We start from the raw sequence: 72,089 nt of genomic DNA on the forward strand, positions 1-72,089 counted from the left end.
GACACTATGGTTCCCAACCATAAAAGAAGCAGAACTTCTCTCTGCAATACACCAAATCAAACCAAACAAAGGCTCAGGAATTGATGGTATAAGACCTAACGATATCAAGCAACATACAACTAGCTTAAGTCCTATCCTACTGAAATTAATACATAAAATATTTAAAACAACAGAGATACCAAGTATGCTAAAGACCGCCATAATCACACCCATATACAAACATAGAAAAATAACTTTAATCAGCAATTACAGACCCATAGCAACATTACCAATTAGAAATCAAATTATGGAGAGGATCATACTGAAGAAACTCACAGCATACACTGAGATCTTTCATATTATCCCCGACACACAATATGGTTTTCAGAAAAATAAGGGAACAACATCTCTCTTGGAAGACTTTACAGACGTAATTAATACCCCCTTAGACAAAAACAAAATAGCCATGGTAGTCTTTATAGATCTAACCAAAGCATTCGATACACTCACAGATCAAACATCGGTAGAAAAGCTGAGGATGTTGGAATAGACGGGCCTCTTCACAGGTGGTTTACAAACTACCTTCAAAATAGAAAGCATATCACACGTATTGGGTCAAACCGAAGCAGAGAGCTACCAGTAACCTGTGAAGTACCACAGGGAGCTGTACTCTCCCCAACTCTATACAACATTTACACGCACGATATTAATCAGCTACCACTCAAAAGTAAGCTATTCCAATACGCAGACGATACAGCTATAATATCCATCCATAATGACGCAAGCATATCCCAAACAAATATGCACATGACATAATTCTGATTACAGGCTTGCTCATGAAAAACTCCATAAATCTCAACTCAGAAAAGAAAAAAATAATGATATTCAGAAAACCACTGACTCGACCAATTGATAACAAATATATAACCATCCAACAACCACTTTCCAACATAAAAAACACACAGAACAGAAAAACCACTACAACCACTCAGGCTGAAACAATACGAAACCTTGGAATTTAGTTGGATGCAGATATGAACTGGAATAGCCACATGAATCATCTACAAAACAAACTCCAAACAATAACTGACAAACTCTACAGGTTAAAAGACATAGTTCCCACACGCCCAAAAACATTAATATATAGAAAGTACTATGCCAAAATATACTAGGATACGTTATAAGAATGTATGCTTTCTGTGGACTCAAAAAACTAAATAGATTAATGCGGCTACAGTGCAAAATGATAAAACTGATCATTTGGGAACAAAGAGAAAATAACGACCTTATATACATTGCAATGTCAGAACAAAAATAGTGACAGCAAAACATTTATGTCACTATGCAGCAGCTTTGCTAAAACATTATTTCTAAGCCAACTACAGGACAGTCAGAAATACATACCGTATAACAACACCTCAGACAACTAATTATGTCACATAAATACAATAATCACTACGGAAAGGCCACGCGAAACTTGTACATCCCAGACATGATAAACAAATTACCTTTTGAATTCAGAAACCTTACAAACTACAATAGCCTGAAAAGAGCTCTAAGGACATACTATGAAGAAGAAACACGCACCCAAAATACCATACAAACTTAATGAAACACAATATATTCGTTCAGGCTTCCAGTTCAGCGACGCATCAACACATTCGAAGTTGTCGTGTGCGTGCGTGCGTGCGTACGCGCGTGCGTGCGAATTTCTCAATCAACGGCTGCAGTGGAAATCAAGCCAATTAAACATGGATTGTATTTCATAGTTTCCCAACACAGCAAATAAACCAATAAATAATAAACGGTGTCATTGCAGGTAAGCTCATAAATAAGCTTCGAGGATTAAAGCTGAGAAAATACATCTCATCTCATACAAGATAAAAATAAATAAATAAATAAATAGAAAATAAATGTATCATATGTAATGAAACGCATGTAATGTACGTATCACGTAAACAAATGTATGTAATATTCTATCATATGCAATGATAAATATGTAATGTATGTATCATATGTTATAAATTATTATAATTATTATTGCGAAAAAAAATTATTATTTTTATTATCAGAATATACGAATGTATCAAACGTAAAGAAATGTATGTAATGTTGTCATACGTTATCAAAACTATAATGTATATACATACATTGCATACATACATACATAAATAAATGCATACATATGTAATAAATCATTATTATTTTAAAAAATTTTATTATTATTTGTACATTATGTAGATGTACTTATGTGTATATAATAATCATGCATTACATATATTTTGTAACTTTATGAATATCGTAAAGAGAATGAGTAGTTGCTCAGGTTACTCATATCCAAAATTTTGTACTATAGCATAAAGATTATTATTATAAAGAATAAGAATAAGAAAGTTAAAAAAAAACGACCTTCTATAAAAGAAGTTATTATTATTATTATTATTATTATTATTATTATTATTAATCCCCAAAAAAGCACTATCTATCCTCCACATCAACATCAGAAGCATTCAAAAATACTGGCTGACCCTGCAAGCTTATCTGAAGGAAGATATAGACGAAATAGACATTTTAATACTGACTGAAGTATCCGCTACAAACGAAGAGGCAACCTCCTACCAAATGCCACACTTCCAACAACACAAACACTGCAGACAAACAAAACGAGGCGGTAGTATAATAATATTTACCAAACATAAACTAGAAGTAACAGAAATAAACTATAAATTAGAATACGCAGAAAACATATGCATCGAAATTAAAAACATCAAACAAGAAAACTCCCTGATATTAAACGCAATATACAGACCACCCAACTTAAGCACCACAAAATTCCTAGAAGAACTAAACAGATGGCTTTCAGCCACGAAAGTAGGCACCTCAAAATACTTGATAATAATAGGACACATTAATATAAACATTAGGAACATAAATAACAACACAGAACAATACCTAGACCTATTATCGGCATATAACATAACCCCATCCATACAGTCGTATACACGAGAAGAGATAATCGGAAACACAACAACCTCAACCTGCATTGATCATATAAATATTAGGGCCCCTCCAAACAGCCACACAGCAGCCGTCATAACATGCAAACTAGCAGACCATTATTTCACAGCATTGCAGTTACACACTGAACCAGAACCCATAAAAATCACTGAGACTACAAAACAGTATCATAGCATTGTAAACGAAGCAATAGTGAACGATGAAATCAGAAAAACAGACTGGATGCAGATAGCATCTTTAGACTCTGCTGAAGCTGTATATAATAATCTTAAACTTGCATTTAACAAAATATACAACAAAGCATTAACAAAAATAAAAATACGCCCCCAAACGAAACAAAATCCATGGATAACAGACAACATACTAACAGACATACAAAGAAAAGATGCCCTATGGAAACAACTTAAGAAGTCACCGAACAATATCGCTTTAAAAGCTGAATACAAAAGAAAACAGAATCTCCTAACAACCCAGATTCGAACGGCAAAAAGAAACTATTACAGCAATAAATTAACAACAGCTCAGAATGACATAAAGGAAACCTGGCACCTGATTAATGAAATGCTGGACAATATACACAGAACCACTGCCACAGAAACAATAAAACACAGCTTTACTTGCGACCCCAAATCCCTTAAACAGTTGGCAAACAACTTTAATCAGCACTTCGTGAACTCTGTCCAAAAGCTACAAGAAACAACCTTTCCTCACACATATGAACATTCTCCACTAGGTCCACGAGAAACCCAGTCGATGCGGTTCCCCACAGTAACAAAAGAAGAACTATCACTGGCAATTCAACAAATTAATCCTAACAAAGGACCGGGGATAGACGGAATCAGACCAAAAGACATCAAGAAACACTCAACCGACCTACTTCCAGTTATACAAAAACTGTTAAATAAAATCTTCGAAACGGGACACATACCTGAAACACTGAAGACTGCACTAATCACACCCATACACAAACAGGGAAAAAGAAACATAATAAGTAATTACAGACCTATCGCCACGCTGCCTGTAATCAACCAAATCATGGAGCGCATTGTACATCACAAACTCTCCACATACGTTGAAAAATTTCAAATCATACCCAAAACACAATATGGCTTTCAAAAAAATAAAGGAACAGCAACACTCCTGGAAGACTTCACAGATCTAATAAACGCTGCATTGGATAAAAACAGAATAACATTAGTGGTATTCATTGACCTAACAAAAGCATTTGACACACTAACACATAAAACCTTGTTAACGAAACTTACCCATATCGGAATTGGGGGTCGTCTACTCCAGTGGTTTAAAGCATACACGAAAAACAGAAAGCACATCACAGGTATAGGATCAGCACACAGCAAAGAGGTACATGTAACCTGTGGAGTACCGCAAGGAGCTGTCCTATCTCCCATTCTATTTAACATATACACACACGACATAAGCCAACTCCCCCTAAAAAGTAAAATCTTCCAGTATGCAGACGACATTGCCATAGTATCCATTCACAAAACTGCAAAAATCGCTTACAAAAATATGCAACACGACATCAATCAAATCACTAACTGGTTAACCGAAAACGGCATATATATAAACCCAGGAAAAACAAAGCTAATGATATTCAAAAACCCCCAAACCCTGCCCATAGAAACTAAATATCTCACTATCAAACATTCATCCTCCTATACACAAAGTGCAGAACCTAAAATCACAACCATCACACAGGTGAAAACAACACGCTACCTTGGACTTCACTTTGATGCAGATCAAAGTTGGAATAGCCATACAAACTACCTACATACCAAGCTTAGGATAATAGCAAGCAAACTATACAGATTAAAAGACATTGCCCCAACTCACATAAAAATACTAGTCTATAAAGCATTATGTGAAAACATTTTAAGATATGCAATCACATCATATGCATTCTGCGCAGACTACAGACTTAACAGGCTACAATGGTTGCAAGATAAAATGATAAAACTGATATTCTGGGAACAACCCACTCTTATGCAGGAAGCATGGACAAAACACAAAATATTTAAGGTGAAACACTTACGCCACTACACAGTCATGTTAAAACACTAGTACAGCCCAACATATAGAGTAACCAGAACAACATATCAAATAACAAGGTCACAGTCAACAAACTACATAACATATAAGTACAGCAATCACAACGGCAAAGCCACCGGAAACTTCTACGCACCTCACATAATAAACAAACTGCCGTTCGACAACAGAAACCTAGGAACATACAGAGAGCTGAAACAGGCACTATATAAATATTATAGCGAGAATGAAAATTAGAGCAATTCCTGTTTCTCTCTCCCCCACCACACATACACACACACACAAAAACCACGACAACCCCCCCCTCTCAAAAAACTGCCACTACAAGAACACAAAGAAACAAACACACCATGTCTAAATCCAACCCTATTTGCACAAAAAAAACGTTAAACTGTAATAGCAGTCAAAGTCTTTCAAACACGTACCAACAAACAGTAAAATCAACACCTGGCTTGTGATCACTATAGGAACACAACCATGAAACCACTACCCTCTGTCATCTATTATCGTCCTCAGATAAGCTCTGCTAAGCTTCGAGGAAGAAAATTACTAACTTGCAAGTATCTGTTATACACACTTGTAATGCGTTATAAATATTATATACATATAATTACTACAGCAACTATCTATGCAATTCATTTGAGACATTAAAAAAAAAAAAATTCTGTATAATCCTTATTGTAAATACTGTAAATATTATTATTGTATGTAACTTATACTGAGACATAATAAAATGTAAAAAAAAAAAAATTATTATTATTATTGAATTGTGTGTGTATGTTGCATTACTGCATTGTATTGTGAATTGTGTGCACATTGGTGCCAATCGATATTTAGCTAGTTTAAAAAAATGTATATTCATATTTATAAAATGTACTCTGCATTTTGTATATCGAATTTTCGTACTGTACCGAAAAGATAATATGTTTTTCATTGTGTGTGTGCAGATACTCTGTGTGATAGTAAACCTTATCATTTTCGTTGTAAAAACAAATAAGTCGTTTATAAAAAAAAAAAAAATAAAAAAAAAATATTATTATTACTATTATTATTATTATATTCTAAATTCAAAAATTCTGTATAAACCTTAGTGTAAATATTGTAAATATTATTATTGTATGTAATTTATACTGATTCATAATAAAATGATTAAAAAAAATATATTATTATTATTATTATTTCAGGCTACTCCAGGAGTCCTTAGACTCATCGAGGTAGGCCCTAAACATCATGTCCACACAACTATGCGATTACATTCTCACAGTATCTATCATACCTTGTCTTGAACTCGTTCACCGTTATAGCACCCACAACAGACTCTGGCAGCTTATTCCACTCATTTACCACTCTAAAAGTAAAGAACCCAGCTCTAACACCCTTGCTAACCACACTCTTGCCCAGCTTCCATAGGTGTCCCCTAGTTCTCCCACCACCAGTTCTGATCTCAAAAATATCCTCTGAATTAATCCTATAGAATCCCTTCAGTAATCTGAATGTCTCAATCATATCTCCCCTCCTCCGCCTATCAACTAGTTTGTGCAGCCCACAAATCTTCAACCTGTTCTCATAATTCATTCCATAGACCTGTTATCATCTTAGTCACTCGCCTCTGGATCCTCTCCACCTCCTCCCCATCAAGAAGGAACCGAGGTCACCAAATCTGGGCACAGTAATCGAGATGAGGTCTTATCAAGGCTCGGTACAGAGGTACAATAACTTGCTTGTCTCTGCTCGTCAAGGTATTTTTCAACAACCAAGTGAGTTGATGAGCTGATTTAGCTACTTTTGCAGTGTGCCCCCTAAACTTCATCTCCTTATCCACCAACACTCCCAAGTCCCTGGCCTCATCAATCTCTTGGAGTACAGTTCCACCAATGTGGTATACTGCTGCTAATCTTTTCACCCCAAAATGCATAACCTTACATTTTGTCACATTAAATTGACATCCATTCTCCTTAGCCCAGAACTCCAATCTCTCTAAGTCATCCTGCAAGACTTTGACATCTTCTGCATTCACTATTGCCCTACCCAACTTTGCATCATCAGCGAACAAATGAATTGTTCCACTTAGATCCTTCCCTATATCGTTAATGAACAGATTAAACAGCAGTGGTCCAAGAACAGAGCCCTGCGGCACACCACTAGTCACAGGCCGTCTTTTGGACTCTACTCCTGAATAAACTACTCTTTGATATCTCTCCATCAACCAACCACCTATCCATCTCACCAACCCTATATCCATTCCCTTATGTTGTAGTTTACGGATTAGTATTCCATGTGGTATCCTGTCAAACGCTTTTGCCAGGTCCAGCAGTATCACTGTAAATCCATTTCCCTTATCCAGTTCGGCCATCACCTTGTTATAAAACTAGAGCAAGTTACTGAAGCATGATCTACCCTTCACAAAGCCATGCTGTCCCCTGTACAGTATCTCCATCAATCCATTCCTGTATTTTTCCCTTGACTACTTTCTCTAAGACCTTGACAACGACTCCTGATATGCTGATCGGTCTGTAATTTGCAACCGTAGTCTTGGATCCTCCTTTATGCAGTGAAACTATTTTCCCCTCTTTCCACACCTTCGGGACTAAGCCAGACCTGAGACTCAGATTAAACAACATGGTCAAGGGCACTGATAATTCTTTAGCCGCTTCACGCAAGACCAGTGCCGGTATACCATCCAATCCCACAGATGTGTTCACATTAAGGTTCTGTAATAAACTAGTCACCTCCACTTCATTCATCACTATTCCCGTATAAACTAATGGTTCCTTCACTTTTTCAATGTCACCACCTGGATGATATGCTTTTGCAAAGTGGGCGCTCAGTAACTCCACTATATCGACTGATTTAGTGACCTCCTTACCATTGTCATTCCTTAAAATCATTTTGCCGTGTACAGTTTTTTTCTTGCTTGCAGCATATTGAAAGAACTGTTTGGGATTCTCTTTTGCTTGCAAAGCTAGTTTCCTTTCATAATCCGCTTTTGCATTTTTTACCACACTCGTTACCTTTCTGGCCTGCGCTTTATACCGTTCGTGTGCCTGCAGGTCACCCCTTTCTTTAAATTCCCTCCACAGTTGTTTCTTTTTTTGCAGCTCAAGCTTAATGGTGTTATTCATCCATTTAACCCCTACTTGTTTTACTATTCGGACCCTAGGTATACAATCAGCCATTACCTCCTGTAAATGCTCCTTGACCACTTCCCATGCTCCATCGACGTCCAGCCCCTGCAGTTGTACATGCCATGGCACTGATCCAAGCAATCTCCTAAGCTTTTCATACTTGCCAGCACGGTAATTCCACATATACCCTGTCTTAATCGAAAATTCCACACCTTTAGCCACCTCCCAGGACAAGACCTTATGATCACTCTCACCAATAGGTGGCAACATGGTCATATTCATTACAGTCAAATTCTCAGATACTATTACCAGGTCAAGCACTCTCACACTCCTAGTATTTTCAATTACATGCTGTCTCAAATAGTTATCCCTTCATAATTGAATAAAATCCTTTTCCTTCCTCATATGTGTCCTCTCCTCCTTCCAATCAATGTTACCATAGTTGAAATCCCCCATAATAATTACTCTCCTTCCACTCATTTCATCAATTTCCTTATGCATACTATCTCCACCATCTATTCCATCACCTGGTCTATAGCAGCACCCAACTGTATATTTTATTCTGCCAGTCTCAATCTCACACCAAATAGCCTCAAATGAGCTCCTTTCACTATCCTGCGATACAACTTCAATTCTCCTTGGCTGCAGTTCATCAGATATCATCACTAATACCCCTCCTCCCAGTTTATTCTCTCTGTCCCTCCTAAACACACTATAACCTATACATTCTATCCCACTAACTATATCTTCTTCCGTCAGCCATGTTTCACTAATGCCAATAACCTGTGGCCAGGAAGAGCCAATCAAGGCCAAAAATTCTTCCTTCTTATTCCTAATACTCCTGGTATTAGTATACATGAAATGCAGTGATCCCTTAGTCCCACCCCTATATTGATACGTTATTCTAAATGACCCATTCCCATTTTTTGTCCTTAGTGCTGGCTCAGGTACATTATATACATTCTTACACTCATCTGTCTCACTGATGTCTGCATATCCATTCCCCCCCTCCTTGGTATTTCTAGTTTCCCTGGTTTTGCACATCCATTTTCACTTCATTCAGCAACACTCTTTCCAGTCTCCGCACACCAAGTCCATTCAAATGCAGGCCATCCATCTTGTATAAGTCCTTTCGCCCTTCAAACTCATTCCACACGTCTACGAATTCCACACCACACCGTCTGCATAACCTACGCATAATGTCATTTGCGATTATGGCCCTCCTCCTAAACTCCTCTCTGTCATACCGCGGCAACAGACTAACCATTCTAACTCTGTCACTCTTTTCTTTCGCTACCTTTAACAATACTTTCAAGTCCTCTCTCTCTCATAAAAAATTTATCACCTTTCAATTCATTCGTATCCGCCACAATTATTAATTCTTTCACCCTCTGTTTTTGCACTCTAATACTCTCACTTACATCCTTAAATTTCGCACCCGGTAAGTACGATTTAGTTACACTGCCATCTATCACTCCTCTTAATAACGAGTCTCCATACAACACTCTTTCCTTCATTTCAGAAACTCTCTCATTCTTGCACTGTTTTTTTACGTTAGCCGAATCACTCTGGAAAGAGTTTTGCAGGTGCTCTAATTGCCGCTGCGCATTTTGTATCACTGCGCGCAACCTAGCAATCTCACTTCCTACAAATAATTCCTCATTATTTTTATCATTTAAACCATTTTCTCTCTCAGTATGGTTGCTTTCACTCTTTCTTAGATCACCGCTCTCATTGCCATCTTGTACATCGCAATTCTCTATCAAGCCACTATTTTCACTCACATTCTGGCAATTCTGGCTTTCTTCAACCATAACTATCTCACTACCTGACATACTTCAACTCCTCACTTTGCTTACACTTTCTGCACATTCTCCCACCACTATCACTTTCACTCCAAATTCCAGCCTCATTTGGGAATGTACATCCCACACACACATCACATTGGACAAACTCTCTCACATTATAGTTTTTGTACAATGGCGTCGTATTTTTGGACGCCATTATCTTACGTCGCATTGGCGCCATATTCAAATCTATGAAACGTAACGTTATATACTAAATTAAATAACGTAATTCACACCAAAATCCCACAGACACAACAAGCTACCAAAATTAGGCAGTATTACGTTATAATTTTAACCTATATTCTAATTTTTGCTCAAAATTGTACTTAGCTTTCGGGAGCTCTCTGAAAACACAACCATTCGTCTGGCCCTCTAGCGGGAAACCCCAAGTTAACTGCATAATGAGTTAACTGCATAATGAGTCATTCCATTGCCTGTGAGCAGACAGTGCGACAAGAAAATGTCCATGGTGGAGAAATTCCGCATCATTCCTCGAAGCTCAGCGTTTGGTGTGGTTTTACAGTGGAATTCATTATCGGACTTTCCTGTTTTTTTCGAGGTGCTAGGTCCTTCTGTTCTCGTTACCAATATGCATCTCTCTTAGCCAATCAAATGATTGTAACACTATATCAGTGTCACCGTCCGAATTTAACAATTTTTATGCACATGGTGCCCCTCCTCACATCGTTCCCCCGCAAAGCGGTTGTTGCAAATATATTTTAGCGAGGACAGAACCATCAGCCTCCAATTTCGACAATGTGGGCAGCTCTCTGAACCCATAAGACTGTTGGCTGTGGAGAGACCTCAAAGACGTTGTCTACCGTAAACACATAGCCAACTTATTGGACTGAAGACCAGAATTAGATGCCACATCCAAAACATTTCGAAATAAACTAAATTGTGTGCCTAAGAACCCGATTTTTTCTTGTTCACCACGCTGCCGACAACGGAGGATATCATTTTGAACATGTTGTTGTGCAACGACACAATGCAAAGTGTGCACCCCTACGTTTTGTGCCGTTCTGATTTTACCCACTGCGGTATTGCAATGCCATATCGCACTAGTATTAAAGTTGGTTTCTGCGCAAAATAAATAAATAAATAAATAAACATTCTCTTACGCGCACATCATTACCCTGCTAGATATTAAATGATTCCGCTGAATAAGTAACCAGTTATAGAATTTCAACCTGTGAAATTTAATTGAAATCACCCTGTAAATATCTGATGAAAGAAAATGTGCCAAAAATGAAGTACGCATCCTATTTATTTTGTTTCAAGAAGACATCGTGAAACTTACCTGCATCCAGTTGCCTTTTCAAAGGACGTAAAAAACCTAGACCAAAATCGAATGAAATACTTTTTATTTCGTGACCATGTTTGTCCCTATAATAGAGGAATATATGCAATAAGTAGGTAAATATTCATCCATTAATTTTCTTGTAGTTAATTTGAATAAGTATGTCAATAAATTATTATTATTATTATCATCATCATCATCACCAAAATCCTCCATAGAGTTATAGACTAATCGAAAAAGGTCTCTGATAATAATAATAAACTTTTTCTAAGTAGTGTATATCACACTGCTTTACAATCTTTACGAAAATATTGATAAAGCATGCTGATAGAAATGCCCATTTCGGCTGTCATATTAGTCCCTGCTTTGTTGCTGTAAATATGATTTAATTTTTAATGTTGTGTGTTTTTCAGAAATTGTTCGATCCTATTTTTAAGATTTCCTCGTATACCTACTGCTGCTGATTATTATTTTTTTAGCGACCTTTGTTCTCTAAGTGTAAAATGCTTTACAGAAGTCAAGATAAATTCAAAACGAAGTATGTTTTTGCCCACAGATAATTTAATTGTATCATAAAGATCAGTGAATAAGTTACTGGATCCTTTATTTTTTCGATATTCGTATTGAGTGTTGAATCTCTTTTTGAATACTCCAGATACTCGGATAATTCTTTCATTCGCTACTTTTACGTGATTTTGCCTGCTACTTATACAGAGGGTATCGGCCTATAATTCTTAAATTCAATGCATTTTCCTGTTTTACGTAGCGGACTCAATACTGTTTTCAGGTCTGGTAGTATTTTACATTTCATGAAAAATTAAATTTAACAATTAATGATAATAACTGCGAACATTATCGTTTAGAAATTATACGATAGCAAGTAATTCATTCGACGCCACATCAATTTTACTGAATTAACTTATTAATAGACTTGTAAATACCATACACACATAATATGACAACAATTAATTATTATGAAGTCGTTTTTTTTCTAATCAAAGCAGTTCTTTTCTCATAAATATAATAATAATAATTATTATTATTATTATATACGAACTAAAAGAAGGAATAGTGTTATCAAAAATATAAAATTAACTTGATTGGATGGCAAAATACAGTGCTTTGGTAGAGAAAAATTTATATCACAGTTCTTAAAAGTAATAAATAACGGCTAGAGAAAATTTGAAGTTCGATCATGGTTGACCTGTATTTAAGAAAGTAGATAAAGTTGACTGTGGAAATTACAGAAGAGTAAATCTGAAATAAATACTGAAAAGTAAAGATATCTATTACATTTGGAACAGGTTATATAAAATTCATATAAATATTCCAAAATAAATTGCATTAGATAAAAAATTGAACCACTGTTTTAATTTTAATGAATTGCACAACTATCGATGGCGCTGTCACGCTTGGGTGGTAATGATTTAGCGCTGTAAGCTTTTTCATGTTTTTATTGAAATATACTTCTTGTACAGTATTTTTTATACTGATGTTTACGTGGAGTGTATTGTATATACGTTTGTGTGATTTGTCCATTGGTTTTTGTTGAGTATACTCTATGAAATTACACTGGTAGGATATGTGCGAGAAGCTAAGCCTAATTTTAGACAATCCTAAGCCTAATTTCAGTAGGAACATGGTATAGTGCAGTTGGTGTGTGTGTGTGTGTGTGTGTGTGTGTGTGTGTGTGTGTGTGTGTGTGTGTGTGTGTGTGTGTGTGTGTGTGTGTGTGTGTGTGTGTGTGTGTGTGTGTGTGTGTGTGTGTGTGTACGTTAAAGAATCCTAATATGAGTATTTTATTTTAATCTTATTCAATGCTAATTATCATAACAAGATCGCAGAAAATTTGCTCGAAAGGTCACAATGACAAATCTAATATATTAACTGCTTTTGATAATTGGCTTACTAGTGAAATTTTGGTTTATATAACATTATCGTGTGAGGGTAATGACCCTTAAGGCTCATAAAGTAGTTCTATCCGCAAGCCCACCTCTTCTCTACAGCTTATTTTTAGAGAACTCAAGTCAGTATCCTATTGTGTCATTTAGTTATATGAAGTTTAATGACTTACAGTTGCTGATTAATATATATATATCATCATCATCATACGTATCAAGGATTTAGGCCTAGTATGGCCTGTTCCGGCCTTAGGAGTCATTGTTGAATCGTTTAAGAGGACGTCCTGGTTTTCTTTTTCCTAATGGCTTGTACTTTAAGGCTTGTTTTGGTAATCTTTCTGTTTTCATTCTTTGAACGTGTTCCATCCATCTACAGGGTGTTCGGGATAAATTAGACAGTTTCGTAAGGAAAAAGAAAATCTTCTTTGTATCTATTAAATTTAATGAATTGACAAAAAAACATTACAGGCAGAGTTAATTACAATACTATCAACAAGATTTACTCAAAATAACCACCATTAGCATCGATCACAGCTTCAATTCTGCTTCGGAACATCGAACAAGCTGATGCTACAGTCTCCCTGGGAAGGGCCGCAAAAACTGTTTTAATTTTATCCATTAACTGGGCTTTTGTATTACTGGAAGTGCGATTGGTGTCTTTTTCAACTGCGCCCCATACAAAATAATCCATGGGGTTAAGGTCTGGGGAGTTTGGAGGCCAAACATTTGGACTGGTGAAGTCGTAGAAATTTTCAGACAACCATTTTTGACTTTTCCCAGAGGTGTGGCAAGGGGCCGAATCCTGCTGCCATACATACGGCCTACCATTGGCTACCCTTGTTATCCAGGGCTTGACTACAGTTAGCAACTCCACGAACAAAGCCCGAATTCCAATGCCAGGGTTCTTCAACACCTGTTCCTGCAGATTTGCGAGGAATTCTGCTGTACGAACGCAATCAGATCGTCTGCTAGGGATCTTTCTTCTTGCTACATCCTCGTAGTCACCATTGCAAGTCTCTAGTTCATGCCTGATTGTTTTTACTGTATTCAGGGAGCATTGGGCAGCAGTCGTAATATCCTTATTTCGATGGCGGGCACGAATCATCATGATACAAGTTATTCTCTTCCATGATTCAGGTGGGTTCCAGCTATCCATCCTTTCTGACATCTTGTATGTGAATGAAGAAGGGTCCAAACTTTTAAATGAAGAGAAGTGTGTGTTAATACATGTAACTTACGGAAAAATATAATTAATTATAAATATGTCAAATTTATCCCGAACACCCTGTATGTTTATATTTTTTAATTTTTTCAATTACTGGTTCTTGGTTTAATTCTTTCATAATATCTTCGTTTCTTTTGTGATCAAATAGAGTATACTTTGCAGTTTTTCTCATAAACTTCATTTCTGCTGTTGTTAATCTTTGTTTGTCTTTTTGTTTTATTGTACAGATTTCACTTCCATACATTAAGACCGGTAGGGCTAATGTATTGTATTTGAACTAGGTTTGGTTTAAATATAGAGTTAATTACACCTGTTATTTTTAAATATTTTGCAATTTTAACGATTATATCTTTTTCATTTTCATAAGTGATCATACATCCTAGGTAGTTAAATGAATTCACCTGTTCTAAGATCTTGTTATCTAATACTATTTTAGTTCTTGCTGGATCTTGTCCTTTAAAGGCCATACTTTTTGATTTTTCCGTTGATATTATCATACCATAATCTTTGGATAGCTCATTTAGATTTAAAATAGCTTGCTGTAAGTTATCTTCAGAATTTGTAATTATTATTTGGTTGTCTGCAAAGAGGAGAGTGTTTAAGTTAACTGTAGGTGAAAGTTTAATTCCTTGATGTAAATTTTTACTCCGTTTTATTAATATTTCATTTAAGTAGATATTAAAAAGAGTTGCTGAGAGGGGACATCCCTGTCGGACCCCTTGGTTTATCTCTCTTGTATATGATAGCTCATGATTTAATCTTATTTGTATTTGATTATTTTCATATATACTTGTGACAGCTTTTAGGATATTATTTGGTATTTGTCTTTCTTTTAATATGTTAAATAATATGTTTCTTTTAACTTTGTCAAATGCTTTTTCAAAGTCAATAAATGCAATATGTATTTCTAAATTATATTCTCTTCTTTTCTCTATTATTAATTTTAGGCAGAAGGCTGGGTCTATACATGATCGTTTTTCTAAATCCATTTTGTACCTATAGAATAAAGTTTTCGGAATATTTCATTAGATTGTTATTTAAGATTCTGCTGTATATTTTGTAAAATGAATTAAGTATACTGATACCTCTATAGTTTTTAGGGTCATCTCTATTACCTTTCTTAAAGATAGGGATCACAATTGCTTTTTTCCGTTTATTGGAGGCATACCAGTTGAGTAAATTTTATTTAAAACTAATCTTCCTTTGAATCTTGTTCCTGCGTATTTATATAGTTCTGAACCTAGCTTATCTTCTCCAGGTGATTTTCCGTTTCTTGTTTCTTTCAGGCTGATTTCTAATTCTTCTTCAGTTATTTCCTTTTCATTTTCGTTAACTGTTTGCCAGTTGTCTTTTTTAAAATATTTGTCTGTCCACAGTTCTGTGTAGTAATTTAGAAATTCTTCTAATTTCAATTCAGTGTTTAATTTTATGTTTTCTTTGGTATCTGCATTTAGGTGTTTCAAAATCTTATATACATTGGGTCTTATTTTATATAAATCATGTTCTAAATTAGAAACAAATTTATTCCATGATTCTCTATGTCATTTTCTGACTTCTCTTTTAGCTATGGTTCTTATTCTTTTATATTCTATTTCTTATTCTAATCTTTTACTGCTTAACCATTTGTGATAGGCTTCTTTTTTCTTTTTGATTATTTCTTTCATTGTATCATCCCAGATCTTCAGTTTTTTTCTTTTATTGAATTTTTTGGCCTTTCCTAAGCTTTCATTTGCTGCTGCATTTAGTATCGTTTTTATATTAAGCCATTCTATTTCTATTTCTTCATTTTGTTTTATTTTATCTAGATACTGGTTAATTCTTTGTCATATAGCCATTGTACATTTGTGTCATTCAATAGTCTAGTTTTATAAACAAATGTTTCAATTTTTCTTTTTGTTCTTTTACTTGTAGCCATTTAGGTGGTAATCTTGATTTTATTTTAACAAGGAAGTGGTCACTGCTTATTTCATATCCTCTGTGAACTCTAACATTTAGTGAAAATTTTGATGTCTTTTCATTTAATACGAAGTAATCTAATATTGATTTCAATCTTCTTGCTGCCCAAGTATATTTATGTATGTCTTTATGTTTAGAGAAGGAATTCATTATTTTTAGGTTATTATAAACTACAAAGTCAATCAATTTTTTACCATTTCTGTTTAGAGTGTGTTCTCCATGTATTCCTATATTATTATTAATTTTCGTGTTTCCAATTCTTGCATTTAAGTCTCCTGCTAAAATTATGTAATCATTTTTATTTATTTTATTATATATGTTTTGTAGCTGATTATAAAAATCAATATTATCCTGTTCTCTTCCTTCTTCTGGGGCATATAAATCAATTATTGTTAAATAGCCTCTATCTATTTTTATTCTAGCTTCTATTATTCTTTCATTCCATAATTTATAATGTTTTAACTGTTTTGAAAGGGAGTTATGAATCCAAATCATGACTCCTGCTTGTGCTCTTTGGTCTCTGTCGACTCCACTGTATATCACATTAAACTTTTCAGTTCTCATAGTTCCTTTTAATTTCTTTTTTGTTTCAGTGATTACTGCTATTTTAAAATTTCTTTCATTTAATAACTGGTCTAATTCTATTTCTTTATATGCTATTCCTCTTACATTCCATTTGCTATGTGTATTATATTTTGTCGTTTCCATTTTCGTTTTCCCTTTTCCATTCCAGGGTCTTTTCCCATAGATTCAATCCGATTATCTTTTTCTGTCAGCTTACAAGTATGGTTATGTTCTCCATGTCAGGGGACTAGCCTGACGATGGAATAGTTCAGTGGTAGGGCTGCTACCTTAAAGCTTCTGAACTCGCCTTCTTCCGAATTTAAACCCATAGGAGGAATAGGGTATATTGAAGGGGAAAGGGTAGATTATAGAAGAAATATAGTAAGGTTTATAGAGAGGACATAGTTGTAAGGCCAGAAATGAAAAGACCCCATGTCCCTCGAGTACTCTAATAGCACAAGGGTCATAAAGTAAGAAGAGTTGGCTGATAAGGCCTTATAGGAAAGATTAAAGTAAGTGGGTCTTCCTCAAAGTAGAAGAAGGAGAGGATAGATCCAGCTAGGGGTCCATGGGAGTGCCGCTTCCCTTACAATCAAGATGATTGCCCCTTATGGACCTGTTGGTCCACGAGTCCTTATTCAGTATATTCGGACCACCCCACCATATATATATATATACACACACACACGCACGCGCATGTACACACACACACATGGTGGGCTCCCCTATCCGCCATCCAGGAGACGCGCTCTCTAGGAGTTACAGGGTCCCCTGAGAGATTAATATATATATATATATATATATATATACCATGGAGAAATTAGTATTTCATGAGATGTGCTTCCATCATTATTAAAGGCTTCGGTGTTACTATAAATTAAAGATTTTTTGGAAGTTGCTAGTAAGTGCTATGATCATGTGGAACGCGCACATACGTACAGCTTTAGGTATTGATCATCAGCGAGCAGGGAAACCGAATATGAATTGTCATATTGTGTCTTTCGAAAGACAGCGGCAGCTAACGATGGAAACACAGATAAGAAAGAGTTAACGAGGGAAATCGTCAATAAGGCCTGTGTTAATATTAAAAAAGTCAAACGGCCAAAAAGCCTGATGTAATGTAAGGGATACGTTGTCACAGCTTTGAGCATCTTGAATCGCTGGTTTCTATCCCACTTATTACAATTAAACTAGGTAGATATTTGAAAACAACATTTCTCAACTCCAGTGAGAGTATTATAGAGGAAATGGTATATTTAAAGGATAAGGAGTCAGACTTGCCTAATGAGTATGATCATCTAAATCAACTTTCAAGCGGTCTCGACATGGTTTCTGAAGGTCAACTGTCAGCTACATATCTGCATATCAGTGTATTGTCCCTTTCAGTTTCTGAAACTTCAGTTAATTCTCACCTGCCAATCAAATTCTTTGGTAGTGATGACAGCAATTCTTTTCTCCTATAGTTACTAGGGATATCAATCCAGATTACCTAACATTTTTATCATTCTGTGTATCTATGGTATCACGTCTTGAATCTGATGTCAAGGTGGAAACGAAAGATTATGCAGTCCATTTCGCATCTTTTAATGTGTCAACTGTTTCGACTGTTTTATTTGACTGATAAACATTGAAGTTTTAGTGAAATATATGATGGTCTGGATGGTCTACTCTCAAATTAAAGTGACTTGGTTTTCTACGAATGATATAATTATAGGGATTGAATGTAAGGTATATTGTATTTCCAAGCAGGACAGGGAGGACAGAACTGGGAGAGAGGGTTTTTACTAATGATAGACGAAGCATTAGAGACGAAAAGGTTAGTAGTGTCTCAAGATGAGAGTTATGCAGAGTTCATTTGAGGCTCTGTTGTGTGAGATAGAGATCAACAGGGCGAAATCAGTTGCTGTTATAGTCCAAGGGGTATAAGAGAAAATGTAGGTGGTATGCACTGGCAAATTAACATGATGGGTGAAGTTCAAGTAATCATTATGGAGGATTTTATCTTTGAGAACATAGACAGGGAGAAGGAATGGTCTCAAGGAGCAAGGGAAATGGTGTTTATACAATTGTTAAGAGATAACTACCTCACACAGCATATAATGGAAGGGACAAGAGATTCGAGAGTGTTAGATCTGGTCACAGCATCGGAGAGCATATCAATAAGTAATTTATTTACACTGTCTCCACTTGGCAAAGCGATCATATGGTCTTGACCTGGGAGATTGTAAGATGTGCTGAATATTCTGTGTTAATAATGGGTATATGTGCCATTACAAGGCTAGTAATTACGACTAGCTGAGAGGTCAGTTTCTAGCAGTGCTACGGCATGGGAATTTTAAGGGAAAAGATTTTGATGAGGCATGATAGATTGTCAAGGAGTGGTTATGGAAAGCAGTATCAGAATGTATACCAGGAGTCAGGAGGAGAAATCAATAGGAGTAAGATTTATGGATAATATTATTAAGCATCAGTTGCACATAAAGAAAAGGTTTGTGATGGAAGTATAAACGAAAAGGTTATGAGCATTTCCACGAGCAGTAGAAGACACAGGTAAGGAGGGTGACTTGTATGATAAGAAAGGTCAAAGCTAATTATGAGAGGAAGCTAGCTGATGAATCCAAAAGAAATCCTAAGGAGTTCTTTCGCTATATGGCACGTAAAAGGAGGAATAACTATGGAAGGATGACATTAATATGTGTTGATGGTAGGGAAATTACAGAAGCAAATCAAATAGTTGAGTTACTCAGTGATCATTTTGCAAAAGTGTACCATCTTGTTTGTGATATTGCAGTGCCGAATGTGTCATTGACTGATGAGAGTCTTGAGATAGAAGAATTAAAGGGGCTTCATAAATTAGAGAACCTTAATGATAGTACTGCCATTGGATTAAACAGAATATCGACCCATGTGTTACGAGATTGTGCAAGAGAATTAGCACTTCCGTTAACCATGGTTTTTAGAATAAGCTTCAGTTCTGGTAAAGTTCTAATCGAATGGAAAGAGGGGAAAATAATTCCACTGCATAAGGGAGGCTCCAACACAAAAGTTGCAAATTATAGACCAATCAGTATATCTGGACTGGTGGTTAAGGTTTTGGAGAAATTGATAAAAATTAGAATTGACGACTGGGTGGAGAGCAACATGATACTTTATAAGGGGCAACTTGGTTTTGTGAACGGAGGGTCTGGCGTTAGTAAATTGCTTAATTTCTATAATAAAGTAAATGTTGTGTTGGATAAAGGACATACTCACTCAATGATACTGCTGGACTTTGCAAAGGTATTTGACAGGATTCCACACGGAACTCTGTTGCATAAATCGGAGCAAATGGGTATGGTTTTAAAGCTGGTGATTTGGTTTAGAGGGGGTGGACAGATATCAAGAAGTGGTTTATGGAGGAGCTCAGTCCAGGATAAGGTACTTAGTGATGTACGTACCTCAGGGCTCAGTACTTCGTTTTCTATTGTTTAAATTGTATATTAATGATATTGGAAATAATTTAATATCCACTTGTTTGCTGAAGATTCAAAATTGGGAAGAGCGATATTCATTTCAGATGATGCAGATATCCTGCAGAATAACTTAAATAGGCTGACGGTACTGGCTGAGATAAACTGCTGTAGTTTAACGTGGCTAAGTGTAAGGTGATTCACCTCGGGAGGATGAGATCACATGTTGTTTACTATTAATGAAGGTGAGCTGCAAGAAGTTGTAGAGACAACGGACTTGGGCGTTATTATGGACAGAGAGCTTAAGTTTAGAGGGCATATTGCAAAGGTTGCCAAAACATCAAATTACATGGTTGTTGAAGAACACACTGATATGCAGAGATAAGGAAGTGATATTCCAGATTATACGCAGAGATAAGGAAGTGATTGTCCCACTTATATGGCATTAATAAGACCGGAATTGAACGTGCACAGATCTGTCACTAAAAGGATTTTATAGGATTGATACTGATGGCTTTGTTTGAACAGCACAGGAAGGGAGAGAAAGGGGTCATCCCTGGAGATTGTGTAAGAGTGTGGTTACCATAGATATTAGATCTATATTTTTTGCTTGGAGGGTTGTGAATGGTGGAATGCGTTGCCTGAGGTGGTTGAGAATGCTTCATTCACAACCACCTCAGGAAAAGTTTGATAGGTATTGTGTGAATATTGGTTAGTGTGTCAATGTAGTGTCTCCCACAGTCAGTCCTTTCAATTGTATTTGCAAGTACAGCACAGAGATAGTACAACCGAAAACTTCCCCTACACAAGAATTGACTCCAGAGAATTGAAGCACAGATTGAGCACTGCCTCTTGGGAAGAGATATGAACGGAAACAAATATTGATACCTCGTATCATAAATGTATTGCAATATTAAACAATAAATTACAAGACTCAATTAAAGTAAAAATAATAGACAAAATGAAAGAATCAAAGCCCTGTTACACAGGAAATCAGACATTACATAAAAATTAGAGATAAATTGTATAAAAAGGTTAAAGAATACCCCCACAATAAATATTATGAACACAGTTTCAAGTACTACAGAAATCTAATACACCATAAATTAAAAGAAAGTAAAAACGAATACTACAGAAATGTAATCCTAAAATGCCAAGGAAACTCCCAGGAAACAAAGTTTGTGAATAAATTAATCAGCAATGATATACACAAACTGAGCCTCCTCATGCTTAAAGATATCAATAGAAATAGAGCAAATGGATACAGAGGATGATTAGCTGAAGAATTCAATAATCACTATGCCACAATCAATGAAAGCATTCTCAAAATTGCTAAAACCCCCACTCTGAATTACACTTCCAAGAGAATGGATAATTCCCTAGTATCTTTTCCCTACTTGTGAAAACGAACTCAAAGTGTCATATCTAGCCTAAAAACAACCAAAACTTAAGGTACGTTGGAATTAACATTAGCATTGTGAAAGAATGCGAAATGTACATTATGTAACCCCTACCGTACATTTGTAACTTATCACTGAAGACAGGAACGTTTCAATCGGATTTCAAGTGAGCCGTATTTAACGTATTTACAAAAAGAGGGAAACAAAAATAACTTGAAAAATTGCAGACCGATCTCCGTTCTACCGGTTTTTTTCGAAAATATTAGAGAAATTGTAAGAAATTAGACTCTTGAAATGTTTGGACAAAAACAATTTCTTTTCAAAGAATCAATTTGGTTCAGGCAAACGTTTAGCACAGAACATGCTTGACTGAACTTCACAGACACAGTTTATACCTCACTAGATGAACATAAACTAACAATAGCAGTATTTTTAGATATACACAAATCTTATGACACTGTATCACATGAAATTTTAATAAAAAATTAGAAGTCATAGGAATACTAGGTACTGCCCTAAACGTGTTCAAAAATTACTTAAATGCAGATCAGAATTTGTACAAATAAATAATAGTTATAGCAGCCCCAAAACAGTAGACTGTGGTGTACCCCAATGATGTGTTTTAGGACCAATTTTATTTGATATTTATATCAATGAATTCTGTAATCTTACACTAAACAGTAAAATAAATACTTTTGCAGATCATACATATCTTTCAAAAGAAAAAATTGGTTCCAGTAAAATAAACTCAGTCCGAATCTCTCAAAAACTAAATATGTAAATTTTAATTTGCTTCACTGCACAATTAATTTTGCATGATTGGAATTGCAGGAAAAATTCAAACTGGAACTCTGAGGAAACAGAAAAAGTCAATGTAATAACTTAATGAGATTAAAAATTAATAGTAATTTAAGCTGGAAACTGCATATTACCGATGTCGTAAATAAACTAAGGATTCTGTTAAACAGATTTTACTACCTAAATAGATTTTTATATTTAAAATGCTGAACATATTATATTCTGCCTGGATTCAAAGCACAATATGGTATATTAAGTTGGGGAGGAATCTATCGCACTACGCTGAAACCCTTAGTTTCGACTCAGAATAAAGTAATTCAAATCTTAACCAGAAAGAAATATAAGAATACTGCAATGTGTGATAAATAAACCATACTACACATACTATCCCTTAGATATTTATACGCCTATAAGGTACTGATATTCATAAAAAACGACAACGAATACCTAAATATCAAACAAGATGCTTTCCTTAGTAGACATACGGGCCTACAATATATAGTTCTTAAAGCAAATAAAGAAGCAATACACAAACATTATACCTATTTAACGACAAAAATAGTCGAACACACTACCTTTAACAATAAAGAAATGAAACTAACCCAAACAAATACAAAACTCTAATGAAAGAATATTTATTTTCACACAGAAATGAGGAAACTCTGTTCAAATTAATAATACAAATGATTGTTTTTGCATATGAATATTGGTATTATAAAGATCCTGTTTCAGGTGTAAAATGTAAAAAATTCCAAGGCTGTTTACCTGTTTTGTATTTTGTTCTTAATGAATGTTATGCAACTTTCTCTGCCCATATTACCATGTTTCCTGTGATTTTATTATGTTATTATATTATAATAATATACGTCTAATATGTGTGTATGAATGTATAAATGCGGACATAATGATAATGCATTACATATATTTTTGTATTCATATTTATGAATTTAGGGACAGAGAAACACACGTGTTGAAAAGATTATTTTATTAATTATTAATAAAATATTATTTGACGTTTCGACCGCTGTATCGAGGTTATCATCAGAAGGATACATGCGTATATGCATGTATCCTTCTTTATGAATTCTTTTGCTCTTAGGATTATGAAATCATTTTTTGCTCAAATGATTATGAAATCATTTGCTCTTAGGTTACACATATGACTGTCAAAATTTTGTACTAGAACATGAAGGTGACAATGAAATATCTGCCTGTCGAAAACAAAAAAAAAACAATGATCAATGCTCCATATCACTACCATATATCGGTTTCTTTTCGTCAAAATTAGCCAACGTTCTAAAAAATATAACACTCGGACTTCTTTCACACTTCTACTTAAACTCCGTCCTTTGCTCATTACGTCCATGCAAAAACATAACAACCAATAATATCCGGGCGTATCCCATTTGGTGTAACTGAAACATTCCTGACTCTAGCAAGACCGAAAATCTATCGAATTACGTCTAGAGAAACATAATAGATTCGTCACATACAACCAGAGGATGTGCTCTGTAGAGTCACGTCCTGAATTCTGCTAACGCTAACGACGAAAACTCTATCATTCATCTGGTCATATGGGACAAATCGGAAAATATCTTCCTATACTATGCAGAACTGGAAAGAAGAATTGTATAATCTAAAGAAATCACACTCCATCCAGTACATCTGAACACTAACCTCAGCTATAATCTCTCAGACTATAGCTGAGGTTAGTTAGTTGGTCTGCTATCCAACTTTGGCGTTCACAAAATGATGAATGCATGTGTATGCCCAACAATGAGAAGATACATAGAACAGCTTCAAACGTTAACGTTTTAATGTATAGATTTTCTCTCAAAATGTTCGTTTGTTTGTTTATAGTTACCTCATGTTATGCACCCGAAGAAGTCTACTAAGAAGACGAAACTAGTTATTATTATTATTATTATTATTATTATTATTATTATTATTATTATTATTATTATTATAACTATGTCTTCACGGAGTTAAAGGACACACTGTGGGAGGCCCTACATTGACACACTAACCAATATTCACACAATACCTATCATACTTTTCCTGAGGTGGTTGAGAATGAAGCATTCTCAACCACCTCAGGCAACGCATTCCACCATTCACAACCTTCCAAGCAAAAAATATAGATCTAATATCTATGGTAACCACACTCTTACACAATCTCCAGGGATGACCCTTTCTCTCCCTTCCTGTACTGTTCAAATAAAGTCATCAGTATCAATCCTATAAAATCCTTTTAGTGACCACATCTGTGCACTTCCAATTCCGGTCTTATTAATGCCTTATAAGTGGGACAATCACTTCCTTATCTCTGCGTATAATCTGGAATATTACTTCCTTACCTCTGCATATCAGTGTGTTCTTCAACAACCATATAGTTTGATGTTTTCGCAACCTTTGCAATATGCCCTCTAAATTTAAACATTCTGTCCATAATAACTCCCAAGTCCGTTGTCTCTACAACTTCTTGCAGCTCACCTTCATTAATATAGTAAACAGCATTCTACTATATTAATCACTTCCTTATCTCTGCGTATAATCTGGAATATCACTTCCTTACCTCTGCATATCAGTGTGTTCTTCAACAACCATGTAGTTTGATGTTTTGGAAACCTTTGCAATAATCCCTCTAAATTTAAACATTCTGTCCATAATAACTCCCAAGTCCGTTGTCTCTACAACTTCTTGCAGCTCCCCTTCATTAATATAGTAAACAGCATGTGATCTCATCCTCTCATCATCTTACACTTAGCCACGTTAAACTACAGCAGTTTATCTTAGCCAGTACCGTCAGCCTATTTAAGTTATCTTGTAGGATATCTGCATCATCTGAATTGAATATCGCTCTTCCCAATTTTGCATCATCAGCAAATGAGTGGATATTAAATTATTTCCATTATCATTAACATACAATTTAAACAATAGAAGACCAAGTACTGAGCCCTGAGGTACGTACATTACTAAGTACCTTCTCCTTGACTGAGCTCCTCCATAAACCACTTCTTGATATCTGTCCACCAGTCCCCCCCCCCTCTAAACCAAATCACCAGCTTTAGAACCTTACCCATTTGCTCCGATTTATGCAACAGAGTTCCATGTGGAATCATGTCAAATGCCTTTGCAAAGTCCAGCAGTATCATTGAGTGAGTATTTCCTTTATCCAACACAACATTTACTTTTTTATAGAAATTAAGCAATTTACTAACGCAAGACCTACCGTTCACAAAACCATGTTGCCCCTTATAAAGTATCATATTGCTCTCCATCCAGTCCTGAATTCTAATTTTTTTCAAATTCTCCAAAACCTTAACCACCAGTCCAGATATACTGATTGGTCTATAATTTTCTACTTCTGTCTTAGAGTGTCCTTTATGCAGTGGAATTATTTTCACCTCTTTCCATTCTATTTGAGCTTTACCAGAACTGAAGCTTATTCTAAAAACCCTGGTTAACGGAAGTGCTAATTCTCTTGCATAATCTCGTAACACATGGGTCGATATTCTGTTTAATCCAATGGCAGTACTAGCATTAAGGTTCTCTAATATATTAAGCCCCTTTAATTCTTCTATCTCAAGACTCTCATCAGTCAATGACACATTCGTCACTGCAATATCACAAACAAGATGGTACACTTTTGCAAAATGATCACTGAGTAACTCAACTATTTGATTTGCTTCTGTAATTTCCCTACCAGCAACACATATTAAAGTCATCCTTCCATAGTTATTCCTCCTTTTACGTGCCACATAGCGAAAGAACTCCTTAGGATTTCTTTTGGATTCATCAGCTAGCTTCCTCTCATAATTAGCTTTGACCTTTCTTATCATACAATTCACCCTCCTTACCTGTGTCTTCTACTGCTCGTGGAAATGCTCATAACCTTTTCCTTTATACTTCCATCACAAACCTTTTCTTTATGTGCAACTGATGCTTAATAATATTATCCATAAATCTTACTCCTATTTGATTTCTCCTCCTGCCTCCTGGAATACATTCTGATATTGCTTTCCTTAACCACTCCTTGACAATCTATCATGCCTCATCAAAATCTTTCCCCTTCAAATTCCCATGCCGTAGCACTGCTAGAAGCTGACCTCTCAGCTAGTCGTAATCACTAGCCTTGTAATGGCACATATACCCATTATTAACAGAATATTCAGCACATCTTACAATCTCCCAGGTCAAGACCATATGATCGCTTTCCCAAGTGGAGACAGTGTAAATAAATTACTTATTGATATGCTCTCCGATGCTGTGACCAGATCTAACACTCTCGAATCTCTTGCCCCTTCCATTATATGGTGTGTGAGGTATCTCTTAACAATTGTATAAACACCATTTCCCTTGCTCCTTGAGACCATTCCTTCTCCCTGTCTATGTTCTCAAAGATAAAATCCTCCATAATGATTACTCGAACTTCACCCATCATGTTAATTTGTCAGTGCATACCACCTACATTCTCTCTTACACCCCCCCCCGGACTGTAACAGTAACTGATTTCGCCCTGTTGATCTCTATCTCACACAACACAGCCCTCTGTATAACTCTCATCTTAAGACACTACTAACCTTTTCGTCTCTAATGCTTTGTCTATCATTAGTAAAACCCCTCTCTCAGTTCTGTCCTCTCTGTCCTGCTTGGAAATACAATATCCCTTACATTCAATCCTTATAACTCTATCATTCGTAGAAAACCAAGTCACTTAAACTGGAGACAGTAGACCATCCAGATGTATCATCATATATTCCACTAAAACTTCAATCTTTATCAGTCAAATAAAACAGTCGAAACAGTTCACACATTAGAAGATGTGAAATGGACCACATAATCTTTCGTTTCCAACTTGACATCAGATTCAAGACGTGATACCATAGATACACAGGATGATAAAAATGTTATGTAATCTGGATTGATATCTCTACTAACTATAGAAGTAAACTATTCAAGGTACTTACAGTGTCTGTTGATAAAATGTTTCTTAGGTCTACTGAATCATGTCAAATTCTACATTTATGAAGAGTGACATCACAGTTGTTATCATTATCTGCCGTTATTTGTTAGTGAGTGAGTTTGTACTCTCTCGCTGTTTTCTCGGATTTTAGACAAGTCTTCTTCGCATCTGATTCGCCACATTTTAGATGTATCGTCTCTTCTGATGAAGAATTTGTCCAGTTTGACCCGGAGATATTTGTAGTGGGCTTCTTATTTACTTTTATTGGACGTTACAAAACAATATGTAATGTTTTTTATGTAAAAAGTTTATTTTTATAGTAATGGTCACTTAGAGGACTTTTGCGATATGTTTGAAAACGAAATCAGTGAATTAATTGATAGGCAAATAGATTTAAATTAGGAGGAACTGCTACAATTAATAGCTGACGTCGAACCAAATGGCGGAGAAAGTTCTGCCGAAGATTCTTATTTTTGATGAATCCGTTAAAGAATTCAGTTTAAATAAATTAGCAGTAGGATTGGACTTGGCAATAAAGTTAGGAAGTTATTTTAAGGATAATGATCCCTCAATGGAGCGCTTCGGAAAATTCACGAGACAATTGGATATTTGTTTAGCTCCATATTATGAACTTGATAAAAAAAATTGCTGCATAGTGGTAAGCAAGGTCTTGTTACTGACTTCTTGGTAACTAAACCAGCCCAAGTATGCAATGAGAATTATGTAAATGATGTCCAAGAGATTTCAAATGATGACGACGTCTGGCCACTCGTAAATAAAGAACATCTACGAAATGTTCGTTTTGAAGACAGTGATGACGGTTAAAATAAACACTTTATTTTATTTTGCCTAAAATATTTATGCATTATGGGCAATGAGATTTACGTACAATTTGTATTTTTAAAAGTTTATACTATGTATTTTGTTTCATAGTTTACATGTTTTCTTAACTTACATGAATTACTTGAATTAAATACAAATATTTTTGTTAGATATGTCATTATTGTTTATATAATTAAAAAAAAACGATTTCGTAATATAAGCCACTTTTTCTATATGATCTGAGTCTCGCACAACTCGATTTATATAACGCGACATTTCTGTGGAACTTAACATCCGCGTTATATGAGGGTTACCTGTATTTCTATCTTCGATAAAGCGAGGAGGCATATGGTATTGCAGCTTATTAACTGTTTGTTTTGAATTACCATTTTGCTGAAATATTGTAAGAAGAAATTGATGGTTCTTTTTTTATATCTTCTTCTTCACAGAGGAGGGAGCGAGGACTTTAACTTAATGTAGAAATAATGCCAAATTTTTGAGGCGGATAGTGAGGAATGTGGATGAAGATATCTATTAGTGTGAGATGTTTCCTGTAAATAGATGGTTAATTTCTCATGGTGTCCACTTTTAAAATTGCAACTTGGAATGTCAGAACTCTGTATGAAGCTGGCAAATTAAGAAATGCCACAAGAGAAATGAAGAGGCTGGGCATCCGGATTTTGGGAATTTGCGAGACAAGATGGCCAGGATCTGGAAAGTGTCAACAAGATAATATGACAATGTATTACTCTGGGAATGATGAGAACAAACATCTACATGGTGTAGCTGTAATAGTAGATGAAGAAATCAATAAATCAGTAATAAATTGGATTCCATTTTCTGAAAGGATAATGCTGTTACAACTTAAGGGAAACCCCGTTAACATAAATATCGTCCAAGCTTATGCACCCACAGCTGACAAAAGTGAAGAAGATGTTGAAGAGTTTTATGAACACCTAAAAGAGATTAAAAACCTAACAAAGAAACATGATATAAACATAGTGATGGGTGACTTCAATGCAAAAGTGGGAAGAGGGGGTGATGGAAAAATTGTTGGCGAACATGGCTTAGGCACCAGAAATGACACAGGAGATCGCCTAGTCCAATTCTGTCAGGAAGAAGATCTAACAATACCAAATACCTGGTTTAAACTTCCACCAAGAAGACTGTACACTTGGAAATCGCCTCAAGATAACCAACATAATATTGTCAGAAATCAAATTGATTATATACTGATAAATAAAAGATTCCACAGTAGCATAAAGAGTGCAAAGACTTATCCTGGAGCAGATATCTCATCAGACCACAATCCCATAGTTGCAGAAGTACGTCTTAGATTAAAATCAGCTAAAAAATCACAAAAGAAGAAAAAGAAAATTGATGTAGAAAAACTGAAAGACCCGAACATAAATAAAAGTGCCAAGACACAGCTTAACCTGCGATTACAACAGATTAACATAGAAGAAAATAAAAGTGTGGAATTTCCAAAGAGATTCCACACTTTTTGCCATCGTAAGATGGCAAAAAGTGTGGAATGCCATCGTAACAACAAGTATTGAAGAATGCCATCGTAACAACAAGTATTGAAGAAGTAGGTTATGTGAATAATATAAAACAACAGGAATGGATGACAGATGAGATTCTTTCTCTTATTGATACAAGAAGAATGCATAAAAACAAAGACCTAGCCAGGTATACAGAAACACATAACATCAGCAAGAAAAAAATAAAAGAAGCCAAGGAAAATTGGATGAAAAATTTATGTACTGAAATTGAACTGCTTCAGAAACAACATGATAATTTCAATCTGTATAAGAAAATCAACGAAATTTCCGGAAAACTGAGGAAAAAGCAAATAGTGTCTCTAAGAGACGAAAATGGAAAAATAGTTCTAGAAGAAGAGAATAAAGCACAGATTTGGATAAAATATGTAACAGAACTTTTCAATGATACTAGACAGAAGCCTATAAATATAAAAGATAACAGTCAAGGACCAGCAATCATGAAATGCGAAATAGAGAATGCTATACAAACAAGTAAAACAGGAAAAGCCAGTGGACCAGATGGTGTGCAAACAGAATTTTTAAAATTAATCGAACCAGATAACATCAAACTTCTTGAAAAACTATTTAATAAAATATATGAAAGTGATGAATTTCCATCAGATTGGCTCAAATCTACATTTATCACTATCCCAAAGAAACCCAAAGCGAATTCCTGTGGTGACTTCAGACTTATTAGTCTAATGAGCCAAACATTAAAAATATTTTTGAAAGTAATTCAGAATCGCATTTATAGAAAAAGTGAAGAAACTCTAAGTGAAACACAATTCGGCTTTCGGAATGGTTTTGTTTCTAGAGAGGCCCTTTTCTGTACCCAAATATTGATAAAAAAATGCATAGAAAAACAGAAATCTGTCTTTATGTGTTTCATAAATTTTGAAAAAGCATTCGACAAAGTCAGACACACCAACTTAATAGAAATCCTTCAACAAATAAGGCTAGATGAACAAGACATAAGACTAATAACAAATATGTATTGGAATCAGTCAGCTACCGTTCAATTAGACAACATTACCACCAGTGATATTAACATCAAAAGAGGAGTGAGACAAGGATATGTGCTCTCACCACTCCTGTTCAACATATATGCAGAGGTAATCTTTAAAAAAGCATTGGAAGAATGTCCAGAGGGAATCACAATAAATGGAAAGATTGTTAACAACCTACGATATGCAGATGACACCGTACTAATTGCAGATAACATTATGGATCTCCAAAAACTCGTTGACAGAGTATACATAGAAAGCCAAAGAATGGGAATAAATATAAACATCAACAAGACAAAATACATGATCATCAGCAAACATCCAGCCTCATCAATGAAACTGACACTCAATGGGAAAAATATTGATCAAGTGTCAAGATATAAATATCTTGGTTGCTGGCTTAATGAACGGTGGGATCCAGAAATAGATATAAAGACAAGGATTGAAGTTGCATGGCAGTCCTTCATGAAAATAAGAACACTATTCTGCAATAAAGACCTAAACATGGAAGTCAGATGCCGAATGTTGAAATGTTACGTGTGGTCTATTCTGCTCTATGGAGTTGAAACATGGACATTGAAGGCGACAACCATCAAGAAAATCGAAGCCTTTGAGATGTGGCTATACAGAAGAATGCTAAAGATATCATGGACAGAAAAAATTACCAATGAAGATGTCTTAAAATCCATTGGCAAAGCTAAACATCTTGTACAAATAATCAAGAAACGAAAAACATCATATCTTGGACACATCATGAGAAACAGCAAATACCAACTTCTACAAACTATTTTAGTAGGAAGAATTGATGGCAAAGGAACTAGAGGAAGAAAAAGAATATCATGGTTTGACAACATCAAGAGGTGGACAGGAAAGAGCAGTGCACAACTGCTCAGATTAGCACAAGAGCGCAGTTTGTTCGCCAAGATGGTCGCTGACCTTCGATAGAAGATAGCACAATAAGAAGAATTTCTCATAGTTAGGATTTCGATTTATATCTTGGACGGAAGAGAGCCATCAATCTCTAATTCTGGAGTAAATTGGATTTTTGGGTGTTGACTGTTGAGATGGTCTAGCAAATTATTTCAAGATTCAGGTTCGTGGCTCCAGATTAGGAAGGTGTGATCTATATATTTTTTCCACAATCTAAGTTTCAATGGAAATGAAGAGATAGATTTTTCTTCAAAAGGTTCCAAATATAAATTCGCCAGTACGGGTTATAAAGGAATTCCCATGGCTAAATCAAAGTTCTGTTTCTACAATGAGTCTAAGCTGGAAATGACCAGAGTTAACACAAATAAAGACATTACTTTTTTGATAATTTATCTTCTAACTGATTAAGAATTCTTTCTGTAGGCACAATCGTGAAGAGCGAAAAGACATCAAAACTACCCATAATTTCTTCTTTTTGAATATGTATCGAAACGAAATCAACAGAATTTTTGAGGAAACAGAAGGTCAATCCAAAGAAGCATTTTGGGGATTTGGCTAAATATTTTGAGAGTTTATAGCAGGTGAATCAATGCTTTCCATTTGGTCTCATTGGAGTATTTCTTTGTGAATTTTTGGTAAAGAGAAGAAACCATGGCTAGATTTGATGTCGTTTCACTCTTCACGATTGTGCCTAAAAAAGAAATTCTTACTCTGTTAAAAGATAAATTATCAAAAAATAAATGTAATAGCTTTATTAACCCATTGTGTTAATTCTGATTATTTCTTGTTTCAGGACGCTATTCACAAACAGAACTTTGGTTTAACTATTGGAAATCATTTATCACCAGTACTGTCGAATTTATATTCGGAATTTTTTGAAAAAATTGCTATCTCTTCATTTCCACTAAAACCTAGATTGTGGAAAAGACATATAAATAACATCTTCCTAATCTGGAGCCATGGACATGAGTCTAAAGAATTTCCTAGAACATCTCACTAGTCATATATATATATATATATATATATATATATATATATATATATATACTTCATTGGTTTCTTTACTTCATTGGTTTCTCTACTTAAACTTCATTAATTAGACTTCATTGGTTTCTTTCTTAAACTGCGTTCCTTGCTCAGTACGTCCAAGCTAAAGCATAACAACCTGAAATATCCTGGCGTTTACCGTATTCGGTGTAACTGCACCATGCCTTATTTTGGCCAGACCGAAAAATCCACGAAATACTTATAGAGGAACATAATAGGTCACATACGACAGAACCAGAGAAAGTACTGTGTCAAACCACGTCCTGAATTCTGCTAACGGTAACGACAAAAACTGTTTCATTCATTCAATCATATGGAATAAATCCGAAAATATCTTCTGATGCCATGAGGAACTGAAAACAAGAATTGTGCTGACTGTGACCTCACTGCCATCCACCTTTGGCGTTCAGAAAATCTTAAACGCGCGCGCCCAACAGTGAAAAGATAAACAGAACGACTTAAAACATATTGAAAAAGATTACATTCTGAAATCAATTTATGAAAAAATAAGCCCACAACACAATTTCAAAATTTCACAAGAGAAAGAAAAGTAACGACAATTAAAGATCGAGATCGTGTTATATTAAAGACAGTCATGGGAAATAAAACAATACAAAAGATGACGCAATGAAATTATTTAGGTTGTATATTATCATATCTAAACGCTAAATGTAGATGATTATGTAAAGAAATTTAAGACAATTGGAGAAACGATTGAATGAACACTGACTAAGAAAAAGGATGTGAAACCCATCTAAAATTTTATAGAGTAATAGCCACTCCCACACGGTGATATGGTTCAGACATTTGGACCTAAAAAAGAAGAATGAAGGTAAATACCAGCAGAAGAAATGAGATTAGATCACAAAGGACATGTCGACTACAGGATACAGGTAGATATTTACGACGCAAACAGCAAGATCCAGGAACATAGAGAGAAATAGAAAGAGCATTAATTTGGGATGGAAATACAGAGAGAGAGAGAGAGAGAGAGACTGGAAAAACAAGTAAAACCGATCAGGCAAATGCCTAATTCTTGAAGAAAAGAAGAGAAATCGAAGATTAATTTGCTTTAGAAATCAGATTTCTTTTTATATAATAAGCACAAAGTGATGAGAAATTTTCATAAATTCATTTCCCCAGCTGAATTTTAAGAATTTTTATTTTATACATACACTTCGTCAATTAAATGGCAACACCGCAGTTAAATTTGTTTAAAGCAATGTATTGCAGTATTCTCGAGTGAATAATTTTACACTTACCTTAAACCAGTCAAATACCCTAAATGCAGGAAACCTCAATGAAATGCATTTTTTAGGCAGAGTAGTTTTCCGATTACTGATTTTAGTACGAGGAACAATACTCAACCCCCTTAAAGTAGATATCCTTGCCCATCTTTCTTCATCCAAAATCAGTTTCTAAATCAAAAAAATAAATAAACTATTTAGTAGAAAATAGTAAACGACTGATCTTCAACAGAAATGTAAATTAATTCTCGCTGTTTAGGAGTTGCATGAAAATCAGAATTTTATATAGTGCCATCTTGGGTATGATTCATTGTTATGCTGCTGAACTGTATTATTATTATTATTATTGTTAGTGCGCCATAGTCACTAACGAGCATAGAACAAAGGACGTCGCCATCTTTACAGTTGTCCAAGAGAAGAAAGGTGAGCCATGAAGAGCAACAAGTGCCTGAAGGAATTATCGTCTGCCGGAAGTCATATAACCTGCAGGAAATGCCTTAGGAATCTTCACTTTACATGTTCCAGATCCTCAGAATCAACATGGCAACGCAAATCCAATGCCAAGCGAGAGGAACGGAAATGCCTATACTGCAGAGAGAACAAAGAAACGCCGCCACCCACGACGCAACTGACTACGACGGAGGCAGAAGCGGACAATGAACTGAACAGATAAAAAAATACTGGTGAGTCTTATAATTTGAGTTCCGTAAATTTATTACTAGAAAACGGTTTAGAAAATATAAAATCTAGCTCAGTAGATCTTGTCCAAAAACCATTTGATAAACAGAATAAACAAATAACTAAAAAATTAGCGAATACGGAGAGTTTGTTAAATTTAATAATTCAAAAGTCGAAGAAGTCTTACAAACGGTAAACGACAATCAAACCAGCATACACACTAACTGACAGGCAGCACAAATGGATAAAAGACACATCGGAACTCCGTCAAGAATTTAATTCCCTGAAACTACAATACGAATTTTTAAACCATAAAGAAGACCTTGTCATAAACGGTCTTCAGGAAACTGAATCCACAGAAAATCTCAGAGACGTAGTTTTAAAGTTAGGCCATGCAATTGACATCCCCCTAGAACATAATGATATTCAGACCATAAATCGGATTCCAAGGAAGAAGAAAAAACAAGGCTCACCACAACCCGCACCAGTCATTTTTCGTCTGACAAGCAAGACTACAAGAGACAATCTCATAAAAGCCAGCAGACTAAAAAAAACAGTAGACAAGGATTTAAATGCATCTCAAGACAATATGCCAATCTTTCATTCTTAGTATTCAACACCTTTCAATCATAATCTTTTAAACCAAGCAAGAAAAGAAAAAACAGAAAAAAGTATCAATTTTTATGGATCAAAGATGGCAAAATATTCTATACAAATGAAAAGCTCGAAAGATATAGATAGGTTGCCAGATTGAAACAAAAGACTCCAACTTAGTTCAATAAGAAGATCGCAACACAACAAAAATGAATGTGAACCATCAAATAGATGTTATTACACCTGAATACATCAGTAATTGTACTTTCGAATCTCTTAATGCATGGAAAGAAAACACAGTACAAGCGAGAGGTCTCTCAATCTTGCATATTAACATCAGAAGCATCCGAAAACATTGGTTATTATTACAAGCTTATCTGAGGAATTACACTGATATTATTGATATATTGATTCTAACAGAAGTATCCAGAACTATTGACGAAGCGACTGCTTTCCACATTCCAGGCTTCCAACAACATAGATCATGCCGCCAAAAAATTGAGGGGGTGGGATATTAATATTTATCAAACAAAAATTAATAGCAAAAGAAACGGACTATCAGTTTAGCATGCTGAAACCCTTTGCCTCGAAATCACTAATACCACCAATAGACAGCATCCCATAATACTAAATGCTATTTAGAGGCCACCAAACCTATACATGATGAAATTCTTGCACGAACTCAATTGCTGGCTTTCATGCCAAGAAATATGTTCAATCGAATACTTAATGATAATTGGTGACATAAATATAAATATTACAAACGAAAACCAGAACAAACTCTACAATACCTAGATACGCAATCCATGTATACTGTAATACCAACAATAACATCGTGTACTACAGAAGAAATATTCGGAAATAGTATCATTGCCTCCTGTCTAGATCATATAAATGTCCGAGCACAACCAAACTGTTATTACACTGCATGAGTCATAAAGTGCAAAGTAGCAGACCATTACTTCACCGCTCTAAACCTGCACAGCTCTAACGCTGCACACCAAGACAATATCCATGCAATGTCCCACAGAAGAAAAGTGACAGAAAACAATAATAGACAAAGAAATGGTCAACTACGAAATACGAAAAACAGATTGGAACACCTGGCATCAGATATCTTATATAGCAACATTAAACTCACACTGGTGGAAATATATAAGAAAGCTACAAACAAAATCTGAATGCGTTCAAAAGCAACACAAAGTCCTTGGATAACACAAAACGTAATCCTAGAAATACACAGAAAGGATGCATTATGGAAAGAATTAAACCGATATCCAAATAACACAGCTTTAAAAACTGAAAATAAGATAACAAGGAATCGCCTTACAACACAAATCAGAAATGCAAAAAGAAGCTACTACAGAAACAACTAACCTCTGCACAAAACAACATGAAACAAACCTGGCACCAGATCAATGAGTTGCAAGATTGTGTTTCCAACATCACCGCCTCCGAAACCATAAAACACAGCTTCATGAAATACGCATAACCTATCCAACAACTAGCAAATTGCTTTAACCAATACTTCGCAGACTCCATCCAAGAACTGCACAGAAATATTCCCCCAATCACAAAACGAGATCCTCCACTTCGACCACAATCAACACAGACATTATGGTTCCGAACCATAAAAGAAGCAGAAATTCTCTCTGTAATACATCAAATCAAACCAAACAAAGGCCCAGGAATTGATGGTATTAGACCTAAAGATATAAAGCAACATGCAACTAGTTTAAGTCCTATCCTACTAAAATTAATAAATAAAATATTTAAAATAGGACAGATACCAAATATGCTAAAGACCGCCATTATCACACCCATATACAAACATGGTAAAAGAAATTTAATAACAATTACAGACCCATAGCAACATTACCATTTATCAATCAAATTAGGGCCGGATCATACTGAAGAAACTCACAGCATACACTGAGACCTTTCATATTATCCCCAAAAGACAATATGGTTTTCAGAAAAATAAGGGAACAACATCTCACATGGAAGACTTTACAGACGTAATTAATACTGCCTTAGACAAAAAAAATTGCCATTGTAGTCTTTATTGATCGAACTAAAGCATTCGATACAATCACACATCAAACCTTGTTAGAAAAGCTGAGGCATGTTGGAATAGACGAGCCTCTTCACAGGTGGTTTACAAACCACCATGAAAATTGAAAGCATATCACACGTATCGGGTCAAACCGAAGCACAGAGCTACTAGTAACCTGTGGATTACCACAGGAAGCTGTACTCTCCCCAACTCTATTCAACATTTACACGCACGATATTAATCAGCTACCTCTCAAAGGCAAGATATTCCAATACGCAGACGATACAGCAATAATATCCATCCATAATAACGCAAGCATAGCCCAAACAAATATGCAACATGATATAAATCTGATAATAGACTGGCTCACGAAAAACTCCATACACCTAAACTCAGAAAAGACAAAATTAATGATATTCAGAAAACCACTGACTCGACCGGTTGATAACAAATATATAACCATCCAACCTTCACTCTCCAACATAAAAAACACACAGGACAGTATATCCACTACAATTACTCAGTTTGAAACAATACGATATCTTGAATATTTACTTCGATGCAGATATTAACAGGAATAGCCACATAAGCCATCTGCACAACAAACTCTGTACCATAACTGGCAATCTCTACAATTTAAAAGACAATGTTCCCATATGCCTAAAAACAGTAATATACAAAGTACTTTGCCAAAATATACTAAGGTATTCTATAACAACGTATGCTTTCTTTGTAACCTACAAATTAAATAGATTAACGTCGCTACAGTACAAAATGATAAAATTGATCTTTTGGGAACAAAGAGAAAAAAACAACATTATATACACTGCAATGTCAGAACACAAAATACTGACAGCAAAACATTTATCCAACTGTGCAGCCTTTGCTAAAACATTACTTCGATGCCAACTACAGGACAGTCAGAAAGAGATACCGTATAACAACACCTCACACAACTATTTATGTCACATACAGTATAAATACAATAATCACTATGGAAAGGCCACGTGAAACTTCAACATCCCAGACATGATAACCAAATTAGCTTTTGAATTTTGAATATAGAAACCTTATAAACTACAATAGCCTTAAAAGAGCTCTAAGGGAATACTAGCAACAAGAAACACGCACCCAAAATACTATACAACTTAATGAAACACAATATATTCGTTCAAGCTTCCAGTTCAGCGACGCATCAATACATTCCAAGTAATTTGTGTGTGTGTGTGTGTGTGTGTGTGTGTGTGTGTGTGTGTGTGTGTGTGTGTGTGTGTGTGTGTGTGTGTGTGTGTGTGTGTGTGTGTGTGTGTGTGTGTGTGTGCGTGCGTGCGTGCGTGCGTGCGTGCGTGCGTGCGTGCGTGCGTGCGTGCGTGCGTGCGTGCGTGCGTGCGTGCGTGCGTGCGTGCGTGTGTGTGTGTGTGCGTGCGTGCGTGCGTGCGTGCGTGCGTGCGTGCGTGCGTGCGTGCGTGCGTGCGTGCGTGCGTGCGTGCGTGCGTGCGTGCGTGCGTGCGTGCGAATTTCTCAATCATAGATTTCGTATCTTCCCAACACAGCAAAAAAAAAAGCAATTAATAATAAACAACTGGTGTCATCCTCAGATAAACTCACATATAAGCTTTGAGGATGAAAGTAGAGAAATTAGTTCTCATCCAAGATGTATCATATGTAACCAAATGCATGTAATGTACGTATCACATGTAAAGCAATGTATGCGATGTATGTATTATATGTGAACAAATGTATGTAATGTAAATATCATATGTAAACAAATGTAAGTAATGTATCATATGTAATCAAATGTATGTAATAACTGTAACAAAAGTATGTAATATTGAGTGATTATATCCATTGATATTGTATATATAGAGTCTAAAATTGCAAAGAAACATCTGTAATAATCATCATTATGAATATTATAATAATATACGTTGTAAATAGTTATTTTTATTATTATTATCTAAAAAAGCTTTATATAGGAGAAAGTATTTTTATGCGAAATTGTGTTCATGTAATGTATGTAATTTATCTGAGAAATAATAAAATGTTTAAAAAATATATATTGAGGGCACTGTGTTAGCATATGATCGGGCGCATGGTGTTATCGCTGCTCCTGTTTTGTATAGTTTTATAGTGGTTCTAACTCCTTTTTTAAATTAGAAGTGTTCCCAAGTACCCTTACTTATCACGCCGAAGATAGTGATATAAAATTCAACGAGATCAGCTAAGAAGAAACCAAATTTTGAAGTATTGAAAAGTGAACTGAGAGGACCTTGGTCAACAACGAGCGAAGAACAAAGTACGTCGCCATCTTTACAATCACACCATTTCTGCCTAAGAAAGAAAGGTGAGTCATGAAGTGTATCATATGCCCGGAGGATTTATCGTCCGAGAGAAATAATATAAGTTGTATGAAATGCAATAGGATTCTACACTTAAAATGTGATGGCTTTTCAGAAACAACAGGGCAACATAAATATAAATCCGATGTAACACGCGAGGAATGGAAGTGCATACGCTGTAGGAAGAACAAAGAAACGCACCTAATGCAGCCACCAAGACGCAGCTGATTACACCAGAGGCAAAATCAGACAATTAACTGAACAGACAAAAAAAAAATGCAGGTGAGTTCTATAATTTCAACTCTTTAAATATACTAATAGGAAACGGCCTAGAGACCATAAAAGCCAGCTTAGTAGACCTTGTGCAAGAACTCTTTAATAAACAGAACGAACAAATAACAAAAAAATCTAGCGAATATGAAGATTTGGTAAAACATAATAATTTAGCAGTGACAAAAGTGTTGCAAACGGTAAAAGACATTAAAATAGGCATTAACGCACTGAATGACAGGCAACACAATTTGATGAAAGAGACATCCGAACTCCGTCAAGAACTTCATTCTCTAAAACTACAATAAGAACATTGAAATCAGCAAAAACATAAAGAAGATCTTGTCATAAGCGGTGTTCCTGAAACGGCACCTACAGAAAACCTCAGAGACGTGGTTTTAAAATTAGGCCATGCAATTGATATCACCCAACAGCTTAACACATTCAGACCATAAATCGGATTCCTAGGAAGAGCAAAAACGAAGGCTTGCCACGACCTTCACTAGTCATGATTCGTCTTACGAGCAAGTTCACAAGAGACAATCTTATAAGATCCAGCAGACAGAAAAAAACAGTTGCCAAGGACTTGAACGCACAGCAAGACAATACACCAATCTCCCTATCCTAATATTTAACACCATTCAACCAGAATCTGTTCCAAGCAAGAAAAGCAAAAACAGAAAAAAAAGACCAATTTTTGTGGACCAGAGATGCCAAGATATTCATAAGGAAGCCATAAACTTCAAAGCTGATACAAATTAAAAGCTCTGAAGACATAGAAAGGCTGCCACTGTGAAAAAAAAGCCTCCTAATTATATATATATATATATATATATATATACATATATATATAAGTGTAATGTATATATAACCAGTGTCTTCCTCATATAAGGTCATTACAAAGCTTCTACGATTGAGTTGAGACAATACATCCCAGTAGTAGAATTGATCTAACATTATTTACTTAACATTCTGTAATGAATACTTGTAGTAAACAGAAAATGTGATAGTAATACTTCAGTTATATATTTAAGTTTAAAATTATATATTTAATTTATATATTTAAATTAAAAAATTAAATAAATAAAAAATATAAAATACTATTTTGATAAAAGTATTTATAGCTGTTAACGTATGTAATTTTGTCAGGGTTTATTTTAGGAAACAAACTTTTGTTGTTGTTGTTTATTTTGATAATTTTGGGATTCAAATATAGCGCAAAAAATAACGATGACAATGAGAGTATGTGACAAAAAATGTTGCATAAATATTCTTGCGTTTAATCTGCTTGCATTATTATATCTTTAGATATGTTGCATATCTTTGCATTCCACAGAAGGAAAAAAAAAATTTTAAATAACGAATAGCATGAAATGTATAGACTCCCTGTAATTTTGTAATAAACAGCTATAATGTTTCTTTAATTATTATTATTACTAGTTTTATTTTATTTATTTTTTTTCATATTAGAAAACCTACTCTTAGCGTCTCATTGATAATAGTTAAAATCTCTTTGGAAATAAGAATGATTTAGGATTACAGATTTTTTAGTACATAGAATTTGAAGCAGAATTGATTGTACAATTACAATGAGTATTATTTGTACATCTTGTGTAAATATAAGTGTAATGTATAGATATTTTCCAAATACAAAATCCCTATTGAGTTAAAAAAAAATATATATATATATATATATATATATATATATATATATTATTATTATTATTATTATTATTATTATTATTATTATTATTATTAAGTAAGTAATCTTTTTTGGGTAATTGATCTTATTATTTTTAAATAAAACAAGTTTTTATTAATTTTATTAAATAATACAAGTTATTATTTATAAATAAAACAAAACAAGTAATTGATCTTATTATTTTTAAATAAAATTTACTCAACTGGTATCCCCCCAATAGAATGGAAAAAAGCAATTGTGATTTCTATCTTTAAGAAAGGTAATAGAGATGACCCTAAAAACTATAGAGGTATAAGTATACTAAATTCCTGTTACAAAATATACAGCAGAATCTTAAATAACAAACTAATGAAATATTCCGAACACTTTATTCTAGAGGTACAAAATGGATTTAGAAAAGGACGATCATGTATAGACCCAGCCTTCTGCCTAAAATTAATAATAGAGAAAAGAAGAGAATATAATTTAGAAACACATATTGCATTTATTGACTTTGAAAAAGCATTTGACAAAGTTAAAAGAAACATATTATTTAACATATTAAAAGAAAGACAAATACCAAATAATATCCTAAAAGCTGTCACAAGTATATATGAAAATAATCAAATACAAATAAGATTAAATCATGAGCTATCATATACAAGAGAGATAAACCAAGGGGTCCGACAGGGATGTCTCCTCTCAGCAACTCTTTTTAATATCTACTTAAATGAAATAATAATAAAATGGAGAAAATTTACATCAAGGAATTTAACTTTCACCTACAGTTAACTTGAACACTCTCCTCTTTGCAGACGATCAAATAATAATTACAAATTCTGAAGATAACTTACAGAAAGCTATTTTAAATCTAAATGAGATATCCAAAGATTATGGTATGATAATATCAACGGAAAAATCAAAAACTATGGCCTTTAAAGGACAAGATCCAGCAAGAACTAAAATAGTATTAGATAACAAGATCTTAGAACAGGTGAATTCATTTAACTACCTAGGATGTATGATCACTTATGAAAATGAAAAAAGATATGTAAAAATTGCAAAATATTTTTAAAATAACAGGAGTAATTAACTCTATATTTAAACCAAACCTAGTCCAAAAACAAACCAGAATAAAAGTATACAATACATTAGCCCTACCGGTCTTAATGTATGGAAGCGAAATCTGGACAATAAAACAAAAAGACAAACAAAGATTAACAACAGCAGAAATGAAGTTTATGAGAAAAACTGCAAAGTATACCCTATTTGATCACAAAAGAAACGAAGATATTATGAAAGAACTAAACCAAGAACCAGTAATTGAAAAAATTAAAAAATATAAACATAGACGGATGGAATACGTTCAAAGAATGAAAACAGAAAGATTACCCAAACAAGCCTTAAAGTACAAGCCATTAGGAATAAGAAAACCAGGACGTCCTCTTAAACGATTCAACGATGACTTCTAAGGCCGTAACAGGCCATATTAGGCCTAAATCCTTGATACGTATGATGATGACGATGATCTTTTTTTTTGGGGGGGGGGGTTAAATATGATATTGTTTTTTCCTAGTGCCTTATCGAAAACAAAACAAATAAAATTTATTCGAAATTTCAGTGCAAGTTCTGAGTTTTCCAACCAAAGCAAGTAAAATTGCAACGACGTTGTCGATGCACAATAAGCAGGTTACAATAATTAATTGTAACACAAATTAAATACCATGCCATTTTCAATCCAAATATTACTGCTGTCTCTGATTTTTCTAATGCTCAAGATGTGCATTTCCTTTTTTTAAAGATTTTATTTGTTTATTGTTATTTTTTTCGTTAATGTATTTTTACTGTCAGAGTTTTGAATTTTCTCGTAATAATCCCACACAGCAGAGCGAATTGAACCTCCAATAATTTTAGTGTGTCTGGATACACAGTGCAGAAGAATACAGAAAGAAAAGAAAAAAAAAAAAGAAAGGAATCTTCAACTTTGGATTTGCATATTTGTAACGTGGTAAAGTTTAGGAATTATACAACAGGACAGTATGTTCGAAAAAACCAGCCATAGAAGAGGAAGAAAAGAGAAACTGAAGAATCAGTACAAATATTGCACACTTCTTAACTATAGCTATCGCACACAAGCAATAGCTATTGCACACTTCTTAACGAATTTTGATACAACTGGTGGAGTTTCGTTTATCGTTCTAAATTATGGCACTGATGCGTACACGAAAACTGGCTACCACGATATCGATGTTGACGGATATCAACTTGCGGGATTTAGTGCGATGTGTTTAATGTATTCGTAGACAAGAGAGAGAAGGGTTTGTGGTATGAAAGTGAGAATGGTTAGAATATTTGTGAGAAATATTTTGTAAATGAGTGCAAGAATTGCGAGTTGTGTCGGGAGTGACAGAATGAAATAATACCAGTTTTTTCCACGAGTCATGGGAAAAACTGGTATTATGTAAATAAGGCAAGATTGTGGAAGTGTCGTGTTAGCGGAAGTTTTGAATGATAATACACGAAATATGAATGTGAAGGAAGTGGATGAAATTAAAAATGCAGATGATGAGATGTTACCGAGGTAAGAATTTTCACGCTTACGTTGACACTTGCATAGTCTAAAACGTGAGCTCGATGGATAGGAGAAACGACTGACATGTGAAACAGAAGGACAAAAAATGACAGAGAATGTAAATGGGAAAAACATGAAAGTGCAAGAAACTGGGAATAAAGAGACAGCACTGTATATGGCGATTCTATGATAAGTGGTTTACTTATTAAGAAAGTGCGAAAGCATATTTTCCAGGTACGAAGATAGAGGATGTTAATGAAGCTGTAAGTAGGCAGAAGAAAAAACCAAAAGAATTAATTGTGAAAAGTTTTTTACCTTGGGTATAAGTTAAAGATACCAAGTAATTTTATAACCTTGGTTTTAGTCCTTTTTTCCCAAGTAAGCAAACAGACAAGTAAGTCACTTTTGCGCCTGAAAGTGGTTCAAGACTTATGGTGGTGGTGCAACACCAAGTTAACTCGTAGTAAAGATGGATTAAGTTCTGATCACTTTCCTTAGTATTTCCCATAAATGTAAAACACGTCTCCTAGGAGATGTATGATGCTATACATTATGGGTGGGGTCACTACCCAGGTGTTGCACCACCACCATAAGTCTTGAACCACGTTCAGGCGCAAACTTGACTTACTTCTCTGTTTGCTTACTTGGGAAAAAAGGACTAAAACGAAGGTTATATAATTACTTGATATCTTTAACATATAGTATACCCATGGTAAAAAACTTTTCACATGTTTCTCTCATCCGGAGATTCTTAATTAATAAGGTCAAAGCACCTTGTGTCAACTTGCATAGGCAAAATTGATAAGCTCTGTATTACTTAAACCTTGGCATTTTAGGGTCTGCCTACTCACTGATGAGACCTCAATAAAGGTTGAAACCGGTCTGGGTAGTGACCCCCACCCATAATGTATAACATCATACATCTCCTAGGAGATGTGTTTTACATTTATTGGAAATACTGAGGAAAGTGATTAGAACTTAATCCATCTTTACTACGAGTTTCTTTGGTGTTGAACCACCAAGTCAAGAGTAAAGCTCACAACCGCCAACCCCCACGTTTCCTTACACATATAAAGAGTACGACAAGAATGTACACTCGCACCTTTGTTTTTCAATATATATACGTGGATGGTCTGAAAAGTTCTAGGCCTCAACTATAGATGGCAACACTATCGGCAAGATTTTTTTTCTAAGTTGTACATCTGTCGTAAGCATCCGTGTGAAATTGCAAGTCATACTATCAAGTAGCTCTTTTTATACAGCTGTCTGAAGCAAAAGTGTTGTTTGCATCCCTTGAAATGTATAAAATTGAGTATCGTGCGGTTATAAAATTCTTTATAAAAGAAGGTTTAACGCCAAAAGAAATTGATTCAAAGTTCATAAAAGTTTATGGGCATACTTCTCCTTCGTTTTCGACAATTAAGAAATGGGCTGTCGAGTTTAAACGTGGCCGTACCAGCCTTCAAGATGATTCACGTGAACCACGTCCAAAAAAGTGTAATAACACCAGAAATCATTGATCAAGTGCACGATATAGTACTGGACGACCGGCGAGTCAAAGTGCGTGAAATTGCTTAGACTATGGGCATTTCAAAACAACGTGTAGGATATATTTTGCATGAAGAATTGGAAATGAAAAAGCTTTGCCCAAGATGGGTACCGCGATTGCTAATAGCGATCAAAAGCGCATTCGCATGAAAATCTCTGAACAGTGCTTGAAGCGTTTTAACAAGAATAAAACTGATTTTATGCGTCGATTTATTACTATGGATGAGACTTGCATTCATCAGTACACACCAGAATCCAAACAGCAGTCAAAATAGTGGACAGAAGCCGGTTATTCAGCGCCAAAGACAAGGTTATTCAGCATCGGCGTTTCGGGATGCTGAAGGAATGTTGTTTATTAATTGTCTTGAAAAGAGTAAAACAATAACTGGGGAATATTATTCCGATCTTTAAACCAGACGAAACAATTCGTGAGAAAATACCCGCTTTGCAGAAGAAAAAATCATCTTTCATCAGGACAAGGCACATGCCACAAAGGTGTTTGTAATGGAAACATTAAGGGATCGGCACTATGAATTGTCGGAACGTTCACCCTGTTCCCAAGAATTGGCTCCATCTGACTTCTATCTCTTTCCAAAACTAAAAGTCTTCCTCTCTGGATAGAGTTTTTTTTAGAATCAAGAGGTGATTTCAGCTGTCGAGGGGTATCAAAGTCTGAAAAGTTCTTGCCTAACAGTATAAACCATTTGAATTCTAAATATGTCATCATCATCATCATCATCATTATCAAATTCCTAAGATGTACCCTCAACGGGTGTACAGGATACTATAGTACTAAATGAAAAATTTACACCATTACTAACTTCCTATTTACAATTTTCCTCCAAATCAGTCTGTTACTTGTCAAGACTCCAATATTATCATTATCAGATCATTGTCATTATTATATATATCATTATCTGATATACATATATATATATATAGAACAAGTCAATGCTTTCAAATACTTGGGATGTGATTTATCATACGAAGACGAAGAATAAGACATACACACTAAAATATCAAACTTTGTCATAGTAAATGTAATAATATATAATATATTTAAGCCATCTCTAGTACAAAAACACAATAAACGCATACTATATAATATCTTGTCAAAACCAACTCTACTATACGGAAGCGAAATATGGACCATAAAAAGGAAAGATGAAAAACGAATTCAAACAGCAGAAATGAAGTTTCTCAGAAAAATAGCTGGATATATCAAGTGGGACCACAAAACAAATGAAGAAATTTCACAATCCCTGAATGTAAGGCCAATTAATTACTACACAAGAAGTATAAACAAAAATGGATAGAACATTTACATTTGATGGACAACAGCAGTCTTCCAAAAATATTACACAAACATAAAATAAGTGGAAAAGGAAGAATCGGAAGACGAAGAAACAGATGGCATGGGACCGGAACAGGCCACCTGGCATAAAATCCATAATATAAAGAAGAAGAGGAAGAGTAACTAAATATCAGTATATTATATGTTAATATTGTATGTATTAAAGGTAATGGGCATGGTCGGTGCCAGTTAAAAAAATTCGCGTTTATTTAAGTGGAAGCAATGCCACCTAATCAAGACATCGGTTATCTTGCCATTAGCTGAAGAGAAATTATGAAAGGTTCATCGCTTTCCGGAAAGGGCTCGGAGACGTAAGAACAAAAAAATCAAAACACATACAAGACAGTGGGCAGTTGAGTAATTTAAAAATTGTTCATAGCACAGAAAGTACAGAAAATGATTAAAATCGTAAAAGATGTAGAGTGTGCAAGGAAAGAATGAAGCAGTGAAGTAATAAACAACCATAAGCCTTATGCAGGTTCAGGAATGACATCCGATACAACTTAACTCAACAGTTTTTATTGTGGTTTTATTTCTCTCTCTCTCTCTCTCTGATCACGGACATTATTCTGAAAGCATAATTGTTACTGTTTTCTTTAAGATATTGGAAAAGTGCAAAAACATAAACTTAGATTTGTCTCAAGTGTAAACTTCGTTTACACTTGAGACAAATCTGAAGCCACTGCAAGTCTGAAGCCACAAATCTGAAGCCACTGCAAGAAACGTGGGGATTTCACACCTAGCGAATCGAAACTCACCTACCGCGCTGTGGTCGTCTGATACTACAGACATTTGGTCTTCACTTTGAGTAGTGCGGACTGTATAATTAAATCCTAGTTTCAGCTTATTCACTTTTCGAATGTATTTTCTATCGAATGGTTTAATGCTGCTTTTCTTCCCGATCATGTTATGTTGGCGAATGCAATTGGTTACTGCAAACTGAGTGAATTCCACTGAATTCCAGCATTTTACCTAATGTGGTGATCTGAATACGAGGTTCTTCAATGTTTTACATTTCCATGTGTTAGTAAAAGTATAGCTGTATCTTCATAATTCACAACACACACACACACGCACGCACGCACGCGCACACACACACACACACACACACACACACACACACACACACACACACACACACACACACACACACACACACACACACACACATGTATAAATAGAAGAGGCACGATCGTACATTTTTATGACGAAAAACTTATCTTTTAAGCGTGTTCTGAATCGAGGTCTTTTGTTGATTAAAAAATTTTGATATTTCATATTTGAAACTAATTCTCCCTTTCATTTCTCTGGTGTCAAATGTCTTATGCAGCCTTTCATTTGAAGTTGCAATCCTGCGCGTTACACGAAATATACGTAACAAAATTATTTTATTTTACATTTACGCTCTGAAACAGTCACATTTGTTTTGTTTTGTTTTTAATTTTTAGCGAAGACACTTAAAATGTTCGCCATGTTTCTCTAATGCTTTAAAGCTTGAAGTAATTTCAGAGGGCATATTTTCATTTATAAAAAATGCACTGTCTTGTGGTTTCCTTCGTGTGAACCAGTAGTAAATTTTTTCCCTATCCATTATATGTTTTGTTATGCATTCTTCTTCACCCTACAGATTAAAACCAGTGGAACAACCTGAAATACCAAGAATATAACCTTGTTTTAGTATTTCTGAGTTTCAGAATTTCGATTTATTGATTAAGTGAACAGATTGAGTGAAAAAGGCGAATGGGATAATATCGTAGGATTTTATCAGAACACTTTTTGTCTTAAGTGATACAAGGTATTCATTGAATTATCGAACAACGTTCACCAGACCGGCATTCATGTTCATTTCTGGCCTAGTTACAGATCCTGAAATATCTCTGCAACCACTAGTGTGCGTTCGTCCGAAAGGCAAGTTATAATATCTTCTCAAACTTCTGAAGGGAGAAAATTAAAACATTCTGTTGAATACTGTAACCATTCTCGCGAGAAAAAGACGAAGCGTTGGTACACCGAGAAAGAGATTTTTTAGTTCACGGAAGATGAAAGCTTTTTTTTTCTATTACTGCTGTTAAAATCCTCTCCAAGTTACTGCAATACGAAAAGGAAGAAATCCACTTATTATTTTGAGTCCATTGCGTACGTGAGAGATGAATATCATCGCCTAGTATTTGACCATTGTCCTGCATATTGGAGCTTGAAGTGGCTTCGAAACGTTCTATATTTGATCTCGAAATGTAAAATTTTTACATAAATCATTTTACATAAAATGATTTATGTAAAAAATGCAAAAAGTTTAAAAATTAATTGAAATAGACAAAATATCCTTAGCCCATTCATGATGCTAATATATAATCTAACGCTTACAACCTTTCGTGAGTGGGAATCACGTAAAAATAAAAAATAAAAAAAACGGTTCCTTATAGAGCAAATTTGCATGACTCCAATGCTAAACCGCTGGATCGAAATAAGTACCACAAATTGTATACGCAAGACGTATTGCTAACCTTCTTAATATTTTGCAGCTTGCTTTTCACTAGGAAAGTAGACAATTATTTATTTCTTAAAGGGAATATTTGGGAGATGTGAGGTTACTTAGACACTCATGTGAATGGTCTTTTTTTCTGAATTTATATATATATATATATATTCTTACTACGTTTGTAACAGCAATTATAATGATACTGTAATAATGCAGGGTTGTCTAGTTTGCCATACAAAAAGAAACAATAATATATTACTGAGGAATTTTTCTATGAATGGATAAAATAATTCGATAATATTTCGAGTAGAAAAACTACAGGCAAAAAAAGAATCGTGTGTTTCGTATTAATATCACATAAATTTTTAAACTCTTGAAAATATTTAGAAGTTCCATATTTGCATTTCATCATTTATATATTACTTTAAACTAACGTTTATTAAAATATTTTTTTTTACCTTCTTTGAAGAAGTAAGCTTCCATGTAATTATGCTGATATCCCAGACGTAACGTTGCAAATCCTCTATAAGTTGTTTTACTTGAAGTTCATTTGTCGATTCAATCAACGCAAACCACTTGAATGGTGTTCTTGGAAAATGTTCTGCGGACTAAAGTAAATAAATAAACAAAAAATTTTAATGTTGAGTAAATACTTTCTCTGTTATCAAAATCATTCCGTCTTATCCAATAAAACAGATCTAAAGAAACAAGAAAGGAACAACAGCGAATCCGATTGCAGTCGGAATAAAAGAGAATTATTCATTCGTTTGTTTGTTTTATGCCATTGTAGACTTTCAAGTAGGAATGCAGTGAACTGCAGAATCCCATTTGGTATTAAGTATCTTAGAGATAATCAATGAGTGCAAAACTTGCTGTTTTGTGCTATTATATCAACCATTATATGTCAACCACTATATGAGAATGTCAACCATTATATGTCAACCACTATATGAGAATGTCAACCATTATAATAATAAATAATTATTTTTTGTGGCACGATCATTATCTCGAAGCTTCTTCGCAAACGGCTGTCCACAACCGCACTATTTCCAACATTAACGTATCTTATATGGCAACTCCATACTGTTGTGTCCCATTCTCTTTAAATCATCATAATTTATGAGTTTCCTTAACGCCTTGCCTATGTGTGGCACGTGGTATCTCTGGGCCACAAAGGAATAGCCCTAGGGTCGAGCCAAAACCTATGTGGCCGACTCTTCGTTACCGGCATCTCGTTTAGTCTTAAGAAATTTTTTTTTTCTGCTGCACCACTTAAGATCTTTAGATTAATTAGAATGTTAATCAAGAAGTTGAACAAAGATAACCCAAGATATGCAATCGTGACCGTAAATTATATTCTATAAATCTCCCGCCCAGATTCGTAACTAATTTTGCAAGTGGTGCATCGAATTCTATAAAGAGACAAAATAGGTTAAAGAATAGCAAGGTTTATTAAGCATAAAATACACACTGCTAGTAATACAAATAAAAGGTTCCATTCAAATCTAGCTAAAGAATAAATCAAATCTGATAATTCTAATACTTTCCACAGAAAAGCCCATCAAAATTCAATCAACCTTAATTACCTTACATAAAGCATAAATCTCACACTATAATCTTAGATTTTGGAATCTCTGTTAACAATCACTCTTTAGGTTAAATCCTCTTAAACATTCTCAGACATACTCAATATTCAGATTCATATAGTGCTATACACTCATAATCTTCTACACAATAAATCTCTTTCCTACAGTCCTTTCTAATGATTATCTCTGAGTCCTTCGTTATTAAGTTTACATAACATTAATTTCTTGGGTTACACACAAATCAAATTGTCTACTTATCTATACACGATGGTTCCGCTCCTTTATTGCGCCAAACACTTTCTTCAATGCCTTGTTTCTATATCACGGTTTAAGGCTTCCGATCATCGATATGCTAACGTGATCCTCTACCTGACCTCTTTTGTTACAGCTTTCCGGACACGTACTTTCCTCGACGTTCCATGCGGCATAGCCTGCTGCAGTATCTCGGAATTAGATTTCCCACTGAAAACAGTCTGATCTCATGCCAGCGATGGACCTCGCACCCAGAGCTCCGATCGACCACGAGGTGAAACTAAGAAACAAGAGAGGGAGGCGGGGGTTTCTAACCCTTTTATGCTTCCCCGCTACCGGCCATCACCGTAACTTTGGCCGTTCACCCGGCACATAGAATTCGCCGTCACGTGTGTTTGACCTCATATTGTCCGATTCTCTCCTGCCACTTCTATTCACGTTCCGCGAGACCGAGACTGTTTGGGACAACTGTCTGAATTGACCCCGAACTTCGAGCTTAAGTTTACACAGATTATGTTGGTCGTTTCTTGCATGTTATTTCACACTAAAGATAATGTCAATCTTAATTCAGTATTAAATTATACACTTAATATTGGCACACTTTTCCTACATATTCTTTTCTCATACCAAGTAAATAATATCTCATTATTTTTCAATTCTTTCTTTTCTTTTCTTATTAATGCATTCAAAACTTCTCATACCTAGATAACAAGCATACTTTTATGTTTCTTATTGGGCGTTTGCTCTGTTAGACAATGATAAGATGAATTTAATATTCTAACTTATCAGAGTATAACAAATACTACACTCTAATAAACCTCTAAAGCAACTTCCCACACTTAACTACTTTGAATGGTATTCTTTGTCGGTTATTTGTGTTATGTTCTCGGACCGGTTGTATTTTAGAGCATGAAAAAATTGTGGACCTTATGACGCTAAATGTATTTTTGGAATCAGAATTTCTTTATTTTGATCTATTTTTCCAGATTCGATATTCTAAAAGAATTCGTATCATATGAAAAGGTTTTTTCCCATTTTTAATTTGCAGGCACTTCCTTTATTAAGTCGCGATTTTCCATCAATGGAAAATTAACCAAACTCGAGCAAGAATTCCTCACTTTTCAAAAGACGTTTAGTAAAATTTCAAGCTTTATTTCCATCTAAACAAATTAACAAATAACTTGATAATGTTATTTGTTAATTTGGTCTTGCTTTCCATACCACTTCCACTGGACACGATGTACTCTGGCAAAAAAAGCTGCTAATATGCTGAAAAACCCAACCCAATGCAATAAAAATCAAGGTTTAATTCTCCATCAAGTGTGGTCAGCTCTAATAAAAAATCTACCTCAATCTGAGCTCGGACTGTATGAACGAGAACAAGAACACGTGACGTCGTCCAGTATTGTTCAACGTCAGTAACGTTTTATATCTGTATTCTGTTGTTTGAGTTTATGAATAGCCAGACGGTTATGATTTGTAGTTTTTAATTTCTCTTGTTTAAACTTTAAGTTTTACTATTTACCCCCAGAAGATGTTAATCCTACGATTTACGAAACTTGTCGGGAACTATTATTTCAGTATTTTATATAACTGAATAATAAAAAATGTGGTGTAATCACCGGAATATATCTTTTGAACCAATTAGCCACAGAAGTCTACGCCTGCAATTGATAATGTTTGTTTTCAAATGATGTTCAAAATACCCCTTGTGCGATTTGCATATGGATCCAAGGGATTACACAGAGAAACAACCATCCGTGGTGCAACTTTGAAAGGTGTCAAAAATCTCTTCTGCCCGTTATTCAGATCTAATGTTTTAGATACTGTATTACTCGTGAATTACATTAGTTATTAGCACAGAAAGCTCTGATTTATATCCCACATGTTCAGAAAATTGCTATGGAAAGATACTAAAGAAATCTAAAGAAATGCCCAAGTCATATTTAAGACATATCCGTATGATAATAAATTTAATATGATATGATATTTACATTCCTGATTCTTAAGCAGGAATAGAATTTATATATATACGTATATATAATTAGGTTGGTAACTTTTTCTTTTATATTCCACATCATGTGGGGAATTGATCGTCCTTCATCGAGACACTTCAGCTCAACTGAAACCACATAAAATGGTAGAAAGTGTACTTTCATCCGATCTTAAAATATCGCACGAATCACTCCTTCAACAATTAGAGAGAATATTGAAAGCATTCCACATAATAATTTTCCAAATATATTCTGCTGTAAGAAATATTTTGTAAGGTGTATTTGGTTAAGTTCATACAGAGACAGAGATATATATAGAGACAGAGACAGAGAGACTTTATGTTTGTATACTTACCTGAGTAATTAGCTCTTTTACTTCGCTTTCATTCCTTGCCAGAAGTGCAATGTTGACGGACTTCTTGTCTGAAACAAACGACTTCACAAAGTTAGTGTTCATGTGACGTTTTAATTTCGCAGACGAAGAGAAAACTGATGTTCTTATTCTTGCAGTGTGAAATGAGTCCATCAGGAATGCTATTTGATCAGTGTCCCCTACAAGACAAAACAAAAGTACTAGAGTTCAGTTGCCTTTTATAAAACTTCATCATCTGAAATCATTTCAGAACAGTTAAATTCTATATTTTGATCCTCTGTTTCCTAATCGGTTTCAACGACGTCATTAGTTGAAAAGATCTGGTTTTCGATTTCCGTCTAGGATAGTATGAAGGATATCAGGACGTTCATCTAAAGGAAAGTTAGTCGTTCTCATAAGAAATTTTTGAGTATTTCTTCCATTTACTCGGTATTTTAATCCAAGAAAACAAGCAAAGATGAAAGTAGAAAACACGCAATACACATACATAGGATACCAATTAATTTCTTAGGACACAATTTCGAAAGTTTTCATAGTGCGATGTGTAAGTATAAAACAGGACAGAGAACAAATATAATAGTGGGTATATTTATTCAGAGTATGCAAACCTAATAGAGTGTCTTTAGTAGATCAATGTAACTTATTTTTCAATCCTTATAATTCCTTTTAATAAAGAACTATGCAAGAAGAGCGCGCATCATTATAATTTATATCTTGCTGCCCAAAGAGTCCTAATGATGACCTGAAAAATCTTATCCGGACGAGATTCATTAGCATATTGAGGCCGAGGATGGAATTTCTAAATTTTGTATTCATTAATGAATAGATTTCCATTAATAATAATTTAATAATAAATTATTATTATCATTGTTATATATAAAAAAAAAAAACTGTTACCATCAATACTATTTAAATCTCATTATATGTAGCATAAAGTGCTGAACCTTGTAAAATAATACACTGAATAGATGATCATTGTACATATGTAAATATTTGAAAGAACAATAAAAAATAAAAAATAAATAAATAAAAATTATTATTATTATTATTATTATTATTATTATTATTATTATTATTATCTGCATGTTGTGCTGAATCTTTGTAATGTACAGAAAATATGTCTCATGTATATATACGTAAATACTCTGTATGTTAATAAACCTTGTCACTGTCAAAAAAAGTTGCTCCTACTACTATTATTATTATTAACATTATTATATTTGTTATTCATTTTACAGAAAATTCTGTACAATCTTCATTATTAATAATAGAAGAACATGTGTTGTAAATACATAATATAGGGGCAAAAAGTATTATTAAAATTTTTAATTGAAATCCAATGTAGAAAATTAACCATATATGCAGCACTCAGTGCTTAGTGCTGAATTTTTAAAAATTATAAGTTGGAATGCCACTCAAGATGATCATTGTATACCTAATAATAATAAAAAATAAAATAAAAAAAATATTGGAATAAGCTGGTTATAATTAGCTTATACTCATTTCTACACATACCTTGAATAAGCTATGTGTAAAAATAAGTATAAACTAATTACAGAAGATTGTGGTTACGAGACAAGATAAGTGATAAGTTTTGTAGTATTTTCTGATTACTCTTTTTGTCGAAACACAATAGGAGGACTACATTGCTAGGACAGTTTTGCAAAACTTGGAGGAAAAACAGTGCGGCGTAGAGTCTGACTTACCTTCGGCTCTTTTATTTATGAAACATCTCGATGAGAGAGATAGAAAGGTGAAGGCTGTGTGATCAGAAAGTACGTGAGATGACCTTCGCAAGAAACAAGAAGGCACAGTTTCGCTTTCGAAAGGGAGTAAGATTTCCGGTTTTAGATTTGTGTAGTCAGTTTGATTTGCTGATGACTGTTTTGATTTACTGAGTGTTTCAGCTTATGACGCTGGAGATATTCACGCAATCTCGCTGCGATTAGATGAGTTTTTTGTTTAACTGCTTTGGTGTTCTCTATTGAACCGGGACTTGTAAAATGGACAAGAAATTTGGTTAGAACGAGGAAAGAAGGAACGCGTTCATGACAGTGAGGATCATTTCTGTCGCTTCTCAATGCACCTGTTTGGGTGAGAGGAGCAAAACTATAGTTAGGCCATGGAAACTATGAGTAGAAATTGGAACCATTCGAAAAGGACACAGGAGACTTGCACAAGATTTTGATCTTATTTTCCCTTATAGAGAGGTAACACATAATCAGATGTACAACTTTCTTTTGCTGCGAGAACTGCAGTAATCCAACTGGACATACTTTCACCACAATATGATAGCCAGCAATGGGAATTTTTGGACCATTCTTCCTGTGGGCATGTAATGAACTCCAGGACTATTGTAAGTCAGATATTCTTTGATCTTACTCGATGTTTCAGATCATTCCACAGATGTGCAGTAGGATTTAGATCAGGGCTCTGTGGTGGCCAGTTAAGTGTGATGGCTCTCATATCCAGAAGTCAGGCAGTTACAGCAGCAGCCTAATGACATGGTGCATTCTCTTCCTAAAAGCGACAATGGTCAGTTCCGTAGAAACGTCAGAAAGTAGGATAAATTGGATTGATCAGAATGTTCAGATAGCTCTCGGAGTTCAATGTTCCTGGCACCACAAACAGAGCTCCCAAGTCCATCCAAGAAAATCAGGACCCTACCATCACACCTCCACCTCCTTATTTCATAGCTGTGGTAACTCAGTCTGGTAAGAGTCGTTCATCGTCCGTCTGCTCGAGAGAAGGTGTCGTGTGATTCGTCACTCCATAACACTGATTAACAAGCTTCTGCGGTCACTGTATACGCTGTTTGCACCGAAGATGACGCTGCAAATTGTTTCGGGGTTCTTTGTGGATTACATATTCCGGTCCAATCATGAAAACACAGGTTGCGAATCTCGGTTCTAAATGATGTTGTTGTGCAGATTTGTGTTCCAGTCGATGCCCGGAATTCCTCATTCAGTGTCTTGTCCGAGGTACAAGTATGGTGGTTTATATATTTTTCCGTCGTAATACACTACGGTCACGTTCCGTGAGTGTGGTGGGTCATGTACTTCGTGTAGCTCTCGTAGTTTATTACCTGCACTCCATTTCATTATGGTATATCTGACTGACATGGAATGAACCAATTTTTCAACAATTTGGCGAACAGTTAGGTCTCTAATTTGTCACCTCCTCACCCCCTCCTCTTTCAAACTCCGTCAGTTCTGTTCTCGCAGCCATTTCCCCAAACACAGTGTTGGAACACTGCTTTGGAGGCATCATATTCCTCCAGCTTATACCCGGATACAAACACGTGACTCGTTACATAGCACGATGCTCCTTACCCATGTTTGTGTCCTCTGACTTCTTTGCAAGAACTGTGTGCTTTGTGTTCGGTAGTTGCTTACAGCTAAGTATTTCGTCTTCCATGGGCGGTGGCGTTAGAAAAGATGATTCTTTGGGATTTGTGGACGATATTTTCACCTCAGACGACCACTTAACTAGTTGGAGTTGAATTGCCGATAGCGAGAGGTTAAACGGGGTAGAGTGGTTTTCGAAATTTGAAGACCAAGATGTATATTAGTTGTAGTTGAATATTAGTAGCAGTGGCGTACCCAGACGGGGGCCAAGGGGCCTGCCTCCCCCCCAAAAAAGCACTAAAAATTTTCCAGAAATCTTTTCCTAATTAAAATTCATATTTTTGAATTTACGTTGTATCGTGTCTTCTATTTCTATTCTACTTATGAATTAGCGATTGTAGATGCTCAGTCATAGGTAGTATGTGATGTGTGTATTCTCAAATCGTCTACTCAACTCGGGTCCCCCTCCCCAAGATTAAATCCTGAGTGCGCTACTAATTTACTAGATGAATGTTGAATAGACGAACAGAAGATGAATATTAACAAATGGAACAAGAAAATCTTGAGCAAGAAGCGGACAAAAGAAGGCGATTCTAAATTCTATCTTGCATATTAGATATGGAAAGTAGTTGATGTAGCTACAATTTCTGTTTCTGTGAAGTGCAAGAGATTGTTCCAATTTTCGGTATGTGAAGGTGAATTCCATTAATGTTCATCTTTATGCCGAGGATGTCAGTAATCAAAGACGGTTATTTGCTGGAAATTCGGAAGTGATGCAAATGTTGTACAACTTGTGTATTTTTGTTGGATGGACTTTATATTGAACATCATTTTAATGTTTCTTTTATCGCGATTTATTGATATAAAGGTGAAACTAAAGGAGAAAAGGAGCAGCAGAGTTTTTAAAGGTCCAAATGTAAGTGCAAAGTTGTCAGCACAAAATAGACAACCGAAATACTAAAGAATATACATCAACTCCTTAAATATCACATATATTATATGCTGGCAATTCATACCTTTCCAAAACAGAATGCATATAAATAAATAAATAAATGCACCAATCTTATACAAATGTAAATATGCCAACGGTGTACAAATCATTTGACAGTGTTATTCATTGATTTGACCCAACTCTGGTATATCGAAATAAATGTTCATTGTTTATCGATGGTAGCCGAAGGCATGCGCGCTTTCGTATTTGAAAGTCAAGTAGCCAATCATGTAATTAAAAATCTTGATGCGGGAGTCTTGTGATTTGCATTAGAACAACGTGTTAAGCAACTTACGAAGGTAAAACTCCAAACTAGTTTTGATATCGAATGATTAGGCTATATTTTGTGGGATGGGTTAGAAAATGAGAGAGAGAGAGAGAGAGATAGAGACTGAAATCCTCTCTCGACAATTCATTCTTTAACACGTTGCATGGAAGCATTATGAGATATTAACGAATATTCATTCCACACTGCGATTCAAAATAACAAATAACTTCACTCGGAGATTCCGATCACTGATGTACGATTTGGTACGTTTGACTAATTCTGGTGGGAATTTGACCTGCGGGAGTTTGAAAAGAAAACCTTTGTGCAATATTTTGTCGAATACTTTGGCAATGTCCAGGAAAAAGGCTCCTGTGCGCAGCTTCCAACTGAACCCTACGCTGACGATTCTTACAACTCTGAGAACTTGTTGTTTCTTTGGAGCGTTTCTCCCAGAATCCAAGTCGCTCATAGGGAATCAAACTTTCTTCTTTAGTTACTTTCAGCAATCTTATTAGTATCATTCTCTCCGCCATCTTACCGAGGCCGGAAATCAGGCTGATTGAATGATAAATTTGGGGAAGATGCACTAATGTTCCAGGTTTTAGGATTAAGATTACATCTGCTACTTTCCATCGTGCAGGGAAGTGGTGATATCTTCATATTACATTAATAATAGCCTCAATGTTCAATATTTCTTTATGTGGCAAGCATGTGACTATTTTGTTAGAAATCCCATTTTGATCTGGTGCGTTTCTATTTTTAACTTTAGTGATGATTTCACGTACCTGAGCAAGTGTTATCATTTGGATGGGGCTTATATTCTCTATATGTCTCAGCGTATACCGAGGTGTATCATTTAATGATGAAGCCAAGATCCACTTGGGTGTAATTTGACCTACATTGTTTCTCTAGTTTGTCGCAAAGGTTTTACCTTTATCTACGTCATCATAGTAAACCAGATCACGTTCACCATGTATTGGTAGTAGAGGTTTGTAGAGCTTTAATAATTTCCTGCAGCGTCTGGTCCTCTGTGTTTAATTTTCTGCAGCCTCCTTAAACACAGGTCCTCTGTGTTTAAGGACTGAAGTTTTGTTTCCGCTGTTGATTTCCATAGTTTTTAAACTCATATCAAACTTCCTTCCTAGCTCGGTTGAGCGTTTGTCATTGTTATGGGAATGTGGTATTGGTACCTGGCACTATTCTTTTCACGAATCAGAGTTTTAATGCCATTTGGAATTCAGTCGGAATTTGTGCGTGGCACATCCACGATGGCAACTCTTAATGTAGTTGTTGTCTGCTTTTCTATAACCTCAAAATTGCGTTGTCGTTTTTTTTCCTTTGATTCTATGACAACCTGGACCAATATATTCATGTAGAGCGGTCGTTAATTTTGTTCCGTTGACATTTGGGACCTGCTCTAGGATATTTTTGGTTGAATGCGCAGTTAGAGAAAAATTGGGTTGTGATCATAGCTGAAGTCGTCAGTCGCAATTGTTTGGTATTGATGTGCGATATTTTGTAGTAATACCATGTCTAGGACCTAAGATGTCCTAGCACATTATATTATGTTCTGGTTCTGGAGGCTATATGATCACTGTGATTATCACGGTGATATAATCATTGAAGGTCCTACCGTTTATATTTGTACTTCTGCTGTTCCTACTATAGTTCGCCCACAGATTAGAGACCCTTTGACACGTCTGCGCATGTCCCAAAAAGGAGAATCCATTCCGATAATATGGCAATCAATCCGTCTTGTGGGATGAGTTTGTTTATTATTACAGGTCAGAAAATTTAGCTTTTCTTTTACCGACATTGTAGTTTTTAACGTGTAACTATTTTGCTTGTATAACAGTTGGAAAAATGTACATAGAGTTTTAATAAGATTAAAAAAGCTATAGCATGAAACAAAAATTTATCGAAATTTATTTTTAAGAAAGTTTTCTATAAAATAAAAACAATTATACAGAAAAACAGAATTTTTGTTTCAAATGAACTTAGATATTCTAAACTTACAGTTGAGAGAACTGTAAGTTTAGAATATCTAAACTTACAGTTCTCTCAACTGCAAGTTTCCTTGTATTCTAAACTTACAGTTGAGACACTTTAATGTCCTACACCGATTAATTATTTATAACTTGTTGTGACTCTTTTAACAAACCCATGCAAAAAAAAGTTGGAAAAAAATCCATTATCAAATCCTTTTAATCTTCAGAGTCATCTGAATCGGTGTCCGAATCGCCGTCATTTGGTGATCACTTAAACTGATCACCAAAGGTTCGCATAATTCTTCGATAATTCCGTCTCTGTCGCAATACATATTTTCCAATGAGGTGACATGAGAGCAATATTTTACCCAGTTTTGAACTGTAATACTTGCAACCGCTTGTTCTGAATGCTTGAAAAGTTTCGACATGTCAATATCCCCAGTTACGTTGCGATGGCGAATGAAACTTTTCACTTCTGCCCAAACATACTCAATAGCATTAATATCGCAATGATACGGTGGTAGCCTCAAACCTAGAAATCCATGCTCTTTGAGCATCGTATCGAATTTAAATAGTTTAGTTGTGGGCGAGTCTCTTTTGACCAAATTAAGAATTTAATTTTTCGTATATCTGAGGAATGAGAAATATTATTTGCAGAGAGCCAATCCATAAGAACTTGCTTCTTATTAGACCAATTTTGAACTTTGTTTAATCGAATAGTGTGATATGAAGCGTTATCAATTATAACAACAGCATTTTTAGGAAGGTGTGGAATCAGGTTTTCTTCTGCCCACTTTTCGAAGATCGTAGAATTCATTTGTCCAGGGTAATCTCCAGTAGTTGAATTGGCTTTGTATAGTAAGTTTGAATTCGGTAAAAAAAAAAAACATTTCTCCACCCGCACACAAAATTATTATGCGCCGCGAGGCATTTCCGGTTTGTAGCACTCCACATTCTTCTTTAGACTGCCAAAATTTTCCCTAAGTTAAATTACTATCAATCCAAGTTTCATCTAGATACACAATCGGTCTCCTGCCTGAAACGTCGTATACTGCGTTCTAGATAAAAACAATGTCACTTCGCTCCATGATACGTTTCCTTTTATTCTGGGACTTTTTGAAACAAAATCCGATTTCATGAAGTATTTTCCTTAAAGTTTCTCTTTTCCAAGGAAAATTAATTTTTTCTTTAAGCACAGGAATCAATTTCGGAACAGTTGGCACTCTTTTCTCGACCACGTAAAATTCGTGAATAGCTCTTCTTATAACGTCTACATCAAAATCATTCAAAGCTACGGTTTCGATGGTTTTCTTTACTCTGGCGCTTTTTTTTTTTAGGAGCTTTAAATTTTGGCTTACCTTCACCTTTTAATTTCCAAAGAATTCTTTCAACAGTCGACCCCGATACGCCCGCAATTGCACTTGCACGTTTTATGACTTGAGGAAGGGGAACAAGAAGACGATCCTTTTTCGCAGAATGTCAGCACATTATTCAATATTCTTTTGCAAGAGCTACTGAAACGTTTAACAACAGAACTTGTTGACTGTACTGGATCCATCATACAAATTAATAATAAAAAAATAATACAAAAAAGCGACAACAAGAATCAAGCTAGTACTAGTACAGCGACAGAGAAGAAAGCACGTGATTTCGCATGTTGGCGACCAGTTCTCACATCCTTCATTTCTTTCTCCCCTTCAGCATGAATCGACTATTCTTTGCAAAACGCCGAGCAGAGATCTACAAAGAGCGGGCGTACTATACTACTACTACTACTACTACTACTGGCAATGCTTCGAGTAACTGTTTGTTTATTATATTTGTAAAAACATATATTTGCAGGGGAAGCACAGTTGAAGCTTATAACTCCACTCTTGTGATTTCCATGTTTTGTTAACAGCAAGAACACAAGGAAATTACAATTTCCTTGTGTTCTATGCTGAGCTTGACAAACAAGTCTATACTTCAATCTTAACCACCTTAACGGCCATTATGGATCAAATACGTATCCTCATACGCTTCGTATTCATCATATATTTCAATGTAAAATAAATAGTATTGGAATTTTAATATACACTTCGCATCCATGTTTACTTGGACGTATATACACGTCCTGGCCGGTAGCGTGGTTTTAAACTGAAACAGTAAAATGAACACTTTTGCAGATGATACAGTACTAAGTTTCTCTACGGACACAGCCGAACTAACGCAAACCATAGTGAATGCTGATCTTTCAAAAGTTGCAAATTGGTTCGTGTCAAATAAACCCGGTCTGAATGTCTCGAAAACTAAATATGTATATTTGAATTTGCGAAATACAGCAAGTAAAATGAACTTCAATGCCTAATTATTTATGCATGATTCGAACTGCAGGACAAATTCCAATTACAACTATGCAGATATAGAAAACGTCAATGTAATTACTTACTTAGGATTAAAAATTGGTAGTAATTTAATTAAGTTTATTGTACGTTGGAGGTTATCAGCATTTGCAGTGGCTGCCCATGAGGTTGTTGATGGAGTTCTTCGGTTTTCTTTTGTTGATTTTTGGGTGGTCAAGTATTGCTTCCATCCTCCATGGATGGCGCGATGTGGTCGTCCGTTGTTGGCGCATTTAGCTCTCTCTCTCTCTCTCTCTCTCTCTTGATTTTTCCAGCAAGCCTTTGCGTGGTTTCTCACCATTTTCTACAGCTTAAATGGGCCTTGCAAGAACGTTGCGAGTAGTCGAATTTTCAAAACGGTTGCATTGTCCAGTTGATTTCTTCCATCGTAATAGTTCTGGTTTTATAGCCAGGTCGCACACTGTTTTCAGGTCTATAGATTTCTCGGTACTGCTTGCTGATTTCCACAAGGACAAGAGGCATTGGCCGTTTATCAGCTCGGATCATACGGGTAAATTTAATAGGATTTATTCCACTGTTTCGGAAGTCGCTTGTGACTTCCTTGCTGTAATACCGCACAGTATCGCCTTCAAGTTTTTTCGAGTCTAATCCTAATGAGCGGAATTTAATACTCTAAAATGTTAGTGAGAGCAGTATAATCGGTTACCCTGTATAGCTCTATTCTACCCTTCTTCTGTGTTCCTGGCTTTCGTAAAATTTATTATACGAGTTTTGTGGCCCCTTTCGTTTAATCATTCCTTGGCTCAGTATAACAGGAGGAACGTTTTCCTTGTATTGGTTCATTTAGGATTTCATAGAGGTTGTAGTTTCGTTTGATGTTGGTTTCTTGCGTTGTTTTTTTCCGATTTTGCAGAACCCGTCTTGTTCCTCAGCTGTTTCCTAGGTTAAATATCAGCCAGATTTTGCGTGCAGAGTATTGGACTCTCGTGGGTTGTCTATGGACAGGTTTTTGATTTGTCAAGCTCAACCTGATGAGGGTCAGGATATTTCGTTTGCAAGAATTTATAAAAACAATTCTGAATTGTGCAAACATCTGGTCGAACTCTAGGCTTTCCTATTGGGGATCGCCTTGTAAACGGGGGATCTAAAGTAGAATGAATATGTCTCAATGATTGGCAGTGAGTCATCTGAGAGAATCAGTAAACCTAATCACTTTAACACTTTCATTGCCAAGCTGAAAATTGGAATTTCGTGAGGTGGCCAAATTTTTTTTATTTTTTTTTATTTAGTTAGCGACGTCCACGCAATAACGCGTGATCGGCCGTTTGGTGAGAACTCGCATCGCGTGATATGGCGTGTTTGGCAATGAACATGTTAAATCAAAGAAGGTCCTCACTTATTGCACCTGTCAACCAAGATCTCACTCCATGAGAGATAAATTTTATTGGTGGGAAAATACACCCTTCTTATTAGCGACCTGAAATGTCTTGAAAAAAATTCCATGTTTTTCTTCCGTAGAGCAGAGTTCAAGACAATGTAGAAATAAAATAAAATACAAAAAAAATTAAAAAAATAAAAAGTAGTTCGCCTGTGGTACGAATACAGTATGGGTTTTAAAGTAACATCTTGTGGGCTAGAGCAACATAAAATAATTGCAAGAGAATAAAGAATCTAATGGTAATAGTTCAATTTCAAAAAACATTTACATTAAACACTTATTACTTACTTACTTACTTACTGTCCTTTTCCATCGGGGACGGGTTGAGTCTTCCATGTTTCCAACAACCTACAGGTGTCTTGGTTTCTTGCATGGCTGTCTATATGTTTGTAATCCGGTGTTGACCTTTATTGATATTATCCATTTATTTCTTGGTCTTCCTTTTTTTTTTCTTTTTTTCTTTTAATCTTGCATACAGAGCAAGGTTGGGTAATCTTTTTGATGGTATTCTTTCGACATGTCCGTACCACTGAAGTTGTCTTCTTTTGATCTTTTATTTTAATGAGTCTGTATAATTTAGGATAGGACTTGTCTTACAGATTCATTTGTTTTCTTTTCTGTCTATTTTGTTTCATTTATTTCTCTGAGACATTTCATCTCAAAATCTTCTAGTTTTTGTATTTCTGTCCTCTTGAGTGTCCAAGTTTCTGAAGCATATAGCAGAGTGGGTATTATAATTGCATTATCTAATTTTATTTTAGAGGTTTGGAGATTTTATTAATTCTCCAGATTTTACCTAGCTTATTAAATGATGACCATGCAGGCGATATTCTATGTTTAATAGTGGTCATAATATCTAAGATTTCTCGTATTACTATTTTTAAATACCTGAATTGTTTTACTTGTTCAATTGTTGATCCATTCAAGGAGAATTCCAGTTTTTCCTTTGTTTTTTCCAATTATCAAGATATTTTTGTCTATTTATTGCCATGCTGTATTCTTTAACCGTATTCTTTAGTTTGGTTATTAGGTTCACCAGTTTTTCTTTTGTGTCCGCTGTCATTACAATGTCATCTTTTAACACGTTCATTGCCAAGCTGAAAATTGGAATTTCGTGTGGTGGCCAAATTTTTTTTATTTTTTTATTTAGTTAGCGACGTCTACGCGATAACGCGTGATCGGCCGTCCGGTGAGAACTCGCAACACGCGATATCGCGTGATTGGCAATGAACGTGTTGGTTTATGTTATTAAGGTTATAACCATTCAGGATGACCCCTTTTTCTCTTTCCAGGGATTGGTTAACCATATCCTCTAGGTAGATCTCAAAAAGCTATGGGGAAGATGGGACATCGTTGGGCTACTTCTTTACTGACGTTTATCTTATCTGTTTTTATGATACTGAATTTAATTATTGCTTCTGTGAGACTATAATATTTTTCGAAGGAGTTTAGGGTATCGTCATCGATTTGTTTCTGTTTTAATGTTCTTAATAAGGTTACTCTGTTTATTGAGTCGAATGCCTGTTTAAAATCTATAAAAGCAGTAATGGATATTTTTGTTATGTTTCCAGTATAATTCTGCTGGTCTTTGTATTATGAAGGTCTGATCCAATGTGTAGCGATTCTTTCTGAAGCTTGCCTGTTCTTCACTGAGAATGATCTCATATGTGCTTTTATTCTGTTCTGTACGATCGATTCCTGATCTGTAATTTTTACAATTTTTCTTATCACCTTTCCTGTAAATTGGTATGATAATTCCTGTTCTCCAATCTTCTGGTATTTCTCCTGATTTAATGGTTTTGTTGAAAAGTGTAGTAAGGAATGTTAAAGTTGTTTGCTTTCCTTCTTTCCAGAGTTTTCATGGAATTTGGTCTATCCCTGGTGCTTTGTGAGGTTCCATTTGCTTTAGAGCATTCTCCACTTCCGACGGAAGAATCATTAATGGGTTATGTCTTGAGTTCGTGTGGGGCTTTGTTATTACGTAGTTATTGCTTTCACTCTTAAAGATTTCTTGGTAGTGTTCCATCCATATTGCATTTATCGCATTTGGATTTCCTCTTTCCATGCCTTGATGGTTGATTATTGTCAGAGGTAGTGGTGAAACGTTTTTTGTAATTTTTTGTTATAATTTAGGATTCAATTAAGATTAGTATTTGTAATAAATTTGAATTAAATACAAATATTTTTTGTTAGATTTTTTGTTGTTTGTATTTACTCTTGTTTTCTTCTGAGGTATGTCTGTTGATTTTTTTTTTTTTAGTTTTCATCACATTTTTGTAAAATTGCAAATGTTATCCATTTATTATCGGGTTTGTTATGAATTCCTAAAGTTTCCCTTGCCGAGTTAATTAATACAGGTAACACCTTCGTATAACGCAGTACTTATACAACGCGATTTCGCTATAACACGGTCTACAAATTGTAGTAACCCATTATCTTTTCATATATTTTTCACCGCGCGACTTAAAAATCATATTTTATATTCCTTAAATTTGCATCTGCCCGTATCGATAAGATTCTTGATCTGTAATTTTTACAATTTTTCTCACCACCTTTCTTGTAGATTGGTATGATAATTCCTATTCCCCAATCTTCTGGTATTTCTCCTGATTTAATGATTTTGTTTAAAAGGGTGGTAAGAAATTTTAAAGTTTTTATAAGTAGCGATTAGGGAAAATACTTTTTAGCACGCATGTGCGTCAATTGTTTACCGTATAAAGTGTTTATTGTTGAAAGTAGTCTTAGATTTCTGTCAGGAAAGCGCATTAAAAATCATAAGTGTGTTAATCTCAAGCTCCGCACTTTATTTTGTGGTGAGTTACATACAAGATGTAATTTTTTTATGTAAAAATTTTATTTTTATAATGATGGCCACTTAGAGGGCTTTAGCGATATGGTTGAAAACGAAATTAGTGAATTAATTGATTAAGAAATATATTTAAATGAGGAGGAACTGTAGAATTAATAGATGACCTCGAAACAAATGGCGGGGAAAATTCTGCGGAAGATTCTGATTGCGATGAATCCATGAAAGAATTCACGGATTCCGTTTAAAGAAATTACCAGAAGGATTGGACTTGGCAAGAAAGTTAGGAAGTTATTTTACGGATAATGATTCCTCAATGGAGTGCTCCGGAAAATTCACGAGACAATTGGATATTTGTTTAACACAATATTATGAACTTCATAAAAAATTGCAGCATAGTGGTAAGCAAGGTCTTATTACTGACTTCTTGATAACTAAACCAGCAGAAGTATGCAATGAGAATTATGCAAATGATGTCCAAGAGATTTCAAGTGATGACGACGTCCGGCCACTCGTAAATAAAGAACATCTACGAAATGTCTGTTTTGAAGACAGTGATGACGGTTAAAATATGCAGCTTATTTTATTTTGCCTAAACCATTTATGCATTATGCGCAATGAAGTTTACGTACAATTTGTATTTTTTAAAGTTTATACTGTGTATTTTGTTTCATAGTTTATGTTTTCTTAACTTACATGAATTACTTGAATTAATTAAAAATATTTTTGTTAGATATGTCATTCTTGTTTATAAAATTAAAAAAAAAAAACGATTTCGTAACATAAGCCACTTTTTCTATATGATCTGAGTCTCGCATAATGCGATTTATATAATGCGGCATTTCTGTGGAACCTAACATCCGCGTGATATGAGGGTTACCTGTATTTCTTTTCCTATTTCCAAAGGTTTTCGGTCTCATCTATTTGACTCCTATTTATTTCTTGAATTTTCAAAATGTAGTCTAATCTTATTTGGTTATTTTTTTTAACTTTTCCGTGCGGAGTTTATCAATTCTATTTCTTTTATAGCTGACTTTGAATTTTGAATTTTATCCTCATTGTTGCAGAAAGGAGTTCATGGTCTGTATCCAGCGCTAGGCTTTTGAGTGTTTTTACGTTTTGGATTGAGGTTTTTCATTTACTTTTAATTAGGATATAATCTATATAATTTCGCATTTTTCTATCTGGTGAGGCCCAGGTGTATTTAAACAAGGTCTATGGTAAAACATTGTGCTTGAGATGACAAGGTTGTTTTATTTGCAGAAATCGAGCATAGTTTCTCCCCTTTCATTTTAGGTCCCAATTCCAAATTTCCACATTGCATCATTTAGATCCCTGAAAGTTTCGATCTTAGCATTGAAATCTCCGATTCTGAGTAAGATCTCTCTGGAGTTTGTATTATCTATTTCTCTTTGGAGATCGTTGTAGAATACTCGATGTCTTCTTCATTGTGACTTGCGTAAATCTGAAAAACTTTATTTGTAGTCCTCTTTCTTTGGCTTTTATTCTAATTCCTATTATTCTGGATGAGATAGATTTAATATCTGTTATACTTGCAGTAGGATTTTGTTTTAATTAGAATTGCAACTCCTTCTCTGTGTACATTGTCTCTTCTTCCCGAATGGAATAATTTGCTCTCTGGTATGTTCAGGCATCCTTCTCCTGTCCAGTGAGTTTCTCAGTTCCTATGATATCCCACTTTATCCTTTTCAGATTCTCTTGTAGAATTTGGAGTTATCCTGCTATGTACAGAGATCTGATATTTACAATAGCTACATACTTGTCACATTTTGATTACCACATAGAAGATTTCTCACCAACACTATGTGAGGCACGTGTTAGCGGGTTGGCTACCCCGTACGCGGTAGTGCGAGATGCATTCCCGGTAATCATGTAATCCATGGAAGTTTTTGGCGTTTTAATGTGGCAGCGTTGCCATTCCTCTACCACACCCTTTGGTTTACTGCTCCTTATTCTTTATTCCGAGCAACCCGTTGGTGCTTCCTTCATCTGCCATCCAAGGGGCGCGCATGGTAGGAGTCTGGTCTCTCCCATACACTTATTAATCTCATTAAAAGGGGACACTTCAATCACTCAATTTATTGAAACTTAATAAAATTATTAAATAAGATGGGGGAGGAAACAGATCTAAGCATTTTATTTTTAATAATAATTGTTAATAGTTCGTTAAGTTTGCAAACAAATTCTAAACTGTTACTGGATAGTTAATTTTTTTTCGTAATATTGATGTATTTCTTAATTTCTGTAAACATAAACCATCTTCTTACATAATTCCCTAAGATATAGATAGAAATCTTATTTATACACTAGAGCATTTATCTTGCTTTAATCTTATTTCCCAATACCATCACCATAGAAATTGAAAGTATAACACAACCCATACCAACAAAACCATCTAAATGTTGAACGATAGAACAAAGTGGCATAATATAACAGTCAACTGATCAGAAAGAGAATTTCAATGAATAAATATAGATATAAGTAAGTAATCCCATAAAATTCTCATCCTTCCAAGGCTCGTTGCGTCTCCGAATTATGGGATTTAAGTAATTTTATCCAGCTGTCTTCCGACCCCTCTGCTGCATCCCTACAGAGAGGTATTTTATGTCTATAGAAGTGTGTTTGTTCACAGGGCCGGTTCACCTGTTCTGAAGGATGAAAAAGGAATCCTTTTTCTTTCTTGAAGTATAAACTTCGCCTTCGTATGAGTCTGACCTACTCACCATTTGATCAAAAAACCTGATAAAAGTTATTCACCTCATAAACGCTCTTCTAACCCCTTTCTTTTCAGCCAAAGGTTTCTTCTATCAACTGAGCTAAGAAAACTCAAGTAAGCAATAATTAACAGTACTTGAAGTCATATTTTTGAACTAGTGCATACATTTTGAAAAATCACTTTTATGTTTTGAACAATATCTCTCTGACTATATGACACATTTTTCGCATAATCCGTTTTAGTACAGCATGATCTGAAAAACGACACATAATCTAGGGAATTAAAACATATCTCATATAAATCTAAAATGTAACCGTCTTGCTCATATAACACTAATACTTACAGCTGTTGGAGTTGTAAAGGAACACGCAGTCGTCTAGAAAAGATGAAATCCAGAAATACTTGAAGAGTTCAAACGACTTCATTTTTGGTTCAATGGCTGTTTACGATGATTCTACGCGGAAAGTCCAGAAAAATGAATTAAATTATCTGGAAGATAATATAGTTTAATTAATTTAGCAAGTTATGGTTAATTAATATGAGAATTCGTTTACCACTTTCAATCTAACCAGCAAATGTATTCGAAAAACCATTCATTATTAAAAAGAAAAATGATCGACGAAATGGGGACTTTTTTGTTTTCATTTTTAAAACAAAAAAAATCCCTCCAAAAGCGTGCTATGAACCTAAGGAATTGGACATTGTATTAAGACAAGCATAAGTTTTCAATTCGATACATGCCGATATAGTGGAAAGATATATAGACAGCAGCTCTACTTTATGTTAACTAGAAATTTAGTTTTGTTTCATTTCTGGAACGCTGCCTTTCTTTAACTTGTCTTAACAACATGCACTGCATCCAGAAAACCAAGACTGCAAAAAAATGTAGGATAGAAGAAATATAACGGTGGGGTAGTGAAACTGTATATGCTAATGTGACCTTCCTCAGTCTTTAGTATTATTATTTAATAGTCTTGAAATATATATAAAGTGATTTTTCCTATTTCCAAATACGAAACTCGAGCAGCTTTCTGGTGCGAATTTCACTATGGAAGTGCGAGATAGCAAGTTAAATGAATAGTTAATGCATATCACTCATCTGTTTCAAATAATCATTTCACGAAATTTTTTATACTCCAGAAGGATCATGCTCGGCTGTTCATAGCGTATGTCATTAAAAATCGAAATTGTAATCAAACTTGCAATATTTTGAAAAGTTTGCGGCTTATTCCACTTTTTATTACAGACTGTTGATTCTGCATACTGCCACAGTGTGTCGATTAAATTTTAGCGTTTATTTGTACTTATCCTATTTGAATTGAATTAATGATATGAACAGGTTCGTTTAGTGTCACTCTTCAGTAGCCACCCTCTTAGTATAGTATCTAAGAAATAAAACAATTGTCGAAGCAACAGTCCCTATAATTTTATTATTTTTCATTTATTATTACTATTTTTCTTATTAGTTAATTTTCTTTGATGTTATTAATTGTTAATTATTTTGAAATCATCAAAATAATAAACTGTACATTATAATGCTATTACAGTGTCTATCTATTGTTCTGCCAAGTGCTCTGTCATTTCTACTATTCTGTATATTATTATATTATATTATATTATATTTAAATGATTTAAAGCTGAACATTTCCTTGATGTGTAGTGTATTTTACCTTATCTGCTTACTATGTTATCACCTTTCGTATACCCGTATAATGAGCAATGCTGAGCTATATCGTGCCATATATTGCTGCAGGGGATAGTCATGTTCGACGGGGGGGGGTTGGTTTTTTTTTTTTACCAATCCTAATTTCTATTTGGTCCGCGCGGTTAGCCTAGTGGCTGTGCGCTTCGCAATCATATGCCTGGGGAAGAAGTGTCCTAAGTTCGATTCCCGTCGGAGACGTGAGGAGCTCAAGGATTTTCCTCAGCCATAGCCACTTTAGCCGGTCTTGGGCGTTGTCAGTAGGGTATTTTCCCAGTTTATCCTGGGGTTTTGCATCCCACAAAGCAGGCAAACCGGCCTTGAGAACTCAACACTACAGGACATGGGATATACCGGGGCGTAGGGCTGACTACCTTATCCTGTGAACGGTTTGAGGTTCGATGATTAATAAACCCTCGACACCGCAAGGTAAAAGAGGGAAAAAGGAAGATGAGATGAGAATTTCTATTTGAACTTCCATACTTTTATATGAATTTCTGCTTAC

At 35.0% G+C, this 72,089-nt stretch overlaps 1 long non-coding RNA gene across 1 annotated transcript; it reads right to left on the reverse strand.

Moving 5' to 3' along the window:
- Nucleotides 1-11,365: 11,365 nt before the first annotated feature.
- Nucleotides 11,366-50,280, reverse strand: LOC150097312 (uncharacterized). The gene is made up of 3 exons (XR_016549687.1): nt 50,219-50,280; nt 34,205-34,360; nt 11,366-11,422 (listed from the first exon to the last, which is right to left on the reverse strand). It is a non-coding gene; the product is annotated as an uncharacterized LOC150097312 (long non-coding RNA).
- Nucleotides 50,281-72,089: the final 21,809 nt, after the last annotated feature.

The sequence above is a fragment of the Typopeltis vanoorti genome, chromosome 17 (assembly GCF_054136105.1).
Source record: "Typopeltis vanoorti isolate ZY-2024b chromosome 17, IOZ_Tvanoo_1.0, whole genome shotgun sequence".
Lineage (NCBI taxonomy): Eukaryota > Metazoa > Arthropoda > Arachnida > Uropygi > Thelyphonidae > Typopeltis > Typopeltis vanoorti.